The 72,089-nt window shown below is 42.4% G+C and overlaps 1 protein-coding gene, 1 long non-coding RNA gene and 1 pseudogene across 2 annotated transcripts; 1 reads left to right on the forward strand and 2 right to left on the reverse strand.

Moving 5' to 3' along the window:
• Positions 1-34,068: 34,068 nt before the first annotated feature.
• Positions 34,069-37,471, reverse strand: LOC126402140 (uncharacterized; annotated as a pseudogene).
• Positions 37,472-37,759: 288 nt separating this feature from the next.
• On the forward strand, positions 37,760-38,741 carry LOC126403315 (uncharacterized). The gene is made up of 3 exons (XR_007571308.1): positions 37,760-37,869; positions 38,191-38,361; positions 38,528-38,741. It is a non-coding gene; the product is annotated as an uncharacterized LOC126403315 (long non-coding RNA).
• Positions 38,742-44,759: 6,018 nt separating this feature from the next.
• LOC126402655 (Krueppel-like factor 15) lies at positions 44,760-59,886 on the reverse strand. Its single transcript, XM_050064803.1, has 3 exons — positions 59,680-59,886; positions 56,350-57,928; positions 44,760-48,422 (listed from the first exon to the last, which is right to left on the reverse strand). The coding sequence occupies exons 2-3, from the start codon at positions 57,852-57,854 to the stop codon at positions 48,254-48,256; spliced, it is 1,674 nt and encodes a 557-aa protein (XP_049920760.1). The 5' UTR covers positions 57,855-57,928; positions 59,680-59,886; the 3' UTR covers positions 44,760-48,253.
• Positions 59,887-72,089: the final 12,203 nt, after the last annotated feature.

Consider the following 72,089-nt stretch of genomic DNA (forward strand, 5'->3'; position numbering starts at 1 on the left):
AAGCGTCAGCCCTGGTTGCCAAATCTATTACAGTATGTGATTTACTGTTTCATTCCAGTGCAACATGTATATCACCTTTGATAAATAATACAAAAATGGAAAAGAAAATATTGATGATGGAACAGAGAATGTGCTTTTTGATAATACTATGGTTGTCTTCATGGTTCTGGGAAATGCAACATGCCCTCATACCTAAATAACAGAACAGGTCATTTGTCAAAGACTCCCAGAACAACTTACATGACCGTTGGAGAGCACCAGCAAATGGCACATGCACTATTAATGGTTGCTATTTTAAACATGTGGTAAGGTTGTGAAATGGTTGCAGTTAGGCACCAAAACTACTCGGTTAAGTTTGGAAAAAAGATCATGGTTTGGGTTAAAATACGGCCATTTAACTCTAGTACATGACGTAAGTATGTAACTTGACGCAGAACAACCACCACTCCACCCAGCTTGGTCTTGGCAAGATACTGGAAACATCAATAAGTCCAAACTGGTAGAAAAGCATTGATGTAAGTGTGTGGAAATCTTTTCTATCAGCAAGTCCATAACTTGAAATAAGGGATCTTTTACATCAGATCCAACGACACCTGAACCCAAAGTCAAGTTTGTTGACTAGTGTAAAAACTGTGTACCGTATCTAGACATGGTACACCAATGGAAACTCAAGTCCACCGGTTTTAACCTTTTATAAAACAGTCTCAATCTAATACTGATGTCGATATATCAGATGGCAGCGTAGCCTGCTGCAGATAGACATGTGTTCATGTTGTCTTCACTGAGGATGGTCCCTGGAGCAGCAGTGTCTCTCTGCGGCACCCTTTTCCACACTGTAGCACAACAAAAATGTTGCATAGATGATGTCGCAACTTGGATACTGGACAACACTGCTAAAGTGAAAGCTGAGCGGCAGGGGAGTGGGAAGGGGGGCAATCCTTCTCAGGCAACAAATCAGTCGTAACTTATATGAAAACTTTGTCAATGTTGACTTTTGGTTTCACAAACCGGACTAAGACAGTGATCTCCTGAGTCAAAGTCGTGAGTTTGTTTGACCCATCTGTCCCAGCCCGACCTGGCCTCTATGAAGATTTTGATGCTCTTTAAATACCTCACCTGACGTCCTTTTTTGCTTCCATCATAATTACTATGGCTACCAGAGGTCGCCACCTAACAATAAACATATATATGATGCTTGCACAGATGACATATACATCTTTTTTGGGGGGGGGGTTCCTGCAGGGTAGTCTGTTAAAATGACATGAAATGAGATGAAATAAGATAATATTTTAACAAAGAAGATTGAAGAAATTATTCAATGTGATGAGTTAAGACAAAAAAAATGGAGATTAGATGTAAGAAGATGACAATACGCTGTAAATGCAGTTTATTTTGATTAAAATGAGATGACATACGACTCAGTTTGGTAGAGTGATAAGGCGAGAGGAATGGTTGTTTGAGATAGTTAACATAAGTGTTAACTTATGTTAACATACTTAGTTAACATAAAGTGATATGTTGAATTTCCCTTTGGGGATGAATAAAGTTCTTTCTATCCTCTAATTTTATATATACAGTATATATAAAGATACAGTAAGATAAGACGAAATGAACTCAGATGCTGTGGGATGTGGTCTGAAAAGTGATGAAAGGATATGAACGTTCATGACATTTCCTCTTCCATATTTAAATATGATTAATATGTTCACTGTGTATATTGGCAGGCTTTTCAAATGGCAATGAGAATGAGTTTTCTTTTGTTTCATCAGTAATTGGCTGTATCTCCCCCGGCCTGGCCCGAGTCCTGCTTTGTTCCTGGCTGGATGACAGTGTCACTGACCTGGTGGAAACACTGCTGAGCCTGCCAGCCGGACCACACGCACACACACACACACACACACACACACACACACGCACATGCTTTATCAGATGACTGTCAGTATCTTGGCCCGCGCTCTGTCAGGTCACCTAGCTGACACCAACACCAACACACACACACACACACACACACACACACACACACGCATACATACACACACTGCTTGATGGTCACTGCTCGCTGCTAGGATTAGACCCTTGGGTTTGGCATGAGCCAACAGTTACGTCAAATGAGAAAGAACTTTTTTTATTTATTAACAGTGGACCATTTTACTCATTTACAGAATTATAAGAACATTACCAAATACAATTTTTTTTCTGAAAAATGTGTCAGTAAAGGATCATATTAATTAGTGTTTTTACTTCTTAAAAATGCTTCACTACAAAGTAGGTATAGTTGGTTCAAGTTTGTAAGTTTAAGGATTCTCTGGTCTCTTGGATCTGACGGATCCGTCTGGTCCTCAAGATGAGTGGCTGTAACAATGGGATCCAGATGAAATAACATGAACAGCACTGATAATTTAATTGTTTACCTACGGTCAAGAGTTTATTAAAAATGTTGTAAATCATCTTGGTTGTCCTCCAAGCAGAAAGTGAAAGGGATCCAGAGACTCTTTGTATCACAAAAAAAGCCTTGTTGACCAACTCATTCTCATCCTGACCTTGTCACATATTGACACTTGGTCATGGACTTTCCACATCGACATATGACGTGCAAGGTACCCTGGGTGCATTTGTTGGTGTCGTTCTGGCACGCCTTGCCAACTTCAGCCTGTTACTTCCATTGTGTGTTTTCAAAATACAACTATACATACAGTCTCTTTCAAAATATACACATTACGTCAGTACAACTAAATTGTTTATTTCCTTCAACAACAAAAGCACATGGTAACGTTTAGCCAACACATGCACGTGGTTGGGTTTAGTCAACAAAAGCACATTGTTAGGTTTAGACAGAAATAGCAGGGTTTGGCTCTACATTCATATGAGAAGCGAACGTCGGCCTCCTGGGTGAAAGTTGGTGGTCGTTGGACCCATAACCCAACCTTCCCACCCACTATAATCAGACTTTTCACCCCCTTAACTTACGTTGTTGTCCTGCCACATTTCCCCCTGGCGCCACCGGGCACTGTTACACAATAACCGGCCGGATATCATGTCGATGCAAAAAGGTAGCTTTTTTCATCTGTCTGTGATGCCTGGTGTCACTGCCCAAACACCGCTATTCGATGACTTTGGAATGAGACTGGGTTGTGTTGACTGTGACATGCTTTCAGTGATCTGATGGAATAGCTGAGTCAGTAATGTCTTGCACGTGTAAATGTTATGTTGAGCCCTGTCAAAGGGGAATTTCTGGTACCATTTGGTTCAGACAATAAAGTATCTATTCTATTCTATTCTATTCTATTCAGCTGCTGATACTAAATAATTTAAGCTCATCAATTTCTGCAAGATGTAGCTTGGACCGAGCCTAGCCGAGACCGAGATTAGCCCTGACCAAGCAGTAACCTCTGGGGCAGAAAAATGAAGCCAGTCCAAAAACTGCAGTTCCTCTTATGGCCACTTGTGTCTGGCTCCAAAAGTGAGTCAGTCCTCATAGACTCCCATATAACCATGTTTACGGCCTGGTACAAAAAACAGTTTTGGTCTTTGTAGCTAATTTCCTTCTACATGACAACATTTTTATATGACTCACCCATTTAAATGTTATGTTAAGTTATACATACTTAAGGATGTGGCTGCGATAAGTAATTGGCGGTATGCTTTGCTACCACAGCAACAACGTTGGTTAGGTAAGCTAACAGTGGCGTAACCCCAGATTTACAGAGTGTAGGTGTAGCTGTTGCTATTTCAGTGTGTTTTCAGTTCATGAACGTTAATTTTAACATTCTGGCCACCTAAAAAAAGTTGTAAAAGTTGTAGTAAAAGACCCTCTAGTCAGATATTTTGTTTATCTGGTAAAAACTTTTCATTTAATGTTTTAAGCCTATTTTTAATTTATTTATTTATTTTTTTTTACAAAAATTTGCATTAGCATCATCGCAGTTAACCAGCTCCACTCTCTCGTTCAAATACAGTCACCTCTGGCTCCAAAAATCCAAAATAGTGATGGCCGCATGCCAGGTTACAAAACCAGTGGGTGACTTCACTGTGGCTACGTCCATCATTTTATACAGTCTATGGCCCTGACACAAGATGCTTTGGCAATCTTTTGTTGTATTAGTTAATAGTTCCATCTTTTTTTGCCCAACTTATTTCCTACAGCAGGCCTCTGAATTGATTCATGAGGCAACATAAAAAATAAAATTGTACTAAATGTTATCTGACTAAACTGGGCCAACATTGCTCCTGCATTTTGTGGATAGTGCTAGTGTACATTTGGACAGTCCCTGGTTAGGTAGGTGACTTGGCCTTTGGGAAACACAGCCACTTGCATTTGTTGCCTTTACTGTCATTTAAAAAAAAAGAAAGAAAAAAAAAAGACACCACTCATACTTTTGAATTTGCAGAAAATCATGAAAACATGTCTTGCTTAGGTCCGTAGCTGCATGAATACAATCAGTGTCAACCATTATCCAGTTCCTTTCTTTTTAACAATGTGCTGCTGATGGTATGGCTGTAGATGAATGTGAGAAATGATCAGTGTGTGAATGCATCAAGATCTCCCAGGAAGAGCTGGAGGATGTGGTGGGTAAAAGGATGTCTGGGCTAGCTTGCTAAGCCTGAATCCTGATAAGTGCCCAAAATCAGATGAGGATTGGTGGATTCACAGAGTCCTGAACACAACTATTTTGATCTTACAGCAGTTAATATATAAAAGTCATCTGTCTCTGAGTAAAGTCACTGGTGAGGGGTAAGAAAAAACTCCTTCAGGTAACTCACTTTCTCATTACATCACTTTAAATCTCGACGCTGTGCAGTAAACATGGAAGCCTTTATTTACCTGCCACCATCACAGTGTGCTTTTGTGTCAGGGAATTTGTGTGCCCATGAATTCTTACCTACTTGGTATATTTAGATAACTACTGTATGTGTATGTGTCCAGCCAGCCCGTGGCCTCCTGATGGGTTATGAGAACTGACTGAATGTGAGATCCAAATAATGACCTTCATTATTGCAATTTTAAATAATTCTTCTCCATTTGGGCCAAATGACTACCAATAAACACCTCAATTATGGCCTGTCCACTCATGGGACACAACCAACCGCAAGAGTCTCCTTACAAATCTGTCTTTAGTTCTATGGGTGTGGTCTCGCTCTTACCCAGGCGCAGTGTTCAAGAGACTATTGAAGTTTTGACTGGTTTCACTGTCATTGGGTTGAGTAGTCAAAAAAAAGAGGCCTAAACTGTGTCATTATGCCTATGCAGCATGAAAACATGAAGAGTTTTGCGAGACTGGAGGGCATGCCTTTGCAAAAATAAGTGTTGCTGTAGTGAGCTGTGTGAGTAATCTTCTCCATAACAACAGACATGCAATGACTAATTTACAGTGGTTAGATTTTTATATTAACAGTGTATTACATGACTCATCACTCATAGTAATTTTACCACTGTCATCAGTGTTGATTTGGGTTCTAAAACCCACTGTAATCTACCTGCACAGAAGGGACGGAGTCAGATGTTGTAAACATTGGGGGCTCAGCCCAAACCTAGGGGTGTGGGGGCATGGTCATTTGGGAGGATGTTTTTTCCCCCATTTATAGCACCTCATAAGCACTATTTTTTAAGCAATTTGAAAAAAAGAAATGCAAAAAAAATCTGGACATCATTTGGGAAAAACATGTAAGGAAAAAACAATTATCCATAGAGTCTACATCCTATTTCTGTACCAAATTGTTCTCCAACAATCTTCTTCATTTTGAAGCCATAACACAATGTATGTTGAGGATGACTGACTTACTCCTGCCATCTAAAGAGAGGCAACTGACATTACTATTTTCAAGTTACATAACATAGGTATGGTAGGAGTTTGGAGTAAACACCATTACTAATATTGAAACCTATTTTTTTTCATAATATGCTGGGGCAAAATTCAGAAAATGAATATTTAGCTGACAAATCTGCTACTTTTGTATCCAAGCCATAATAAGTAGAAGCCCGAGGACGTTGGAGGGGCGTTGAGTCTTGGTAGCTTTCCAGTAACATTAGGTTCTTCAACAGATGAGTAGCGTTAGCGGCAATGCTAAAAACAAGCTAGCTAGTCCTAAATCAGGCTAATGTTAGCTGGCTAATTAGCGCAGGGCATAAGCTAGTTGTGAAAACTTGGGATCTGTTGGTCCGATTGCAACAGTGGTCACGTGGAGAGATCGTGTAAAGGGTAGAGACAGTTTACCAAGAGTATGCCAGTTAAAAGTTGATAAAAAATGTTAAAGAAGGCAATTTTCTGGGAGCCGATGCAACAGAGTTTCGCTAGACGCCGCGAATGCGTACACAACGCTTGATAAATGTAGAGGACAAGTGTTTTTATTTTTATTTGTTTATTTTTATTTGTTAATAAAAAAGGGAAAGTGGAAGACACTGACCATGTGTACATGAACAATAACAAACTATGAACCGTTTCTCTAAAGAGCTCAATGACAAGTCGTGCAACAAATATAACCAGTCCTTTGACTTTAGTTGTTTGTCATTGCCACTTCTCTTGATTTTATTCACCAATGGGCTCCACTGTCTCTGACGGCAACTCAACATGCTGAATTGGCCCCATATAAAGCTGACAAGGGCCGATTAGTGACAACGGTGCGGGACACACTGCAAAAGACTACCACCGACAGCCAGACACTGATGACCAACCATTGTCTTTGTGTATCAGGGCCCTAAAACCAAACATATTTAGGACTTTGAGAAATGGTTGAAGCCCTAGAACCAAGCCATTCAACACTGGAAGGCCTTTCCTTGGAAAAATCCTCTGGTGACAATAGTGAAATCAGAAAGTATCATTATCTATCAAAGAAAACCTGTTCTGCTACAGCAACTCAGAATTATTCAATGGATGACATAACTGCCTGGTAACTGATAAGTAATCTCTGTGATGTGTATTTAAGAACAAAGACTACAAACACAATATGTTGTGAGAAAGTCAAAACAGGGACAGTGATCCAGAGGGGACAGCGAGAAAGACTGAAAAAAGATATCAATGCGAGCAATTAAAAGCATGAAAGAAGCTCTCTTAAGGCCAAAACACACCGGCGGCATCATATGACAGCGGCGTCATATGACGGCGGCGTCATTGACGTGAGTCAAGTGCCGCCTCCGACACACACAAAAAGCGTCGCGCTGTGGGGCATCAACCAGATTTCTACTGCACACTCCAGTCCGCTAGGCTGGGAATACAAAATAGCGCTTTTTCAAGGGCGGCGACGCTGGAAAAGATGGACAATAGCGTAAAGTACCGCGGTGCGGCACGTCGACGCGCGTCGAGCCGCCGCCGGTGTGGGTTTGTAAATAGAAAATAATGGGGGCGGCTGTTTTGACGCGCGTCGTATGCTGCCGGTGTGTTTTGGCCTTAAGATCACGTCTTTGATGTTTGTTTTGATGAGATGTTAGATGTCAGAGGCAGCTTGCCCCTGCTCATCAATATGACTCACTCACCACATGCTGTTGTTGTTGTTGCCCCCGGGTTGTTTCTCATGTCTCTTTACAAAAAGTGAGCAAACTTGTAATAACTATGGATTATCTGTTGACATGTATAATATCAGACAAGTCGATGTGCTTTTCTGCTTTGGCAGCATACTCCATGTGTCTCCTCTGTCATGCTCCTTAATCAGGAACCACAAAACGCCAGCACTTGTCATGTATTCCTTTGAATCTGTAGGGAAGCATGTAATCCTCCCTTCAAAGTTAAGACATAAAAAAATCACCGAAAGAGGTTTTTACAATGTTTTCACAGAGAGAGGAAGAGAGAGTACCAATGAGGTAAGACAGTTCCCATTAAACTCTTCAATTTGCCTCATGCTGTGGCCCACAGGCATTATTTGGAGCCAGAACATTACATTTCATAGCAGCAAACCATTTAACAGAGTTCCCATTTCTTTTATCTCAGTCCTTTGCAGAATTCGGCACACTGCATCAGAGGGATTCATTGTAAGCAGCAGCTCGAGACGATCTGCTGTGTAGAGCTCTGTGCTGTGGAGTAAATCTGGAGTCATGCACTGTGGAGCAATAAATGGAGCAAAAAAAGTAATAACATTTTTTTTGCTTTTGTATCTTCTTCACACACTGGCTGTTACGCAGGCTGCGTTTACTATGGTGCCAGCATTTCTGGTGTCTAAATAAAGACACAGGGTCTGAGTTGTCCTGTGATTCCTGACATTTCTAAAATCCCGTGGAACCAAACTGTTCAGGAAACCTGTGCTAAATTTCTATGTAACTCCACTGAGTTACAGTAAATGACCGGGAGGTAATTTGAGTAGCGGAACAAAGTCGACCAGATGAGATTTATTAGGTAAAAATGCTCCCTTCCTTTAACCCCCCCACGTGTGTATGTGTATGTGTGTGTATAAATATACTGCATACTGCCTACTGAGAATTTCACCCACCACCACACATGCATGAAGACACAGCTTTCTCTCTTTGTCCCACACACACACACACACACACACACACACACACAGGAAAAGTAAACTTCCCAAGGTGTTCTATGAAAGAGGCTTGTGTTTTGACTTTATTTTCCACCACACTCGGTGAACTCAGTGAACACAAGCCAGCACTCATGGAAACAAGTATGCCAGGAAGTTGAAGGGAAAACGTACCCCAAAAAACAGATTTTGCAAAACTTCATTTATCCCTGAAGGATGATTATCTTCTCTCTGTCTCTCACTCTTGAACGGACATCAGAGGTCAGCTAAAGAAAAGCATACCTGGAGCTGCTAGGAATGTAGTGTTATACACAGACTGCGTAACCACGCCAACCTCTGATGCTGTATTTGCTTACCTTAAGCCACATTAAAGCAGAACTGTCAAAACTATATTGGCAGCATCTTTTAGTGCTGCGCCACTGCCAGTGTATGGGGAGTTTATTTGAGATTTTGCATCAAATTGGACTCAAAGGGATAGTTCTGATTTGTTTAGTGGGGTTGTATGAGGTACTTATCCATAATTCTAGAGTAGATGTCATTCGGCACAACCGTTTGGAGAAGCAGGCTGGGGTCAGCTGGAAAGCTACGCACCGTACTGCTGTGGAGGGTTCAATAACACAAGGTATTTTAGCCACCTAAAAAATCAATATTAGTTTGAAGGTACGCTACATTTAGAATATTTTCATAGCTTTACCTCTCCGTCAGACAGCGATCTGTGACATGGAACTGAAGCCGTTATATCGCTTTCTTCAAAGCCAGACTCCATTAAGAAAAACAGTGATTTTAAGATTGCACAATGCAGGAACTGCTGGTGTACCACTGCCTCAATCAGTTATTTTGTTTGTATTTTTTTGTGACTTTGGCTTTTAAAGTGGTTAGTTCAGATTCACCAAAGTCAACCCAAACTTACTGATCAAGACAGCGGTAGACCAGCACCTCCCATGATTAGCTAGCCAAAATTACTGTTTTTGTGATTGGAGTCTGGTGGTTTTGACAGGAGCAGAACCCATTAACAGCTTCCCCCATCAGAAGGGGCTGTCTGACGGGCTGAGGTAAAGATTGAAAATACTCTCAATATAATGTACACATAAAGTGATATTGATTTTTTTAGGTGGGATTCCTTTAGTGGCTAAAAATACATTTTGCTGCTGCCCCCTGTCCGCAACAGTGCATTGTTCAGCTTTTGTGTCGGCACTTCTGATGCTTCTCCAAACTGGGGCCGTGCCGACAGACATCTGCTGTGTATAACACACTGACCATGGATAAGTACCCCATACAACCCCACTTAAAGAAATCCAAACTATCCCTTTAGTGTCACTCCAGTGTAAACAAGTTAGAACCAGAGGTGTGTGAAACTCATCTGCTGTCTCTGGGTCTGTAAGATCAATGTCTCATTAACTGTCAGTGGAGAAGCTATGTGGGTAAGTTTTATGTGTCTCGTGGTAAACTGGTTGATTGGGAGTGAAATCTGGTATTGAAGTTTAGATTTAGTGTTTTATGTCTTTAATGTGGTTGAAAGGAATAAAAACAAACATATTTTTTGAAAATTCAAGTGGGAATGTAAAAGCGAAAAAAGATGTCTTTTGGTTTCAAACCAAGATTTAAAGTGTTTGTTATTCCTGATCTGCCATGTGCCCCTCCAGCCACATTTTCTTTTTCGAAACCCTTTTCTCCTTCTCACTGTGAACTTGAGATTGTCTTCAGTTAAACTCTGCTGACTGTATTGTACCTCCTCACGCCATTTACTGATGCCTGTTGCACACCAGTAAGTGGGATTTATACTTCTGCATCTAATTGACACCGTACCTGTTGCGTAGGTTCGGCATCAACGCAGAGCCTACACCATAACCTACTCTGTGGCTTGACGTGCACCTCCCCAGAAATGTAACTACACGTCACAGCGACACAGACCTCCTGTCTGTTTTTGTAAGCTGAAACCATTTCCCTCAGTGGAAACAAAGCTTTTATTCAACAGATAAGAAACAACAAATTGTGAAGATAATAAAGCCTCCACAAAATAGCATTTTAAGACTTGTGTGTGATTTATCCTGGCTTCATATCAGTCGAGGAAATCTCCCCTAGCCACTGGGCTAATTTATAGAATGTTAAATGCCATAGACTTGTGCTAATAATGTTAGCATGTTATATTTGTTTGGAACGTGTTTAATATAAGACAGTTGTTTTGCTGGTGAACCTTGTGAGCTGTAATGGAACCGAATTTTGTAACATTACCTAAATGTTGCTGTTGTCCCTGGCTTTATATGAATAAGGAAATCTCAGCTAGTTGCGAGGCTACTTTATACAATGTAAAGTGTCACAGGCTTGTGCTAATAACATTAGCATGTTGTATTTGTGGGGAAAATGTGTCCAGCAAAAGACAAGTGCTTTGTCTATGAATTCTGCGAGTTAAAGTGAAGCCGATTTGTGTACTTGTGTTTGAAATTGTCTCTGTTGAGCCATGTTTAATGTGTGTTTTGGGTGGGATTTGAATCAACTAAACTTGACAGCACTTCATAGAAACCCCATCGCTGATGAGTGTTTTGGAGGTGTAACAGCAGAGTGACACAGACACACCGCCACACAAGTATAAGTGTTTAGGCTATGGCGAAGGCTCTGCAAAGAGCTGATCTTTGTATCTTTCTGTCCAAACCTAGCCCAAGCCTGAAAGAGTAGTAACTGAGCCCAACCCGAACCCAACACACATTCTGTTTTTTATATCCAAACCCGACCCGAACCCAACACTGTAATGTAGTGTATCACTGAGTTTGTCCCTGTCGGGCTATTGTTGTAACCATGGTTACAGCTTGCCCGCATAGAGTAATTACACATATTGCACCATCAATGATCATCAAAAGGCATTGTTTAATATAGAGTATAAGTAGACTAAGTGTTGCGTTCATGTGTTATCATTATACCCAACCCAAACCCGAACATCATTTGTAAATATTTGTCTGCACCTGCCTGGTCCAAATCATAGGGTCCACTCGGGCTTGGGGATTGAGCATTCTCGGAACCCATTGGCTGTATTCGGTGTCTGAATTCCGGCAGATGGTGATACAGCCTCTGGGGGCAGACCCCCAATTTTTTGGCATTCCAGTTTGATTTGGGCGGAGGACGCGAATTTCCGTTTCCGACTTCCATTTATATATAAGTAAATATGCTGAACCATTGCGATGGATTCAGAGGTTGCAGTGATGCCAATTATGTTCTGTTAGTTCACCGCACGGAGCGTTTAACCTGACAACAACTGCAGCCGGCTCAAACATGATTGATCAATATCACGCGGACTACAAACNCACGCGGACTACAAACAGCCTACAACCGGAAACCAGGGCTCTTCCGCTCTTCTTCCGGAGGCAAGATCTCCGGGATTTGCCTACAGACTCTACATTCACTGAATGTAGAGTCTGTATATAGAGACTAGGGGATTGAGTACACTCTGTTGTGTAGGGCCATGAAGCAAATTTGGTGAAAGTTTTCCGGAGAATTAATGTGCATCAACAACATGCTGCTGTTGTGTGTGATGTTGCATAGAAAACAATAGATGTGGCTACACTACTACTGTTGGCTATAATGCCTCAAGAAGTGAATAGCGTCATGTCATATAAAAACAGAAGAACATGGCAAATCACTTTCAGTGGGTTGCCATTGTTGTTGCGACCACAAAGGTAAAGTGAGTTCACTTTGGACAAAGTTAGGTTAACTCAGTTGAACAGAAACATTCAAGTAACTGACAAAGTGACTCATCTTAGATTGGATAACAAACACTGATAAGGATCTGTGATTAGCCTCTCCACACCCCGACCCGACCCTGACTCATCACAAATCATGCAGGTGCCATGTTGTTATTGAAAATGACAAATTTTGTTCTGACAAATCCCTCATAAGACAAAACTGTACTTGCAGTGTGTGACTCTTGGTCTAACAGACGTTAGTTTGTGTTACAATATGCTAGGCAGAACCAGATGATGAAAGCTCTAATGGGTTTTCTTAAAAGGTCTCCCGTTGTGTGTACGTGTGTGTGCTTCTGCATATTTGTGCATTATTTTTTGTGGGTTTTTTTTTGTGCGTTAACTTACAAAACCATAAGTGTCTATGTTCCTGTGTAGTGTGAGTTTGGTTAAAAAACCGCCTGCTGGGTGCACGTGTGTGATTGAATGTGTGTCACACATCTCTCCATCTGCACAACAGCAGACGCAGCGCGAGCAAACAGCTTCCCCCCCCCACCCCTCGCTGTGAATTCCTTACATTCACAAGACCTGAGGGCAAGTCGGAATGAGAGCGCTCGGCACAAGTGTGTTATGTTTCCCCTGCTCTCGTTTTTACAGCGCTCTCCTGTGCCTTTCAAAAGTGTGTGTGTGCGTGTGTGTGTGTGTGTGCCTCGAATTCATGGCTTCTTTTCTTAAAGTGCTGTTAGAGTGAATGTAAATAAGTATAATGCAGCCGCAGCGCTCCTCTGTAGCCGTAAATAACGTGTGGTAAAAGGTGGTAAGGGTGGGAGGGCGGTGAATGTATTGCTTTTTATATGGCTCCCATGTGCAGGACTATGCCAAGCCACACATAAGCACACACGTACACATATACATGATTACATAAGAGTGAGTGTGTGTGTGTTGAGGTTAGGGGTCCTTGCTCTCACTGTGGCTACTTGAGACACTGCAGGTACATGCTGACAAAATTAACCCTCCCTACAACCCCCAAACAACTCAGATTTCGTACTTTTCCTAAACACAACTTCCTTTGTCTCTTTCTCTCTCTGGCTCCTGCTCTTCCCATATCATCTCCTCTCCTCATGGATATTACAGACATAGAAAATGAAGCAGTTCATGTTTATAGTTGACATTTTCAAGTCTGAACTAAGTTCCCAGTCCTAAATTAACTAGCTTATGTTAATTTCTTTCATTTTGCAGATATTTCTCAAGACTTCAAACTGTGGTTTCAAATTTGTTGCTGATGTGGCTGACATTTGGACTTGTTTTTTCAGACCCGGCGGGCACAATTTGTATAAAAATGTGACTTCTTTTTTTTTTGTTGGAATCAAGCTGTGTTGTCTGAATTTCCAGTTGCACTAGCCATGCCGGTGTTACTCACTTCTGTGGCTTTGTGTGGGTGAACATAAAAATGATGCAGCTCTCGGTGTTGCTACCTTTGCTGAAAGAAAAAGAAAGAATCATTCCAACAGATATTTTTGATAGCTGTCATCAACACTGAAAGGAACTGGACCTGCATGCGAAAAATAGCCTGCAAACACTGACCTGAAACCAGACATTAATATTAACACACACTCACTAAACATTGAACTGTAATGTTACTCTGTTTAACTGGGAGAACACTACACATTAATCAATAACAGTTTTTATGGTTTAACGCTAACTGAGTTAAATAAACTCAATTTCATCTGCAAGCTTTTGAACAAACAGCACACCAAGACACCTAATGTGTTAGCCACCGCATTATTGCAGCTATGCTGAGCACACACCACACACTTTAACATTTACTTACACATGCTAATGTTAACTTCAGCTAACGCTACAATAACATTACAAGGTTAACGTTACTTCTCTTATATGTAATATTTGCCAATGTAGACCAGAGCATGTGAGCGGAGCGGAGCGGAGAGTGGGGAGCGGGAGGATTTTGTGTTGAGCGAGGAGTGGCTATTTTTTTTTAAAAGGTGGAGAGGAGCCTTATCTCTCGCTCCAATTTCGCTCCGGTCGCTCATGCCCACCCAGAATGCATCTTTGCACCTGCGCACACCCACACTATTTTCTTACAAAACTATGGAGTTTACTGTGTACTTAAGAAAAGAAACTGAGAAGAGAAGCAGCGGTACCTTGGAGAACGGTCCCTAACTGCGGGGAGAGGCGAGAGGGCTTCCCCGGAGGTCGGCCGCTTAACCTGGTCCGTCTCCTCTACACTTTGACTTATTTCCACCCTGCCAGCGGTACCGTGTAGAACGGTCCCTAACTGCGGGGAGAGGCGAGAGGGCTTCCCCGGAGAATCTACCAAGCTAATGTTTTATTGGTGCCGTAGCATTGTTCCGACCTCTCGTTGTTCCGACCTCTCATTAGTCAGACGTCCCGTTGTTCCAATATGTGATTATACTAGGCTATACTGTATTTGTGTACCATAGAGGATCAGCAACGCAACAAAAGTTACTGGTCGAGATACAAGTGTCATAGAGAGAAGAGAGTGAAACATCATAACCTCCTGTTATTAACTCTGGCGTCTGGGTTGTGTGGGGGGCTCTCCGTGGTGCTGAACGGCGTATTTCTGCCTTGATGGTGCGCCGCAACCAGCTCTGGGTCAGCTGGGAAAGGCTTGAGGCGAAGCAGGCTCATGGCTTATGTGTTTGCCACTTTCTTTTCATTTTAACCCACACCATGATCTTTTCCTAACCCTAACCAAGTGGTTTTTGTGCCTAAACCTAACCAGACCTTAAACACAGGGCATCATGATGATTTCAGAACAACGGGACTTCGGGACAATGGGTTTAATATGGTCGGAACAATGGGATGTCGGACCAATGGGCTGTCAGAAAAATGGGCAGAACCCGTTTTTTTATTTGTGAATAGAAGATTACAGGTTAGGGTAGTACGACGCAGTTTTTTTGAGCGGAGTGGTGAGCGAGTGGAGCGGGATAAAATTTATGATGGAGCGGAGCGAAGAATGCGCAGAACCAGGCGGAGGGGACGAGCGGCGCAAAGTGACAGGTCTGCGAGCGAGGAGCGGAAATTTTCACCCGTTCCGCTCCGCTCCGCTCACATGCTCTGATGTAGACATGTATGTAATTAGCTAACATCACTAAGATTACTTTAATACTTCCCTCTAAAGTTTACCTTGATTTATGAAAGCTAACTTTGTTAGCGGCGATTTAGCACGGCAAAACCAGGTGCAATGTTCAGTCAGGCTGCCAGTGTCCTCTGGCTCCACCCCTCACTCATCCATAGTTCCACCCTTTTCTCCAAATATTTGCATGTCTGGTTCCAGAAATTCAAGATGGCTACGGCCAAAATGACGAACTAGAGGCTTCAAAACAGCAGTCCACAAAGCAATGGGTGACGTCACGGGGGCTACGTCCAATTTTTACAGACTATGGTTGAAGTCTGTTTCCCATCTGATAGTGTTTCCTTGCTGTTAATATACGTAGCACCCTCTCAGTGATGTGTAAATGGAAAGGTTTGGTTCAGATTAAGATATGGAGAAACACATATCGACAGGGAAACAGTCTTTGTCACAACACCACCATACCACCATTGTTAACTCTTTCTCGCAAATGGATTAGATCAGTTTACCATTCATTTGGCATGTTCATGCACAACCCTGCACTATTTTCTGAAATGTTTAAGTGTTTTACAGACAAATGTTTAATTGTTGTGGGGACATCCCTTGACATCACGAAAATCTTTGAGGATGCAACCCACTGTTGAACAACAGGTAAAAGAATTGATGTTTTGACTTTTCTCCTGTGGTAACATTATTAAGGTACAGAGCACTGAGGTCACAAATGGGGCAAGTCACTATAAACCCTGACAGGTACTTTTAATGGATTAGTTTGTACAAAGTATCATCCAAAGAAGTCCAAACTAACAACAAAAGTGCTTATAGCTGTTCCCAGTGGCTATGTTTGAATAGACTGTATAAATAATGCACTGGGCACCCACTGGTTTGTGGACTGCCGTTTTGAAGCCTCGAGTTCAGCATTTTGGCCCTTACATTCACCCCTGTACAGTTGTCATTAATGTTAGATTAGCTATAGAGACCAAATCTGTTTTCTGTATCAGGCATGTTTATTTCTGCTGTAAAGATTGGCATTTTAACATGAGGTCTGTGGGGATTTACTCTGCACCCCAAGTGGCCATTCAAGGAACTGCAGTGTTTGGCACTTCCACATTGGTTTTATTTTTAGCCTCAGAGGTTGCTGCTTGGTTTGAAAGCATCTAAATAAATGGACAGTCTCACATTAAAGGCATTTGTGGAATTGCACTTGGTTGTACATACAAAAAGTGGAATAACTAATTGTATGAGAAATATGAAATAAGAGCTCTAAAGAAAGATCAGATCCTGCCCACTTTGCTTCCACAGACCTGGAAAATTGCTGTGTGAAGTCTTTGTGCTTGTTTCAGAAAGTTAAATAAACGGATAGATGCTCAGTACCTTCGTCAGAAAGATTGCAGGGGTGGGCCACACTGGTGCTTTAACAGTAGTGACACTTTGAAAATATGTAAATCAATTTACTCAGAGGTCTAAGAAAACACTCCATGGTGGAAGTTTTAGTTTTGTTGACTGTGACTAAAACACACAGAAACATATTTTTCTCTTGCTCTCTGCTTCTTTCTTTTCTTGGAAATCCAAATTTAAAGGCATGACCTCTAGCAACAGGACCAGGCTTCCTCTTACATGATGCCTAAGATTCTTTTTCATGCGTCATGGGTTTAATTACACTTCCATATCAATGGCCCGCAGGCATAACTCAGTTCTTCAAAACATTCTTGTTTGTTCCTCCAAAGAGTTTATTAAAGTGATACAGCCTTCCCTTTGGTCTGTTCATGATACATTTATGACATATCAGAGAAATTATATTGTACAATTGACACAATAAGCCCTATAGGACTGAGGTGAAAGAAAAACGAGTGCAGCAGGTTGATTAAAGTGCTTCTTCTACAGCACAAGTAGACAAGCCAGAAACACTACTGGAAACTAACATACTGACGCCATATAGGTTGAAGGTCTGTTGTGTCTTCCCTACATAAAGAGGACACCACTTGCCTTGGCACTGAACATTGCATAGGACGTAATAATGAAAGATGCGGACTCATCCGATAGATGGATAGAATTCTTATAGATGCTGGGCTGGTGCAACACTATTGGTAGAAGTATTGGACAAATTCTCCAAATTCTAGATTACTTCCAATGCCAATGCATTTTAACATCCACTGGGAAAAAAGGTTAAGATAATTTATTTCTTCAAAATCTCTGGTAACTTTGGTATCATCAAGGTTAGGCAACTTAAGGTGACCTGACTGGTCTCTTGAGTGAAGGCTGGACATATAACACTGAATCACAGTAATTATTTACAATAAGGTGTGGGCACTGAGCAAATGTTGCCTCAATCAGTTTTTAGCAACCTTAGAAGCCACCAAAAAAATCAATATCAGTTTAGCTGTATGGAATATGTAGAACATTTTCATTGCTTTACCTTGCTTTCAGACAGCTTTTCTAGCAAGAAACTGAGGCTGTAAAGACAGTAATTTAATTTAGCAGAACACCGAGTTGCTGGTGTACCATGGCTTCGATTGGTTAGTGTGTAAAGTAAAGCAGAGCAAATATTCAAATATAGCATGCACTTACACTGATATTGATTTTTTAGGCAACTAAAATACATTTTGCTGCAGCCCTGTCTGCAGCAGAACATTGCGTAGCTTCTATGCCGGTAAATTTGGTTTATTAAATATGATAGCAAAGCAGCAAAGTACATTAAATTAGTGCAACAGAAGCGTTGCACCAGTGTTAAACTATTTATCTTGAAAGTTACAGCTGAGAATGACAACAGAAATCAACAAATTTGCTGACTTTACATGTCTGCAATTGAAATCAATTGAAAGTTGTCTACCTGTAAGCAGTGTTGGCCAAATTACTCAAAAAAAAATTAATACAAATTACTAGTTACCTTCATTTGAAAGTAATGTTACTTTACACTATTACTTTCTGTGTAGAGTAAGAAGGTATTTATTACACTAGTTTTGCGTTACTTTCACCAAATTGACCTCAGAAGAAATGGATGAGGGTCATGTTGTCTCACAGCAGGTAATCAAAGCACAGAAGCTCCAGTTTATTACAGTTCATTTCAAATCCAGTGCTGCACAGTTCTGACCCATTCGTGCATTCACATACAGCGGTTACTACTTTGTATTAAAATCCCCTGCCTGTATAAATAATAGTGTGATAATGTAGAACACTTAAATAGCCTTTAGCCAATTAAAATAAATGAACAACCTTAGACACAGGGAGGGTCAGACTGGGGATCAAAGTCTCATAATTATGAGATATGGATCAATATTTGTGGGCCAGTGATATGAAACATAATAAACAAATATTGAGGTAAGCACAATAAACGTAATGGCGTGCAATCAACTCACTATGACGAGCACAGAAGAACCACCTCCCGGTTCACAGTGCACGGTCTGCTACAGCAGCACCGCAGAGAGAGCTGTGTATCAGAACAGGACTGTGTGCCGGCGTTGCTCTGCAGTTGTATGGGATGTGGATAGAAACACATCCAGGATATACTAATATCATCCATGTCGATCACTGAGACAAGTTAAAACCAAACCAGAGGCCAGCTCCTTATCCCCGCCGCTTTCAGGCAGCTTTAGGGTGCAAAAGCAAACCAGAATATGGTGTATATATGGACGGAAACACAGTGCACATAATAACGCACACGATCACTGGCATCCTTCTATAAGGTAACACAAACGACATGACAACACACAACAACCCTTGGGGGATGTTTTTCCTGGTGGTACACTGGTGGAAGTGGAGTGATATGGATGAATGAAAAATTAAAGTAATCAACAGTTTATTTCAGGTGGTAACACGTTAGGTGACATTGATATTACCCAAAATCCTGTTGGTAATGCATTATATTACTTTGTTACTGCTAAAAAGTGATATATTACTTTGACACGTTACTTTTGTAGCGCTTTACCCCCAACAATGCCTGTTGTTGTTGTTGTTTGCTCAAAGTCACGGTGATTCGGTTTATATGTGTGTATGCAACACCCCAACCTTCACACCTTCACTTTTGCTTTTGTTTCAGTAAACAAGGGTCAAACGGCAACCTCTAGGGCTGAAAAATTAGCCAACACAGAAGTGCAAAAAACTGCAGTTCCTCTTATGGCCACTTGAGGCTGGCTGGCTCCAAAAGCAAGTCATTAGCTGCAGCAGAAATAAACATGTTTACAGCCTGGTACAAACAAATTGTTCTGATCTCTATGGCTAATTTTCAACTTTGTTACAAATGTTCAGAGGGTAATTTTTTTTATGACTCACCCAGGCTTAAAGTTATGTGTGACAGGATGTCTGCAGATAGCTCCACACTCTCATCCAAATCTGGTCACTTCTTGCTCCAAAAATCCAAGATGGCAACAGCTTAAATGTCAAACTTGAGGCTTTAAAACAGTCCACAACCCAATGAGTGACGTCACAGTGGCTACGTCCATCATTTTTATAGCGTCTATGATAAGAGCACACGTTGTATTGGCCTTAAATTGAAAGCTGCCGTCCAATATGACTATAATTCCTACTGGGCTGCTTGAAGGTCGACAGTATCACTTTCTTTTTCTTTCCCTCACTATTGCCATTCTTGTATCCCACACTGACTATAATATCTACATGTCAAAACATCTGAAACTGCTGAACAAGAAACTGCTTTTATGTGGGCTGCTTTGGAAGATTTAATCACTTTACAGAGGCAATAATAAGTGGAAAAGCAACAGAGAGAAACTAAATCACACACTGGATCAGAAACGCATTAAAAGGTGTCAGCGTTAAAGTGCTATTTGAAACTTAATTATGGCAAACACATACGCAATGTTTTGAAAGGGGTTCACACTGGAGGTGAGGATTTCTGCTCTGCCAGTGACAGAGACACAAGAACTGATAATATTATACAGGCCTGCTGGCAGACACACAGACATATATGCACTCACAGACACACGAAAACTTTCACTGACTGAACTCCCACCTCCAGACACACACACACTGCTCTCAGGCAGCAGAATGTGTGTCTTTGCAGTTTCTGTTGTGGATAGATTTTGGTCATCATGGCCTACCCTCAGGGGGTATGACTCATTAGATAAACACATGATGAAGCTAGTGCTCACATTGACACTTTACATCACAGCCTGTTATGTGTTCGCCAGAAGAGACTACTGGAGACACAGATAATGATATCAGTATTTGTGACTAATGGACCAAACTCCTCCAAGAGTCCCTTTAACAGCTTCTTTCCTTGCTCAGTGTGAAATTACCACACAGTAAACTGAGAGGTTAACTGTTTGAAGGTGTATGATTTTCACCTTTCCATAGAACAAAAATGAAAGCAAGAATGTCCGGTGATTTGAAGCTGTGAAAGGAATAACAATTTAGCTATTGATTCTTTCCAAACAAAAGCGAAATCTCCGAAAAGTGAGTTGACAAAAAAAAAGGTTTTTGACATTTCTACAGCACAAGGCTATTAATCATTTTTGACAGATAACCTTCACAGAGTTAGGTGCGATCACACTGAAAGCATTTAAGCAGCTGGAGGCAGATTTTTGTAATGGTTTTCAATGAAAATGAAGCTTCTTGCTCGTGGTTTTGCGTGCGACGCACATCACGGTTTTTGCGCTCTAGGTGCCTGCCGTTTTTGCTGGAGCACTCTGAAGTCCCCAAGTTGAATAAACTTTAAGTCAGAGCGGAAAAACGCCCCACGCCAACTCTACTTTTTTCCCATTGTCCAATCGGATGATTTGAGAGACAGGCCTTCTGTGGTGGTAAACAACAAATTTACAGTTGGTAAACAATGGAGGAGAAACTGGTGGTAGCAGTTGCTGGATACCCAGAGCTATACGGCCTGACGATAGACAGCAGGTTGTCAAACTGCCCCTGAGTCATCCTAAAAATATGCCTGTAAATGGCCATTATGGAGGCAAAGCTGGTTGTACTCCCTGTGATCCACCCTCTTTTTTTAGGGTTTCATATACCCACACAGATTCACATCGGAATTTTGGGGAGATTTGCAAGTACGAGTTTTATGGGGTGTAACGAAAAAGTTATGTAACGAGTGCGATAAATCACTGTTGGCAGAGAGAAATAAGTAAAATAATATTATTACTTTTGAAAAGAGTAACGAGTAATGCATTACATTTTTGGAGTTACGAGCCCAACAATGATGCTGGTATAAAAAAAGCAAGCGATCAATATTCTGAGGATTATGAACTATTTTCCTTCTTAACACATACAACATCTTAACAATGGAGCGTACTGATGTCTTCTTCACAATCTAAAGGATTTAAAAAAAACCTCTGACTGTCCTGGGCTGACACGCTGAAGTAGAGTCACTGCACAGTTACCTGTCACAAATCTCTTTGAATCATTACTCACCCTCTCTGTGTGGGACGCCATTTTCTGCTTACATTACACAGTTGGTCTCATCAACAAGTGGAATGTAGTCACTAGCAATGTAGCATCTAATCTGATGTGCAGCCTGGGCCTAACTGGAAATCCAAACTTAAAAACGACTTTGAGAGGACTTGTTGCGCTTGCCAGTTGGCAAGCTTGGACAACTGATTTGCTGATTTTATTTCGTTGTGACAAAGTAACAAAAATGCTAAAGGGAAATGTATTGGAATTCTACATTTTATCCAAGAAATGTAGTGGAGTAGAAGTGAAAGATGATAGAAATATAGAAAATCAAGTAAAGTCCAGATACTCCCAAGGTATTACTACTTTGTTACATACACCACTGTGTGCAAGACAGGTTAAAGGGGCTAGATGCTAGCGAAAAACAGAAGCTCTACACTGGCAAAAATATGACTGTGGAACATGAGATGGACAGTGCTGCGGGCATGCTTTGAAATGTTTTAATGGCAGATACTTTTTTTCGCCATGACTCTAGGTAAGCATTTGGATCCAGCGAACCAGCTGTGGATTCAAGCTAACGGCTGTTGTGTGCGCAGGGGAAGTCAACAACATTTTGAAAACTTCTGTGTCAAAAGGGTCACTCAGGGTGACTTTTCACAGAGTCAGCTGCTGAAGTTTGTTAATATTTTGGAGCGCAGGTATTTCTGTCAGGTGTGTCACCAGAAACATGACAGGAGAATGCTAATGCTACTCTGTATCTGCTGGATGTTACATAGGCAAAGTCACCATATTGGTTCAAGAGATATTGGGCTCTAGTTTCGCAGACTGGGCAAGGCGGGGGCGCAGCGCACCTGCGCTTCGCCAACTGAGTGTGGCCAGGCGGATTTTACAAGTTTGACACACCGTGCGCCTGGCGCAGCTACTTCTCTTTCCCACCTCCGTCCCTCCTACCTGCGCAAGTCGGAAAGAGGGAGGAGAGAAGGCGTGGAGTGGGTTTTACACACATCACACCAATCAAATGAGCCCCTCTCCTCGCCCTTAAATGCGCCACGCGAAGGCGTAATGAGAGTTTACTCAATTCGCCATGGCAGAAGAGAGCAGCAGCGTCAGACGGCCAAACTTCTCCCAGGAGGAAACTGATGTTTTGGTCCGGGAGGTCCAAGCTCGCAGTGTCCGAATATACGGAACTGCGAGCAGACCTCCACGGGCTGATGATGCAAAGGTAGCCTGGGAGGAGGTCACCACAATTGTAAATCAATGTTGCGTTTCTCTCGTGCGCGCGCGCTCTCTCTTTCTCTCTCGCAGTCTCACTCTGTTTCTTTTCTTTTGACTTTTCTAAGATGACAGATGCTGAATATATACTCCCTATCTGATGCTGTGGCTGTTTGTGGTTGGCTGAGAGGGATGTGAACTCATTAGTTTGCAGCTGTGTTAATCAAATCAGGTTGGGTTTCCATTACGCGTGCCAAACGTGCCAAACGGTGCCAATCCCCTTTGATCTGACATCAGATGTGACGGGACAGTCGATATAGAGATACATTTATGTGCTGATTGCAGATAGTTGCATTGAATAGTGGTTTTTTGGTATTTACTGCATCGTTAATGTGCCTGATATTCTGGAAACCTGCCTGTGAGGTTTTGGTGACGTGTGCGCACTGTCCGCCAGGCAGCCAAACTTCGGCTTACACCGGCTGCGCTCCGCCTGCGCTGACAGTAGACCTGGTTTCAGCTGGCGAGCTTTTAGCGCACCTTCGGCGAAGCCTTTTGGTATGAAACTGTCACTGCGCCAAGCTGGATCTGTCGACACCTCCCCCTGCTGCGCCGCCACACCCATCTCAGCGCACCTCGGTCTGCCAAACTACCAAACTGAGCGCGTCTCGGGTTGCGCTGCTCGAAACTAGCTCTGCGTGGGGTTCGCCACCCTGCGCCACCCTGCGCCGCGCCGGGAAACTAGAGCCCAATATGTCAATGTTGTCCCCAAGTAGCAAACAAATCTTATTGTAGGTGTAAGTTAAAGCATTTCATATGGTATTTAAATTCACGGCTGCTAATCAGGTTATTAGCTTTGGGCTAGCTTTCATTAGCTTAAAGTAAAACTGCAATTTATGCTCCCCTGTGATGCCACCGCAGTACGTCACACCAGCTCTAAATGCTTTGAAAGTCTGTATCTGGCGGTCACGCTCCAATCCCAACCTCATGAGTGCCTGGCCTCTCTGGCCCTCTGCCCAACAACTCTAGACAGCAAGAGGTGATTTTAATGAAGCAGAACAAACGGGAAGAGAGAGAGGCAGAGAAATGTGAAAAGAAGGGAAGAAGAAAAATGATTGATTTTTCCTCTCTGCCTTCGTTGTAAGTCACCAGTCAAATGTAAAACATATGTTATTGTGGACGGATAGGAAAAGGAAGGGAAGAAAAATATAAAGAAAGAAGTTGAGACGAAAAATGGTCACAGCTGTTGTAACTGAAAATTGGATATTGCATGGAGGCAGTGATGTATCCAGGAGATTAGCCTACCATTCGGTGGGTGGGTGTTTGTCTGTGTGTGTGGGTCACCCTGACTAAAAGAGCTGCTAAATTCATCAGTCTGCATGGGTTTTTAGGTTTGAGTGACATGATGTTCTAAATACTGTTTTAGAGAGATTAACTATATATGAAACAAATGGAGAGGGCAGAGGAAGTGAAGGAGGAGAGCTCGTCTGCAAGGTGAGTTGAGGGCTTGGCATGCTGCCTGAGGGTGATGAATGCTTAAACACTGACAGTCCACTCCTTTGCATACCACACTCCTTTTCAACTGCTTTGAACTGCAGGTTTCACTGACTTCATCTCTCTCACAGTAGGTTTGTGTCAATCATCTCAGTGACAGATTGTCCCCATGCTCAGCTACCTGATGTAGAGGTAATGTTGGATCAGCAAGTCAGAAACATGCTTTTGCAAAGTTTTTTGTAGCCTGCTGCTGCAGAAGAATGGTGGCATAGAAAAGGGGATAAGCAGGGATGAAAGGGGGAACAAAATGGAAAAGGAGAAGAAAAGAAGTCAAAAGCATTTCCTTTTCTCAACACAGAGAAAAGGATGCATTATTACAGAAGACATTTTGTATCAGATTTATCGTGATTTATTATGTTTACAAAATCTCCAAAAAGACACTGCAGTTCAAGGCTGGATTACAATCCTGAAAATAACAGGATCACAGCGGGGCCCTTCTTAGAACCATAGACTGTATATAAGGATGGACAACATGATAGCTCCCCAAAAGTGAAGCCAAAACATCTCAATTGCTCCCTGATGCCTGGCTGCGGTATAAGTCATAAACTCCATGTTAGTGGATGGGACATAGGCCAAACTGAAAACTCCAAGTACATGTCAAATAAACTTTTCCCAAAGATGGTTTCTGTCATTTTAGGTAGTTTTTATCACACTGTTTGTTCAAGTGTTCCTTTTTCCTTCAAGAGATAACAAGTAATTTGATGTAAAAAAGAAAGGGGGGTGGGGGTGGGCGGTGGACTTGATGCCGATAGAGATTGCTACTCCGCAGACCCTGGCTCCAAATGACGTCATCATAGCAAGATAGCAGCGGCCGTAACCGGAATATTTTGGCTTCATTTTTGTACAGTGGGGGTAAGTGAAGACATGTTGTCCATCTTTATTTCCAGTCTTTAGTTGGAACAGCACCACAGTTAGCATTAACTTCTTCTTCTAAAATAAGTAAGTCTCTCACATGTACTGGTCCAGAGATACTGAACATAAGTAACATTGTGTCAAGTAAGACATTGTCAACCCTGGTACTCACAGGATGCACACACAGTGGCGAGTGTGGCAACAAGGTGAAAATCCCTGGGCCATAGGAAAGTACAGGTAAGCTGACTTGAAAAGTCACACTGTAGCGTTGTCGGATGTTAACACCAAGTGGCCACTGGCAAACAGGAAACAAGGATGCAGAAGCACATCTCGTGGTCAGGGACAGAAGGCTGAGGCATTTATCAGGAATCACACAAAGCAGGCAGGTCAGAGGCAGACGGGGTTGGCAATGGGAATTCAGTCCAGAATAAAGTGCTGAAGCATCTTGCATGAATGGCCAAAAGAATATGGCAACTAGTAACTGAGAGGCCGGGGTATATGTACTGGCTGAGAGTAATGAGGAACAGGTGAACTGAGTTGGCTTGATGAGGTGGGCATGGTGGACAAGTAGGAGTGGGAAAAGTATCTGGTGATTGGTTGGAAAGTAGGAGTAGCAGAGAGGTGGGATAAGTGGAAAATAACTGACTAAGGTGCTGAGTGACTGTGCATGTAGAAAAGAGCAGGTAACCAGGATTGCCACACTATGACAGTGGGTGTGCTCCAAGGTAGATGGGTAGGTAACCAACAAGGAAGTGGGTATACTCTCCTATTACAATGGCTTTTTGGCTGATAGTTGGGTTTACAGTAAACAGCTAGAGATAGAGGAGGGTATTACCCTGTATATCCGCGTATACCGTCCACTACACCACTGGGCATTACACTTGCCTGAACACAGAGTTTACTTGCTCTGTACAAGCATTAATGTTAAACCTTGGCTCCTTCTGTACCTTCTGTCATTTTGCTGTTTTTTTTTCCCCGTTACACCCCATAAAATTGGCAATTGCATATCTCCTCAAAATTCAGATGTGTGCCTCTGTGTAAATGTCAGGCTAATCACCGGAATGTGTAGCTAAGGCTAGATAGTATGCAAATAATTTTTTTTTGTTGTTACTTGGGGGTCTTCTGTTGTCTGTGACCGATATTTTCCCAAGGTTTTGCCTGGAAAACGGAGAATCACTTGTAGAGCAACATTTCATTCACAATATATCCAGCCACAGGCTTCATTACTTCTTTGTAGCCTGCAGCTGCCCACAATTAAAATCCAGTTTGGTTGTTTAGCTAATTTCGGGCAACAGCTGATGTCCATGGCCAAGGCGGGCTCACCTTTGGTGGGGTGTATTTCCTGGATCTTCACATTGTTGTGCTGTCAGTCATAGTGCGTCAGACCGAAGGTTTGGGGACGTGTTTTGCAGTGGAAAATGTTTTAGTACGACTACCTGGAGCAACACTGTTCTTGTCTTCTTTCCTCACAACAAAATTAAAGTAACATATTTCCAGTAAGCGTTCTCATCTTCAAAACTAGCTTGCTGCTTCATGCTGGTGTGTCTGCACAGTGCGACAATCCCCAAAACGAGTCTACTGATCTGATGTTGTATTTCACACCAGTAGTGATGTGATAACAAAAGTAACAATGTAAGACGTTATTTGGTTTTGGGGTAACTGTAATATTATTACTGACATTTTATTCGTAATTAGTTATACTACTACACTACCCAAACTATTTACACTAACCATTTAATTAATTTCCTCTCAACCAGCTTGAGCATTAAAATACTGCCTGTTATATTACAATAAGTAATAAGATATAACGCTAACATGAGGGATTCTACTGCATAGTTTGCTGACAGTACTACTGTACTTATACTCTGGTAGCATTTTCAGTGCAGAACTTCTACTTGTAATTGAGTTGTTTTTTTTAATTGCACACATCTGATCAAACACAGTGGCCTGTTATTAATCCATAGACCTTGCTCTCAACAGTTTTTATTGAAGTATGATTGCTACTAGTCTCAATGGAAACTTTTTTCAGATAAGCAAGCCAAAACTTTTACTGAGGGCTGATGGTTATGTGGCTCCTGATAATCACTTAAACATTCCCCTAAGGCAATTTTCCATGTCTTAACTGCATGAAGTGTAATGCTGTAACACAGAGGCATGTTTTTGATTGAGATCATTTTGTACATAAACAAGCACATAATTTGTGATAAGCTGTGACTGGCTTGGTGCTAAATTGGCTCACTTGGGATCACAGGCCAAACTTGTGTGCAGTGAAGCTTTTCTCCAGGGCAAATGATGATGAGTGTCTCTTTTTACACTGAGCGCTGGCTGCTGCTAATAAACCTGTAAGAGACTGTGACACATAAGACAATACACAGGCAAAGCACAGATACTGCAGAAAAAGGGAGCTGCAGAGTTGAAGTCAGTCATGAAAATGCCACAGCAAGATTCCTGTCAGCTACAGAGGTTCCATCCTCAGGAAGGTTCTTTGTGTCCACTCATTACGTAGTGTCCTGTGGGAATTATGTAAGACATGTGGGCTCTTTCAAACACATGAATAGCCAAATTGCTGGAGAGTGGACTCCATCACCTCCTGCTGCCATAAATTTGGCTCTCAGTTGCCTGGTTAGCTTCCCATTGTGGACATACAGGAGTATTCCTCCACGTGAGTGTGTATGTGTGTGTGCCTGTGTACGGTATGTAAATACTTAGCAACCTACACATTTCCTATGCCTGCTGTACAACGTGCAACCTGGTGAGTTTTGTGTCTGTTGAGTGTGTTTCTTCATCTATGTGTGTATTAGAGAGTTTCTCCTGCTTGCGCCCCTGTGTGTAAATGAAGTACCAGTCCCATTGTTGCAGTCTAATGAAATGAACTGTGCTGGCATTTCGCTGGACCTTAGAGACCCATATCAGCGCACTATATGGCTATATATGTGTACCAGCTGCCTAGACAATCAGAGGAAAAGAACACTGTGTGCCTGAGACCCAGCCGACATATGTAAAAAACACTTTTTTCTACTGCCTTGAATTATTTTTTCATCATGAAATGCACATATCTGACATGCTTTAGGTGAAAAAATCCAATGTGTAAAAAAAATATTAAAACAGATGTTACATTTCCTTTGACTGTCAACACTACGTTTCTAGGCTCCTAACCACTTCCTGTAATTCACTTTATGTGCATTTTACACTTACTATAACACCATATAAATCTGTTACATTCTTGAAATGTAAATAAAAAATATAGGGTGGCAACCTCAGTCAATTAATGTGGGAAATTATGTATGAAGTGGAATTTAAACAGATCTATTGTGTAGAATAAAAGCCATATTTAGTTGTGCTTTAAGCTAAATGTGAACATCAATAGGCCTAGTATCAGTAGGCTTACATGCTCACAGTGACAATGCTAACATGCTGATGTTAGGCAGATATAATGTTTACCATGTTCACCAACTTAGTTAAGTGGTCATGTGGTGCAGCATGGCCAAAAAAGATATTTCCCATAGTCTTAGAGTCGAAAGATTTAATTATTTCATCCCCTTTTAAGTTAGTGGAGGGCTAAAGGCCAAATAACACCTGCTAGACAAGCGTCAGCACTCCTGGATGCGCCAGCTGGTTCCAGCCTTGGTTCCCCAAGAATTAAATGGATTTTTCCCCACTCGTTTTCTGCTTGTACATACCAGCTCCCGTAGCAACTCTTCTTCTCTGCTCCCGTGGCAGCTCTACTCCTCTCCTCACCATGGATGCATAAAGAGAGCTCTGTTGCTGTTTATGTCTCGTGTGTGGTGAAGAATGGATGATGAGCAACTCGAGGTCAAGAAATATCCCAAGCTAAATTACCCACGATCTCGTCATTATAAAGTCAATGGCCAAAATGATATTGCCTGGTGAGTCATAACTCTGGAGATCGGCTCTTCAGGTGAGAAATCAAGTTTAATCAGGGGCTCTCCACACATGGTTTTAAGCTAACACAGAGGTGGAAGAAGTACAGATCCTTCAGTAAAAGTAGTAATAACTATGCGTGGTCATCTGTTGACAAGCTGCAGTGCAACACATCCACTGTGTGCTAAGGGTGGCACTTGATGTGTGTTACATGCTCCCTTGTGGGGGATCATCCCTATGTTTCCCGGGTTCTATGTTCCCCGCTCAACCAAAAAGGGTTCTATGTTTCCCGCTTGGTTGAGCGGGAAACATAGAACCCGGGAAACACAGAACCTTTTTTGTGTAAGCGGGGGACATAGAACCTTTTTTGCAGGGTTAAGTGGGGAACATGGAACCCGGGAAACTTAGAACCCGGGAAACATAGATACGCTCCCCCTGTTCAATGGCCAACATAGTACGAAAGCAGTGCCGACCATCCAGGTAATTTTGTAGGAATTTATGGGGCCCCACTTTAAAGGATGTATCCAGTTGTTTTTATACATGCATGGTTTAGCCTGTTAGCATACTAACATACGCTAATTAGGACTGAACATAAAACAGAAAGTAAACAAAACAAAGCTAAGACTTGGTATTTGGTCATAAAACAAAGCAGACAAATTACAACCTGATGATAGGGCTAGATGAAAAGGTGTCATCAAAATTGTAACAACTGACCCTAATGGGGTAAATTAATGTTGAAAATTGATTATTGAACAGGACAGTTTCATGGCAATCCAACCAGTTGTAAAGGCCCTTCACCCAAAGCCACAAACCACAGTGCAACAAGAAAAGAATGGGATCACAAAAGTAGGATTCATCCTCTAGAACCCATGCCAGTTGTGCCAGTCCAGTAGATGTTGTAATATTTCACAAGATAAGTTCAAACTTTGACCCACACAGTGTACCGCTGAGGCAACCAAATTTCCCATCAGCTGACTCAATACATTTATCTTATCATGTCTTAGGTTTTACAGGTATTTAATCAGAAACCAGTTGGATGAATTGACAAACCCAATACTGGCGCTAAAGACAAGTCTGGGGATCACTAAAGTCAGCAGAATACATCCTACGGAGACCATGAATGCCTGTGTAAAATTGACAATTCATTCAATAGTTGTTGTGATGTTATAATCTGGACCTATGTGGTAGAGCAACCTACCAACTTAATAAATTGTATTCGTAAATCAATACTGCTGTCATGGCCAAAAATATGTATTCAAGCACATTCAATGGACCACAACCATGCAATTTTGAGCATGCGAGGTGTCCATGAAACATAACAGTGAGGGGGATAATGGGAAAATAATTATGTTTAATCTGAACTGAAAGAAACTAGGCTATCGAATAGAAGACTTGCCTGTCTCAGAACCATCCGTATAGAACATAATGACAGGATCCATTAAACAACACACAAAAAACAAAAATACAGCTTTTGGAATGATGTATATCGGAACAATATATACGTCCAACCTGCCTTTTACTTTTAAATGCTGCTCGTAGTACAGACAGCACATGTAACAAAGTTATAATTGTCTCAAAGGAAAACCTCAACTGTTGCCATGTGAGAAAGTACAGGCAGGCTGTGAGGGTAACACACACACACACACACACACACACACACACACACACACTTCTCTCTTTTGCTGACAGAATCTGACAGTGAGATTTCACCGCTGTTGCAACGCTCTTGTTACATGTGTTCCCTTTTGTTCTGTCATTCGCATGTTACTCCTTTCTCTCTCAAACACACACATGAGCATTCATTCACACACTGGGTCTGAACTTGGCTGAGAGTTGTAAGCAGTTACATAACAGTTATCATCAGATCCCACATGTCAAATCAGCACATGGTCTGTTGTAGTTTGCTGCAGGGTAACTGGCGTCTGACCTTCAGATTTGTGTACAGTGTCTGTTTCTCCTGCTCCCTCAAATACATTGACACACAGCGTGAAGAGTACACACAGCTGTTGGTCACCCAGCAACTTTGGAGGAGGCTGTTTATTTATATTTAAAAATAATGGATAAAGAAATACATTTTTATGTCGTCAAAAAATGTCTATTCAAGGCATTCTTAACACAGATTACCAAGCTAACATTTGATGTAAAAAGGGGCAATGTTAAAGCCATTCAGAGGACAAAATGACAGTTTATCATTGCTCAAAAACCATCAGATGTTAAAGCTGCATTAGTCAGTGTTTGGCCACGAGGACGCAGAATATTACAAGGTCAAGCTGACATATACAAAGCCCTGACATCCTCCCCAGCTGATACACGTCTTTAAAGCTAACATGTTAGCTCAGTTAGACTTAGAGCCACATTATCATCCCATTTGAGTCATTAAATCCTGAGGGATATCTGAATGTAAAGCTACTAGTTATGTTCACCAGCCACTTTGTCAGTTTTTTGAGCATACAGTAGGTTAATCCTCAGCATCTGATTAGCAATGTGCATCAAAAATCACATTGTGTTAATGCAACCAGAACACACAGATGTCATAAACCTACAGCTGGAATTTCAGAAATGTACTGGGGATGTTGCTGTCATTAGTTTAGCTGTGGTTAAATATTTGAGACAGGTGTAAATCTGTGTTGTCTCCTGTAAATCACATGATCACTTAAACCCAATCGCTGTGCCCTCAGAAGCTGTAGTTTAAAGGTTGAGTGTGTAGGATTTAGTGCCATTTAGCGGTGAGGCTGCAGATATCAACCAACTGAAGCTTCACCTGTGTACCAAGCGTGTAGAACTACGGTGGCCGACACAAAAATGTGAATAGCCCTATTTAGAACCCGTGTTTTGTTTGTCCATTTTGGGCTACTATAAAACAACATGGCGGACTCTGAGAAAGAGGACCTTCTCCGTATGAAGACAAACAGCTCGTTCTAAGGTAATGAAAACACAACTATTCCTAATTTCAGGTGATTATACACTAATGAAAACATAGGTGTTGATATATATATATTCCATTTCTGCCAATAGATGCCCATCAATCCAACACACTGGACCTTTAAACTGCACTTGCAGATTAGTCTGGACACAGTGTCTGTGTCCTGTGCAAAACAAGTAAACTGCTGCAGCTGAGGTTTAACTTTAACCTGCAGCAGACCTGAAGTTTAAAGTTCAGTATGAGGACAGATTCATACAGCTCAGATCATTTTTTCATTGCTCAAATTTCAAATCTTTTACCATGATTTGAATGCAACAAGGGGCCAACCTCACTTATGAAGCCAGAAACAGGGTAACTGTTTATCTGACACGCATACAGTAGTAGTAGTAGTAGTAGTAGACTTTTTCTTCAGTATCAAGTTGCTTGTACATACCCAGTTACTGAACAGACAGCAACTGCTAGTGGCTACCACAGTATTGCAATCCATGATTGGTTAGCCAAAATGTAAGCAACTTTAAACTAAAGGCAGTTCTGGGTGGGGTTACACCAGTTTGGTGTATCTCTCTACTAAATTCAGGATTTAGTAATTACTAAACCACTACTAAACCCTTAGGAATTACTAGCTAGTTTGCAACTAGTTGTTTACTAATTTCGGTTGCACCAGACCAGTTTACGCAATCCCGTATCTAGTAGATGCGTAAGTGGTTACTAGTCGCATGACGTGACGACAACAACTTGGCTACCCAATCAGCGTGCGGAGCAGAATGTACACAGGAACAGCTGGGCGCAGCCGGGCAAGATACTCCACAGTCTCTTCAGTCGGTAAGTAGCCTACCGTAAACGATATGTATCATACAAACTGTGTAGCGTTGTCGTTTTGGGATGCATAACATTCGCCCAGATAGCATTTTGATTCAACGTTGAATTAGTGTCAAATGGGTTAAAAGTTAAGTCAGTTTCTATCTGGGAGCCTAACGTTAGGTAAGTTAGGGTAACAACGGAAAACAACCGTTAACTTTTGGCTGCTCTGTTACGTTAGTGGCACAGGTTGTTAAGGCTACTATTGCAGCTAATCCAGTGTATATTAAAACGATAAACATCACGCTAACGTTGTCGTTGTGGGATGCATAACATTCGCCCAGATAGCATATTGATTCAACGTTGAATTAATGTCAAATGGGTTAAACATTAAGTCAGTTTCTATCTGGGAGCCTAACGTTAGGTAGAGTAACAACGGAAAACAACCGTTAACTTTTGGCTACTCTGTAACGTTAGTGGCAGGGCTCGACAGTGCAACTGTTTTGATAATTTCCAGTGCGAATAGAAAATTACATTCAGTCGCATCAGTGCGACTCCGACAGAAACTGTAGTACATGCACCGTTTCTTAGAGGTCGCCGTCATCACCGGTGATACCGGGGTATAGCCGTACTCTTTCCGAAGCGGAAAATGAGAGCGACGTAATTCTTTTTTTAATGAAAGCGGGACACTTCAGCCTTTGTTTACATCGATCCCATCGGTGTTTGTAGCTTAACGTTACCCGGAAGCCGAGCAGTCAAGCCGGTAGGATCGGGTGTCCAATAGGGACCCGTGTGCCGTCACATGACGGGCTAAAATCCAATGGGGAAGCTGTGAGCTGTCACATGATCGGCCAAAGATCGTTTATTTACATCAAGATGGTTGCTCTGTTGCCGTGTATGATCACTACTATCGTATCATATGTAACACACTTAAGAACATTTTAGGTTACATATTTAAACTGCATATGCTTGATGTGTCTTTTGTCTAATGTTAGCAATGTGTTTTTCTATTTAGTAGGTTAAAAAATGACAGGAGGAGAGGACAAGAGGCCACGGAAGAAGAATTTCACCCATGAGGAGATTCTCATTCTAATTAGTTTCATGAAAGATAATAACAAATTATTAGAATCAAAGCTAAACAATACTGTAACGATAAGAAATAAAAATGATAAATGGCAATTAGTAACAGACATGATTAACTAGTTCTAAAATACACTTTCGGTGCAACTTAGACACATCATCAGTGTTGTATCCTGGGTTCACTGGGTGTTTCAGGTCTCACAACAGACACCCTCGCCCAGGCGACCCAGCCGGGGTGATCAGTCCCGGCTTGTGTCTAAGTAGCTTTGGTTGTCCACGGATCTCCCCGCTTGATCCACAGCCATCTGGACGCCTTTTCTGCCGCGTCAGTAATGTTTTTGATGGCTCTTCTGTTGTGCTGTCCCTTCACTCCCAAAATCCTGAGTGCTCTGATGAGAGACTGGCCTATGAATCCTCTGCACCCGACCTCGATGGGGTTGCATCGGGTCCTCCATCCTCTGCTTCGGCATTCGCCTGCCAGCTCCTCATACTTGGCCCTCTTCCTCTCAAAGGCCTCCTCCATCCGGTCTTCCCAGGGAACAGTCAACTCCAGCAGGACGACTTGCCTAGTTGTTTCTGACACCAGGACCATGTCTGGCCTGAGTGTGGTCACTGCGATGTTCTCCGGGAATTTGAGCTGTCTCCCTAGGTCGACTTTTAGCTGCCAGTCTCGAGCTGTTGCCAGCAGCCCCCCTGCTTGACTCCGGCACTGCTCTGGCTTTTCCCCAGCCCTAACAAAGGTGATGGACTGCCTTGTTGGTTGTTGGTGTTTACTGGTGGAGATCCCTGTGCTGATGACCTCTGCGATTTTACTGGTGGAGATCCCTGTGCTGATGACCTCTGCGATGACCTGCAACACTTGGTCATGGCGCCAGCGGTAGCGCCCGTCCCCCAGCGCCCTTGGGCAGCAGCTCAGGATGTGCTCCAGCGATCCAGCACTCTGGCAGAGAGGGCACAGTGAATTCTCAGCCAGGCCCCAGTGGAACAGGTTGGACGGGCTTGGGAGGACATCGTACACCGACTGGATGAGGAACTTGATCCGGTGTGGCTCACGTACACCGACTGGATGAGGAACTTGATCCGGTGTGGCTCAGATCACCATAGCTCTGTCCACGATATCTTCCGGTCAGCTGCCTCCTCCCATCGGGTCCATGCCCCCTGCTGGTCAGCTGCCTCCTCCCATCGGGTCCATGCCCCCTGCTGCCGCATCCCTACTGTCCTAGTGCAGCGGGCTTCCTCCACCCCTGCTCAGACCTCCTCCTGGATCAGCTGACACCTTTCCTTTCCCTGGGCCTTGTTGAAGTGAGGTCTTGGGTTGCTCCCGAGACCTGACCATCCGGACGCCACTGTTCCCACCAGCTCCCTGTGTCGCAAGCGGGACTCAGCCTGGTTGACTGCCTCGTGAGCCTTCCACTTTCTGCTGGTTCTTACTTTTATGCCAGCCGAGGAGACTTTGACGTCACTGGAGTCCCTATACAGCAGCACCTCTCTTGCTCGGGTGACCATAAACTCCTCTGTCAGACTACTGAAGGGCAGTTTCAGCTTGTTGTTCCTCCCGTACAAGGCGATGCTGCTGAGGCTTCGTGGTAAGCCCAACCACTTCCGCAGGAAACAGCTGACCTTCCTCTCGAAGCACTCCACGGTGGTCAGTGGCACATCATAGACCAGCAGTGGCCAGAGAAGTCGTGGCAGAATGCCATGTTGGTAGATCCAGGCTTTAAACTTGCCTGGTAATCCTGACTTATCCACTGCCGTCAGCCAGGTTCCCAACTCCTCTGATGTTGCTTGGAGTGCTGCGGTGTCCTTCAAGGTGCAGTCGTAGATCTTGCCCAGGCTCTTAACTGGCTTCTCTCCCACAGATGGAATCTGGGTGCCTCCTAGTGAGAAGCGAAACTGGTCTGTGACCTTCCCCTTCTTCACCACCAGGGACCTGGACTTGGCTGGCTTGAAGTTCATCCGGGCCCAGCTAATGAGACGCTCAAGGCCTTGAAGGATCCATCTACAGCCCGGGACTGATGTTGTAGTCACTGTCAGATCATCCATAAATGCTCTGATGGGGGGCTGCCGCATACCTGAGTTGGTGAGTGGGCCTCTGCACTCCACCTCTGCTGACTTCACCAGCATATTCATGGCCAAGGCAAACAATATCACTGAAATGGTGCATCCAGTGATAATGCCCTTCTCAAGCCGATGAAATGCGGATGTTTCTGTTCCGGAAGTGACTCTCAAACTGAAGCAGCTGTAATAGTCCAGTATGAGGTCCTTGATCTTGCCTGGAACGTGGTGTCGGTCAAGCGAGGTTTCCACCAGCTTGTGTGGGATAGACCCGTAGGCATTGGCAAGGTCGAGCCAAAGGACTGCCAGGTCTCCTTTGCCTTCCCGTGCCTCCCGGATCAGCTGGGTGACGACTCCTGTATGCTCGATGCAACCTGGAACCTTTGGGACTCCCCCCTTCTGCACAGAGGTATCGATACAACTGTTCCTCAGGAGGAACTCCGTCATGCGCCGGGCAACGATACTAAAGAATAACTTGCCCTCGACACTGAGGAGTGAGATGATCCTGAACTGCTCGATGGTACTTGAGCTCTCCTCCTTTGGAATCCAGACACCCTCTGCGTATCTCCACTGCTGTGCCACCTTCCCCCTTCTCTAGATGACTTTGAGGATCGTCCATAGTCGCTTCAAGAGTCTGGGGCATCTCTTGTAGACAACATATGGCACTCCGCTGGGGCCTGGTGCTGGCTGGATCTAGCTGCTTTGACAACCTCCTCAACTTCTTTCAAAGTTGGCTCCATGGTGTTAAATGCCGAGGTGGGTTCTGGCGGAGTTATCAAGGTCCTGCATGGCCCAAGATCTTCCTCTCTTGCGCTGTCACTGTAGGTGGCACTGAGGTACTTGTTGACCTCCTCTTCTGTGCAGGCAAGTTGGCCACTTCTTTTTTGCCCGAGGATCTTCTTGGTGAAGCCATAGGGGTTCGAGATGAAGGCTGCCAGTTTTCTGGCTCTCTCCCTACTCCCTTCTCCTATGCCACTCAGCTCGATGGAGGGTCGTGAGTTTTTTCCTCAGGATGTTTCGGAGCTCTGCCAGCCCGGCCTTCTCCTCCTCCCTTGCCTGCTTAAACTGCCGCCCAAGCAGTCTAAGCTCCTGCCGAAGCTGGCTGATCTTCACCTCCCGTCTGTTTGGCTCCCCTAGGCCTCTGGTTGGCTGATGTTCCTTTATGCCAAACCTTTCAGCACCAACGCTGATGATAATTGCAGACATCGTCCACAATTTCTGGTCTGCATCTCCCCTGGCAGTAGCTTTAAGGACTTGGTCCAGATCTTCGTCAAACTGGAGCCACTCTCTTTCCTTGTTGGCAGCAGGCCACATGACCCGGAGATGTTCGGAATGCCTGACACAGGGCGGGGCTTGTGGAGCGTGGAGGGTCTGGGCACTGTGGGTTGACTCCCGGCCGGGCTCCTCCTGCGTCTCGCCAGGTACTGGACCTGTGCGTTGCACCACCTGCTTCCCCGTCAAACATTTCATTTTGGTCTGGTGGATCTTCAGACCACGCTGGTTCTTGCAGACTTTGCCACATGGACAGACTGCACTCATCACCGTTAGCAGGGGTCGTTGCCTGTTTGTCCGTCCTGTTGGGGTGCTCATCCTCCCCCCCTCTCGGGCACCCCTGGGGGTATGATTCAATAGGGTTCTCCGTAGCTTGCTTGTGGGTGCACCCTCACGGGAGTTGCAACTTGGGTTGCTGGCCCTCACTGCCCCGGTTACTGTCTTTCCAGTTGTCGGTTGTCTCACCAGCAGTCGCCATACTTTTCATGGTCGTCATCCGGCCTATTCCCGGAGGTCACTGGCTTGGCCAGATCAACTAGTTCTAAAACTAGACTAAACTCAAAAGGGGTGGAACACAGGGAGGTGAAGGAAGTAAAAAAAAAAGTGGAGCGACCTACGGACGCAGGCCATAGAGGACTACCCAAGGACCAAAAACTTCCCCACAGGTAATGCTACTTGATGATATGCTCAAAATCTGTATACTTCTTCATATCAGTCAATATCATAATTAATTAATACAATACAATATTATTCAAACCCTGTCTGCATCTATAAAACTGTTTGAAAAAGTATTGTAGGCCTATCGACTGTTTATTGCATTGACCCAGTACTGTCATGAGAGGGCACTGCGCTAAGTCAGTGACTAAGGCTGTAAATTATGTATAGCCTTTTAAAAGATCAGAAATATTTCAAAATAATGTCATTGTTAGTTAATGATCATTTATTGCCATAAATATTGATTGGAAAATATTGTCCCCTACCCCCAGGTGGAGGCAAAAAGGCAGACATTGGGCCATATTCCAACTTAGTCCTGGATGTAACTGGGGAGGATTCGCCTGCGGTAGTAGGTGTTGGTGGAGGTGCTGGAGGGATTGAAAGCGGACTTAGCTACCAGCAAGTGACTCAATCAATCAGCAGGCCAGAGACAGCTCTATCAGGTATGTAAGTCTTGCCTGAAGTCATGTTTTTCCAACCTGAAAATGTATTCATGTACAATCATTATAAATACTGTATAGAAATAGAATTATTCAGACATACAATACTATAATGTATCTGTATATCTATATGAAATGTATTCATATCCTGCTCTATCTCACCCGTCAGCCACCCAAAACACCCAGACAGCCAGAAGCCCAGAACCACCAGTCTACCAGCTCAACGTCGAAGAAGCAGTCGAAGCAGGACAGACCCACCCTCCCCAGGAAGGTGCCTCTACCCCTGCCCATGCCACACCAAGACCACTGCAGCGGGTGGGCAAGAGAGCTTCCAGTTTTTCAAAGGAGGATGACATTGATGCATTGAGGGCAAAAGTTTTTAAAGCTGAATTAATAAAAACTGAGGAAGAAACCAAAAAAATCATAGCTGAAAAGGAAAAAATTGATCTTGAAAAAGTAAAAATAAATCTAGAAATAATCAAACTGCAGGAGCACTTAAAGCCATTAGGCTACTCCTTTTCGGTCACAGAGATATAGAGCCCCATTGGCATTCTCCCAAAGCTGTTGCTTCAGAATGGACTGTAGAGGAAATGTGTGATTGCTTTTTTTTTAATTGTATTTTTATTATTTGTATTTTCATTACTTATATCTGTAATTTAGTCTGTTGGCCAATAATTTAAANAGCCCGAATCACCCAACAGCATCCCTGTGGCTCTGCCCTCCTCAAAGTCTGTATAGATGCTGGATTGTCGCAGTATAAAGCTGTCATGCTTACAGCCGGGCCATTTAATAACACAATTAGTCAAAATTAGATCGGGGTCACAAACAAGCTGGGCATTCAGCGAATGAAAACCTTTCCTGTTGACATAGGCGTTTTCGTGGTCGCTGGGCGCTTTTATTTTGAAATGTGTCCCATCGACACATCCCACCACATCCGGGAAGCCGGCAATGTTATGATATTTCTGCCTCACCACGTCCTGTCTCACTCCCGAGGGCAGCTGCACGTAGTCGTTGAGGTGCCCACACAACGCCAGCGCCACCTGACGCACTGCCCGGCACACAGTACTTTTGTGGACTTGGATCGTGTCCCCAACCACATTCTGCATCGACCCCGTAGCGAAGTATCGCAACGCGATTGTCACTTGTAGCGACGGAGGTAGAACCCCGTTTGACTCGGACCCGTGCTCAATTGCCGGAGCCAGCATGTCCGTGATCCGCATTATCTGGTCGCGCCTGAACCGGTACCGACAGTAAATATCGAAGTCATCGTACACATCCAAAGGGTGGATTCGGTCTCTCAAAACCCTTTTCCTAATGGCAGGTTCTCTGTTTTGTAGAGCAAGCCTCTCTAAACGAGTCCTAATGGCAGGTTCTCTGTTTTGTAGAGCAAGCCTCTCTAAACGAGCCATAGTAGCTGTTTTCTTCAGTTGGTTTTGATCCTGTGTCGGCAAACTAGGTAACTAGGTAACAGTTACACAACCCTTAGGGTAGGTGTAAATATTTAGTAAACATTTAGTAATTACTAGCTCTACGTGATTCCTATAAAAATTGGTGCAACCCATTTTAATTTAGTAATGACTAAATCTTGATTTAGTAAACACTTACACTTTTACTAAGGTTAGTAAACACTTAGTGAGAGGTGGTGCAACCGGCTCCTGATGTAGCCTGAAGCTAACTCACTGACTCCAAAGTTACACATCCTGTGTGCATGACAGGAATTGTACATATTAATCGCAAATCACATAACATAATATAAAACAGTGGGTCCCTTTAAACAGTGGTGGGTCATGGGTCCTTTCTATATGGACTGCACGTGACTCTCGAATGTATCAAGTTTGTAAAAAAAGCACACCTTATTTTGAAGTACAGTGAATTTCCGTCACAGAGCTTTTATTTCCAAGTGCCTTTTCCTGCTGTAGAGTGAGCAACTAACACACAGCTACTTGACAGAGACAACAAACTAGCTTGACAACGGGTCCATGTCATTGGTCCGACAGCCCATTGGTCCTACATCCCATTAGTCCGACTGTCTGCGGTGCTGAACGGCTCCCGGCGGACGTATTTCTGCCTTGATGGTGCGCCGCGACCGGCTCTGGGTCAGCTGGGAAAGGCTTGAGACGAAGCAGGCTCACAGCTTATGTGTTTGTCACTTTATTTTTCATTTTAACCCACACCATGATCTTTTCCTAACCCTAACCAAGTGGTTTTTGTGCCAAAACCTAACCAGACCTTAACCACAGGGCATCATGATGATTTTAGAACGGACTTCGGAACAATGGGTTTAATATGGTCAGAACAATGGGATGTCGGACCAATGGGCTGTCGGACCAATGGGCAGTTCCCCTTGACAACATGTTCAAATGCAAGTATGACGCTGAATATATTAAACTGTGTGCTACTGGAACTAACGACTAAAGAGAAATCTGGACCTTGTGGCTGGACCAGATGGGAACCACTGATGTAAACCACAGAGTGACAACATCTATGAAAATTTGCCTTTTTTTTAACCATCAATACATTTCAAATTGTTAATCAGTGCTTGTTTGCTGTAAACAAGTGTAGGGGTTAATGAAAGTGGCTGAGACTAAACCACAAGTAGCCTCCTTGTTTCTCTCTAGAAATGCAACTCTGGCTTGAACAACAAACAGCAGGAAACTGAATAACTGGTTTATTTATGTATGTCTCCAGTAACTGTCTGACTTATAATCACTATAGGTGTAACCCAAATCTCATTTATCCTGTTGTAGGATCAGTGTTTCCCAAACACATTTCTTGCCTGTGTTTTTTGTTTCGAATAGTAAGGTTTTGGTGAAAATCCATGTGCTTGGTAAGTACTGAGCATACAGCTGGATAACTGAGACTTGGATTATACTGCACGACTTGTGTGAGCATTTTTAAATGGATGTTTTGATTTAGTTTCGCTGTCGTTAAACGTGGACACTCCTTTACTTTCTCAGTTTCTGGATTCTTTGTTCACTAGAAGCATGAGAGAAAAACAAAGTTTTCCTTATGAATTCAACATCACACAGGGTGAGTAATTGATACACAATGGGTCATCTGGGAGGTTAGTATTCTTTTAAGTTGCCAGCGTGGTATGAGACTAATTTGAGTCTGCTGTTGTATATTCAAACATGCTCAGTATGGCAGTGTTTAAGTACGCCTGTTGTAGGTAATTGGTTTCTAGTAACATAAGTAACCTGAGTTTTTTTTGTCTCTCAGATAAAGACCTACAGACATCAACAGAAAAAAGAAGCATTGATGCTAAACCTGGAGACGAGCAGCCAACAGAGTGCAGTTCAGATCCAGATGTGTTGAATTAAATCCTCCTGTTGCATCCCAGAATGCCTCTGAGGCTGCACTCACTCATAAATCAACATGATCTATACCCACAACAGGCACTGCACAGACACATACACAGCTTGCTCCGGCTGTTAGCTGCTACCTCTTTCTTAGCTGCTACCTCTGTGCTTTTTACACAATGACTCAGCAAACACGCTCAGAGGCAGAAAACATTCTTTAAAGTGTTGTGAAGGAGGGGGAGTAATGGTGGGAAGAAAATGAAAGAGTCTGGATGAGGGGAGAGCAAAAAAATGGGGTTGTAATTTCCATGCAAATTTGCCATGTGGTACAAATCTTACATCGACATTTCTCACGTTTCCCAGCTTTATGTTCCTTATGCAACCTTACGGGAAAGACTGTTTCTCTCCCCCCCTGAGCTATATGTGGAAAAAAAGTAGACAGACCAAATATTTGAATGAGTCACTTAATCTTACCTTTATACATAGGATTTTATTTTGACCTTTAAAATACATACCAGAAAAGATAATGAAAAACATTTCTACTTTTATGATGTAAGTGACAGATGGCTTTATATTAAAAGCCAAGTGAAGGTAATATCTCAGTTCCATAGTAACTTAATGCTGCAATATTTGCATCATCACTGGCAGGTGTAGAGTTACACAACGTCAGTTTCTGCATCTATAAAATGCAACACTTTGCATTGTGGGATTGTAAGCAGAACGTAGTGTACATGCCACGAAAACAACTTTTTTTTTCTTTCGTGACGGCATTACATAGTGCATAAACACTCAAATAAAATGAAGGAGGGTAAATATAGTGCACTTTCACTAAATAGGGAGTGATTACAGACACATCATTATTACATTATAAAGTTGGCGTGGCTCTTATTTAAGCAAACAGTTGCCTATTTACACAGGAGATAGAAGTGGACTGTCTAGAGCCAGACATGTTACATCACTGGGATTTACTTAATGTTCAGGGCTGTGCTCTTGCCAGTGCTGTTGTATACACTGTGTGTTTCTGGGTAATGTATGCTGTCATATCAGTTGTGTATTCACAACATAATCATTAAAACATCTAATTTTAAAGGATGTGAGGGGGACTCATTTTACAGGCAGTGTTCACCACTGACAACACAGTCAGTAGATTCTCACAGTGGTGCTGTGGCTTAGTTGTGTAAGTGTCAGGCAGTAGATCACAGGTTCAAATCCTTGCGGTTTCTGTTGATCCTCTAATTACAGAGTTTACTGTATCCATTGTGAAATCTTGATATTATTATTTGTAGCACTTACTGTAGTAGTAGTCACTGTATGTAGTGCAAGAGATCTTTCTCAGTTATTTAGTTCCAATTGGAGTAAACAGAGAGGTTAAATATATTCACATTAAGCCAGTCTATGCAACTTTGGAAAGAGGACAGCACATTCATTCTTCTTTGCTCAATTCAATACACGTGGCTAAACCTGGTCTGGTGTGACCCATTTCAGTCGCCAAAAGAAAGTGTTGGCATACTATGTTTCTGGAAACCATGCATATGGTACATTTGTAGATTTCATGCGTATCATATCAATGTTTCTAAAGTGCCGTAGTTCTGATTACTTGAATATGAGCTGACTTTGTCTTCAGGAGTTGGAGGGTATGGTGGATGGACTGACACCTTGGTGAGAAGACTGTAGACTACTTTCTGAGACCAACAAAAGCCCGGTTTCCACCAAAGGCATTTGGTATAGTACCTTTGGAAACAAAAGTGACCCCTCAGACATGGTACCTAGACCCTAGGTAGAGCTTAGATTGGGCCCAAAAAATCCAGCCCGACCCCACCCAAGCCCGTGCATGTTCTGTCCGAGCCCGGTTTAAACCCGACATTTTTTTAAGGATACGAACGTGGCTGACTCTCTTCTTTCTATCCATGGCAAACCTTCATCATGTGCCTCTTAAGTGTCAAGGTCCCCGTCTTTTTGCTGTCATATACCAGCATCGTGCTGCACTTGGTACACTCAGCGAAGCTGACACACACGTTGTCACCGTCAACAACTCACATGTGCGCGGCCAGTGCCCACACCCCCCCCCCAGGTGTGATAAGTAGTTGGTTCCATAGCCTAGGTCTATTATGAGGAGCCCGACCCGTCCTAGCCCGAGGATAGTGGCGGGAAATTAAGGTTGGGTTCGGGCTCAGGCAGAGAATCTAAGCTCTAACCCTAGGTCCATTTAGTGTTTCCACCGCAACGGGTTTCTGCATTTAGTCCTTGTCAGGTAAGTGCAGGGGTTTAGTGTTGCCGTTATTTTTCAACACTTTCAGATCTACTCATTACTGAAAGTGTATGTCATCCAAAAGAGACAATAAAAACTAATGAAATGGTCAGAGTTGTCATATTGAAATTAAAGGCGTGTTGATGGATTTATGTCGTCAGTCAGCTCATGCATTTAGTAACATTATGAGTAAATGTTTCACCTTAAAAGTTGCCAGCAGTCGGCCCAGTGAGTGAAGTTATTTTTTGTGAAGAAAGGTGAAGTTTTAGCATATTAGCATATTTCTCACATACTAACGTACAAATATTACATATCCCTGGTTTGCAGAAATGTACAATGCCAACATTTAATCTAGTGACTGGGTTGTTATGACCAGTAGTTTATGGTGGCTACTGTTGACTTAAGACAGATGCTCTGCTACAAAGTCAGTTTGCTGACTTTGTGACTCATCTTTACTTGTGCTATTGTTCCGCAACATTTTAGCACTTACTGTTACCCCAGAATTGTCACGTATGGCAGCTGTGGCCACTGTTCAGCTAAAGTTAGTTTCATTTTAATAAATGTATTTTGGTGGTCTGGAGTGCTTGATGTGGTTTGTAGAGAAAAGTGACAGCAGTTGCCTTTCATGTCGTCTTTTATGTTAACATCTAATCAACATCTAATTGCTGTTAATTTTTATTGCAGATGAATCTTGCCCAGGCCTGGCTTGAATTGAACATGTTTCCTGAGCCAACTAGAATAACTGAGTTCTGCTGAAGTGAAGGAAGAATCAGGACACTGATGTAAAAAAAGAGACTAAGGGATACTACAATAATAATACAACAACAACAACAACAACAACAGAAAACAAGTCTTTGGTTTTGGGATTTTTATTGTAAATGTGTTTTACGTAAGAACAAAAGCAAAAATATAACATTTTAAGCAACTCTTTCTTTGTAAAGTGTTTACAGAGCACACTACTCAACACATGTTTCACAATACTTGCAGCTGTATTGCAATTTGCACCTGACGAAGTGGCTGTGCAAGTCGAGAAAATGTCTGTGAAGGTATTATGAAACATTTCATGAGCCTTTTAATGTGTTGTGTAAAAACCTGACAAAAAAGTAAGTTGCCACATTTTTCACTATATATTTGAATTATCACGTTATGTACTCTTTCTTTACATATTCTTTAAAAAATCTTTCACAATCACAGAAATCACTAGAAGAATATTTCAGTACTCCTTTCAAATGCATATACAGTATTTACATACATTCATGGGCTCACGAATGACGCCCATTCAGAAAAGCAATTCTTCTGATTGTATGGAAGGAATGCCTGACATCGATAATACACTTCCCCCATATGGCATCTCGTTCCGCTGCTGCGTACTGAACACTTGTTTCAGCAAATCAAACACTTCCAAAAAACATCTTGATTCCAGTTCAAACTTTGACATTTCTTTCTTTAAACAGTTTCAATACTGAATGTTGTCAATTGATCCTCAACTTTATGGCACAGGAGATCACGTCTGAACTCTGTGCAGCAGGCATTTTGCATCCCTCCCATCACACATTTGGTTTAATTCAACTGAGATGCAGATTGACACACACTAAAGCTATCTATACAGGTAAATGTGATATGACAAAAAAAGCAAAACAGTCACTGTTCCCCTACAGTACAAGACAAAGGCATCTCATTTCATGGCAAGAGATTTGATATGTTCAAGACCACGGAGAGATTTAATGTGTCTTTTAAATGCTCTTCAATTTTCTATTTACCTTTGACGAATATGCTGTAACACGTAATAAGACCAGAGAAACTGAAAAGGATTCATAAAGATTTCCTCTAAATTTGTTATTTGATGCTGTAACGGCACATAATTCCAGTCTCAACAAATGGGCAACAAGAAATCCAGTTACATTTAATATGCAGATCGATTCATTTTTCATTTTATGAAATTCATTTGTAGAAGGGAAAGGAAAAAGAAAACTTGATTTGGCAAGAAAACAGGCTTCAGTGTGAGAAAACAGAGAGCCATTGACTTGATGCCCCTTTAAGAAAGCTCCAATATAGTCCTTATATTAAAGCAAGTCTACGTAACTTTTGAAAGAAGACATAGCATATTCATTCTTTTCTAAACTGAAAGCTTAATTTAAAAGCAGTACAACAGTCCCTTTTTAAATTCAACACACTTGGGCATTTGGCTGCTACAGCCTTACTTGGTCTGCTATGACTGCTAGCTTATGGTGGCTGATGTTTAACACAGCCTCACAGACAAAGATGAAATGTACCTCTTAACAATGCATTACATGGTGGTGGGCACGAAACATGTTAAAATGATGTGCTGGCAACACGAAAACAACGCTAATTCAAAGTCCATTATGATCAGTCGCAGTTTGGTTTAGGTCAGGGGTCGCTATTTTTGGCCACCATTAAATTCTATTTTTCCCCTGAGACTTTTCCCTTTTGGATTTGGAATCCACAACTAGCCTTGCTAGGAAGACCCAAGACTACTACCAAGAGAAAAAAACCCCCAACTAGTTACCTTTAGGATAAGATTAGGGTTATGGTTAAAATAATTACGTATGGGACGTAAGTTACATAAACTTATGTGCTTTGCATAGTTATGTAAAGTACCTATGTAAAGTAGTTTGCACAGTTACATTAGTCCATAAAGTCATGTAACTATGTTGACTTCTGGTTGCACACGGGACACAAACGGTAGTCTCCTGGTTGAAAGTCCATGTTTGCTCTTTATTCTTAATTTGTGTGTCCACCATTACAAAATATCCTCAATGATTTTGCAATAGAATTGTTTTTGTGTTGCCAGCATATTATTTCATATCACCAAATATGTCATGCGCTGTTAAGACTTTGTGTCCATTTGTCATATTTCTATGAGACCGGGCTGCAATGTTAGCTATGACTCTGTGCCTCTCCAGTATTTATGTTATATTCTTTGTTTTATTCCATTCTCAACAAATGGAAAGAAAAGAAATCCTGCTTAAATTTGATATGTAAATAATTTCATTTCATTTGAGATGTAAAATTAGTTTGTATTGAAATTGATCTATGGAGAAAAGAGTGGAAAAGAGACTTGATTTGGCAGGAGAGGAGAAAAGAAATACGATGCGTTCAAGAGCAGCATGCAGCATCCTTTCCTTGTGCCTCTCAGCAATGCGAAGTTATCGTCTTCTATTATTTTTTCGTATTTTTTGACAGCAGTGGCATGAAGTCAATAAAGTGACATGAAGTAATGATATGGTATCACAACACCAGAAAACACATGTTATGATATAGGTATGATTCTGTAAATAATTTTCAACCTTGGCTTAAAAAATTTGAAGGATAATCAGTGGATGTAGCTGCAAACCAATTTGTTTGATCCAAACAGGCCATTAAACATTCTGCTAAATGGTCTTTCAACCTGATGAGACCAAAAAAGTTTTAAAGAGCAGTGAGTCAAGCCAAACCACGACACAACTACATAAAGTACTTGTGTCGTGTGGGCAGAAAACTAGAAATTTCATGTGTGCCAGTGCAAATTACACAGTGATATGATTTTTGTTCGTGAGCCGTAATTTAACAAGAACATGAGCATTGTTCTTGTATTTGTGGTAACTACAGTGTTTTTCCTCTTCCTGTAATGGGGACTCAAAGGCAACAAAGACACGTAATCAAAGCTACAGGAATGTTGATGCATCATTTACTCTGCCGTCTATCGAGGAAGAATTAAACCAAGGCCCCAGTAGTTCCCAGTGTCCAGTAAGCTCTTGCTGTTGGGCAACAAATTAAATTCAAGCCATTAAGCGATGCATTTTTGCTATTACTTGGCTCCAGGAAGGTAAAAAAAATGGGGGTTTTAAATAGTAGCAGACCCCTTAGTAATGCATTTTCATTTATATAAGGCTTTTGATTCCAGCAATAACAATAACACACACCTCAAAGTGTAAAAATACTCTGAGTAGCAAATCTGTCTTCAAATTAGATTAGCTAAAAGATTTGAGTGAGACAAAAAAAAAGTTGTAATATACAAGAAGCTTATTCCACCTGTGAGGGTGTGTCAAGTAACAGTTTTCTGTTTTAGTTTAGTTTTTACAGTCTTTTCCTCGCCACCCAATAAATTATAACAGTACCATGAATGTACGTCACGCGTACATATTTGAACATAAACACACACGAGCTCAAGGGTCCTGCACAGACTCCTTTAAAAGGTGTTTGGACTTTCACCCCCCTCTCCCTCCTCTGTCTTTCGTCACACACAAGTACACACACACATACAGGAACGCAGCCCCCCTGCTGCCCCCCCCCCACCCCCACCCCTCTCTCCGCTGAGCGTCAGTCTGTCAGAGTGGGGTCAGCAGAGTCAGTTTGCAGAGCGTCCTGTCCTGCTGCTTCGTGGAAAGCGGTGGACTTTGAGGTGTTTCGACAGGTGATCGCTGCGGGCAAACTTCTTCTCGCAGACGATGCACTGGTATGGTTTCACTCCCGAGTGGGAGCGGCGGTGTCGGGACAGCTCGTCAGACCGGGAGAACCTGTCAGAAGGAAAACCAGGATGTGATTTATGGAATTAAACTTTTTTTTTTTCTTAACGTTAAGCATCTCTTAAGTTTTGTGTTTCATTCCCTAATTACAGTTGTCAGTCACTCAACACTATGAAAAATTAACAATTTTACTCTCATTTCGACCTCTTTGCGTAAATTAACCTGACTGTATAGAGCACTTCCTGTATAAAAATAACGGACGCAGTCACGCTTCAAACGGCAAAATAACATAAAAGCCAAGTCAAGCTGTTTTATATGAGGGTAATCTGAGAGGTGTGACGCTATACAGTACATGTGCATTGCCCTGCGTCTTCTCCGTGAAGGTAAAGAGCTGTCCCATATTTAGCTCAACACATGAGCGCTGCAAATCTCAGCCAAATCTATTCCTGGCCTGCTCTGCTCTCGTCTCTATGGGCTCCAACAAGGTTGGATATCATGGCAGTGAAGGGTTAAGTGGATGTATATGAGTGTGCGTATATCTGTGTGTCTATCTGTATATATTATTAAAGCTGGTAAGATCAGATTAATCTGTACCATGGATTTACTTCCAGTAGCAGCAGCAGCAGCAGCAGCAGGCTGAAGGCATGAAGGTGATAATTCACAGAGATATAAAGACGTCACTCACAGTTATTTCAAACCATTTCCACTCTACACATGGATTACACAACTGGCATATTCATCATTTTAATGGCCCAATAAAAGGAAGATAACTGACAGAGAGTATAAAGCTAAACTGTGGAATCTTAAAGGCTTAGAAACTCAAAACAAACACTCAGACTTGATGACTCATTTGGTTAATTGTTTGGTATTGAATTCTTTTTTATCTGGGTGTTGGCTTGGGCTATAGTCAGATAACTAGAGAATATCTGCCTTTATTCCAATGACTGTCACAATTAGACTTGAATACGTATATTAGTTTATAGTTGGCAGCCCTGCATCTATTTGCCTTTCATACTTTCAGGTTGTGTTTTTATCACAGTGGCTCATAATACTTGAAGTACAGATAATTAGTCACCAGAGTGCTGCAGGCATGACCTTTTTTTGTGGTCCGACAGGAAAATTAGTTTCGCCTTGGTTCCCTTGTCAAAAACTTCTATGGAATTATCCCATTGGATTTTGGATTGTTGCAGAAATTAAGCTCTGGGGCATTCAAAAGTTTACGATACTGACACATTGTTCAGCAAGATAACCTTCATAAATGAACACCACTTTTATGACTTTTGAGGTGTAAATCACCAGAAGGAAAAAGCTAACGTTATGCTATGAACAAGCTACACTATAGTTACATGACCTGGTGTCGCCACCACAACAAGGCTGTAAAGACATGTTTGTGGTGATTTTCTATAGTTTCATTTAGCCATTTGTTAGCATCTGCCTCTCCTCCTTCAAAGCTTCAAAGTTCACAACTGGGGTGTTTACTGATGCATATTATGTTGTAGAACAGAACGTGAAAGTCTCTTAAGTTTGTGTCAAACACAGACCCTATTTCACCCATTCAAAAAACCTACTGTCTTCGAACCAGGAACCAGGAGAGCAAAAATGCTAACTCATTTCTGGGTTTTAGGACCCATTTCTGCAGTACTATGTGAAAACAAGACTTTGAGTCTACAGCCATGCCAAGCGGCCTAAGAGACTGCACTTAAACACAGTGGTGCTTTGAGTTAAATACTAATGCCAGCATGCTAACCTGCTGATGCTAAGCAGGTCTAATATTTCCTGTGTTCATGTTAGTTTTCTATCTGAGAATGCTAACAAACAAAATACAAAATACACACCAATTTTTTGTTACAAATTACAACCTGCTGATGATGCCAGATGAAAAGTTAAGTGATCACCAAAGTTACCTTGTTGTGAGCAGTTTCACTGAGGAACTATTTTCTTCCTACTGAACAACATCCAGCAGCCATATCACAGCGAAATGTGAACATCAATGGCGTCCCCCTTGGCTGAGCTGTAACAGTAGCTTGCTCAGTGGTGCTAGGTGAGGTAGTAGTAGGTGCATGCTTCCTTCAGCACAGTGACATGGTTGGAGGGTGTAGTTTGGTGGAAAGAAAATAGTTCCTACATGGAACTGCTCACAACAAGGTCTGTGTATTATCTTGAGTAACTGGATTATGATTTTTGGAAAGAGACATTTCTGTTGAGTTCTTCAAATGTATTTTGTTGGCACCACAAGCTGAGTGCCATCTAGTTCCATTATGTTAGAGAGAAGGCAGACATCTCTATGACCGATATCTCCAACTCTTGGCAACTCACACCAAAACAATCTAGGCTGATAAATAGCACTACAGGTAAGAGGAAAAAATATGTACTTAGATTTTGTAGTGAACTGTCCCTTTAATGCTCCATACAGCTGAGGGGAACTGCAGTTAAATGATAATTCTCTTTGGGTTCGCCACTTCAAGTGACCCGTTTTACATTCATAGTCACTTGATCAATTCTAATAATAAATCTAAATCTAAATTGATTAGTTCAGCTGTGACAAAAACAAATGCTTTCCACAAGTGATAAAGCCTCCAGACAAAATGACTTTGTGTTGACTTGCCTGTCATGAGAGTTTTTACAGATGTTAAAGGGATTAGACGGGTTTCCTAATCTACACCAAGAGGCATGTGGTTATTAAGATACAGATCTGAAACCACATCAGCCTTTTTATGCTCTGTACTTTATGTGACTACACATTTGTTCTTTATGGTAATCTGTGTGTGACGCGCATGCACACATTACACCCTAAAGCGGTTTATTATATCAGCTTCAAGCTGGGGCATGACAGAAACCATGTACAGCTATTCTACTGACTCAAACTGGGCTGGGGCCCAACTATAACATACTGCACCAACGGGGGGATCTTTCAACACGACATGCGTTTAGGACTTATGCAAATAGACAGACTGATTGTTCTTCAAATCCACATCTTTTTTTTTTTTTTTTTTTTTTGAAAGACCTGATGGTATGCCAGTTCTCTCTCATACCCTCACCACCTGTCTCTCTCATGCTTCTATTGCTATAACTCTTCCTCTATTTCTTTATTCCTCCCCCTCCTAATGTAACTTCCTAAAGTTTCCCAGCTCCTTATACTCTAGAGATGGTGGACAAGGTCTCCAGGTTCATAACTCCCTGGGGCGAGGGCACCTCTGTTGATCGCTTGAGTGTGTTTTTTACTAGCAACTTAAGTCCTTGGGGCAGCTTGGCGTGGCTGTAGCACGACACATAGTATACATATTAGTGTGGGCGCTGTGGGAAACACATACGCAGGCTTTGTTCTGGCTTGTTCCTAAACTCTGCTCTGCAGCCGATGGAGCATAGTGAAAACAGTGAAGGTGGGGCTGTCAGGCTGGTTACACACCTGGAAAATTACAGTAACAGAGATATTGGCAAGCACATGTACTGTACGGAGTTTTATCTGTCATCTTTGTTTCTTCTTGTTTTGTTTATCCTGTCAGCTCAAAGCTCTTTATGTCTCTTGTCACTGTGTTTATGAGTGGCTCACTTTCAACTCTGTTTAAGCTGGAAGGGAAATCACATTAATGCATGACAGCACTAATCAGTGACATAAGTTTGCAAAGCTATATACAAGCGACCATAAAACCTCTTTTGACTGGTTCTCCAGATGGATTTTCTTAAAGCAGAGAAGTTGGATTCAGTTCCTCAATTTGTTCTTTAGCTTTCTAGCTCGGTTTCTGGATGACCCCAGTCTCGCTGTTCCCCAGTCAATAACATCTCATAATTGACTGACTGTAAATAAGTACTTTATCTTTACATATGAGGCGAGCTCACAGTGTCCAAATCTGATGCTGAATCAATCTGTCACAGCTCCGTCACTACCCAACAACACTGTTTTGTTGTAACGATGAATGCATCAGCTGACAAGGACAACAAGCCAGTGCCCTGATGACAGCTGCCGAGTACACACACGTCACAGTGTTATTACAGCAAACTGTTTGGGTTTGAGCCCAGCCGTCCAAACCTCACACGAGAGTCTGCATGCAGGTCCGAGCTGAAAATACAGCGTGCCCCTGTGTGTGTTGCCTGCATGTGTTCCTATAAGCGTTTACATGTGACTCTGTCGGTGCATCCAGAACTTCATGAGCGTAACCATAAACTACAGCCAAAGAAAGAGAGGGAAGAACATCCAGAAAGCTTTAAAAAGTTTGGCAAAGGAAGAAATATAACTTCCACTGTGTTATATAAAGGAGTCCAGCCAATGAAATACCTCTTCTCTCCACTTCAGAGGGGGCAAACACATGGATCTGTTCTAAGGTTACAGAGGGTAAGAGTTGCCTGACTTCTTGGCCCAGAGGGAGCAGAGCGAGGAAAGGGCAACTGTAGAACACAGTATATTTCTGCTGTCATGTAAACACGGCAGAAGTGTATTTGGAGAGGACAGGGGGCATAATGTTTTAGTTCATGTAAAGAAATGTATGGCTCTCAACAGGGCTGTCACAGTGGGGGGGAAAGTGAGACTGATTACCCAGGGCCCCAGTGGGAGGGGGGCCCGTGAAAAGCCTGGAAAAATTTTTTTCCAGTGTTTTTTATTTCTAAGTAATAAGTACCATAACTAAATTAAAATAAGCCAAATAAATCAGATAAAAGACTGAACTTTGTGGAAAACAATTGTGTAAACTCTCTGAGGCCCCTTTCACCCCTTAAAGGTGCAAAATGGTTTAGTCCACCCCTGTACTACGTATATGTGTGTATGTATGTCTGTATGCATGTATGTTAACATCATGACCTTTTGCAGATGTTGGGTGTTGGTCCCTATTTCTCCCCACTTAATATTGTTATTCTATGTCAAGATGACGTTGGCATAAAACCTTTGAAAGAAATTGGAATTTGGTTACTTGACAACACAACTTAAAACCAATAAAATATCAGTGTCTAACAATGCTGGTGGCCAGCTGGGTCTAAATGGAGATAGAGCCAAGTGAGTGACTGCTAATGCTGCTGGAGCACCAACATACACCATCATGAAAAATTCTCATAAGGTGCATGAGAGAGACATAGATCAAGACAGGAAGGGTGGGGGGCCCACAGGGACCGCTTATGCATAGGGCCTCGCATTTGGTGCTACACCCTCAAGTTCATAAAAAGGCATCATGTATATCCATGTGTCACCTGCAACAAAAAAGTGTTGCTGCATTACAAATAACCCCCCCCACTCTGACTGACTGGGGTACTGAAGACTCTGCATGTTTGTTGAATGTAGCTTTGGTGTTGGCTACGTAATGGGCTTAAAGTAAGGAGAATTTCTATGCCTGAAATGTGTTTGGTGGTAAAAGAAAGAATGGAGTGAAGGGCGCTTCACAAAAAGAAGAAATTACCATGTACACACACAAGCAACACACAAATGGAAGATGTTTTGCTCGCCTACTTTGTGGTGATATAAGATGCAGGGCTTTTCAAAAGGCCATGGATTTGCCTGCCAGTTGGAGAAAGTAGCCAGCGAGGGGGGTCGGGGAACATGCTCAACCCAGAGATAAATTTTGGCTGTAAAAGCCCACAATTGGCAGCCTCTGGCATATTGGAATATCTTTATTCCATCATATACACTGATCTTAGTTATTGCATATTATAATGGGTTTGCATACCCAAAGGAAACATGTAGTAAATCATTGTAATGGAGAATTGGGCATCTTGTGCAAGAAGCTTTTACGGACTGATCAGAACTTCTGTAATTAGGAATCACTACATCTTTTTTTATTAATCATCATTATTTTTTTTATTTCTGTATTATGTATGTATGCCAAGTTGCTGCCAGATGCTAAAAACATAGCCTTGCTAGCTGCTGGCTAGTGGCTCATAGATCATGAGGGACAAGTAGTATACCTTACCAAGCATGTGCCTTTAAACTCTGCTGTTGCATTCCATTGAAAGCTTGTTCAATGGCCGGTTGTTCTGATGTCACTCACCCGCACCTGTCACTTCCAGGCCAGTGAATAAGTTGGAAGTTGGGATTTCATGGAATGCACAAAAAGAGTTCAAATGCAAGTGCTAGTTGTCAGTTTGTGAGACTTTTATGTGGGAGTGTTTTAAATTGTAGGAGATAATAGCAAAAATGCACATGTTTGGGGAGCACTGAGCATATGACTGGATAAATGAGACTGGGACTATGATGCACAGGTTATTCGACTGTTTGTAAACAGATGTGTTTACTGTTATTTAACACGGCCCCCATTTACTTCCATTCATCAGTTGTTGTTTTTTGCAGTTATTGGATTTTCCATTCATCATGGAGGCATGCAAGAAAAAACAATGTTTTCCTCACAAACTCAACAAAACATGGGATGAGTGACTGATATATAGATAATCATCTTGGTAATAAAGTATTCCTTTAAACAATGTATAGGTGTCTAATGACATTGAGCTTTTTTTTCCAGAATAACTTGATTTTATGTAACATGCTTACAAATACTTGGATGTAAGCCCAGAAATAATGCACTTGGTGAAAAAAGTGACAGATCTTGAGGGTTTTAAGTGGCTGCAGGTGGAGCACAGCGCCCTCACGGAGTGCGGCGTTGCAGGGAGACTGATAAAGCGTGAACTATCTGCTGATTCACTCTTTCTCATACACAATAACACATTTGCATTACTTTCCTCACCTAAATGTATTACAAATTCTAACATCACCCTTGAACTCACATCCTTACCATAATGGAACCTTAACCATAATGCTTGCCCTAACTTAACCCAGCCTCCATCCATGTGTGGAAAGACATGGACACAAGCAGACACACACACACCAGCAAGACTATGTGCCCCTTAGGCAGTAACTCTTATGTGTAGAGGCATTTGTACTTTGGACAGAAGAGTTTAAATCAGGATTTTCTTACGTAGATGAGAGCAATGATTAAAGGACAGAAGAGAAAATTACACCAGTCTGAAGAAGCCAAGAAGTCTTTAAAAATGTAGCATTGATTAAAAACTAATTCTGGGTGCCAAGACAAAATGACTGAAGTGAAACTTAATTTATCTCTATATCTCTGATGCATGAATGCGTGTGTGCATGTGTGTGTGTCGAGTGGTTGCAGACAGTAAGCAAACAAGTGGAATAACTAGCAGGGGGCAAAGTCTGCCTGCAGAAAACTTCAAAAAGCGTTCTATCTAATCTACAACTTGAGCCATGGTACAAAAACACACAGATAGTGGGGGCACAGCCAGCATGTACAAAGTGTAACATTCTTGAATAGACTTGAATGTAGTTTTCCTCAAGATGACCCCTTTCCCCCTCCATCCATAAACTATCTATCTAAACTGAGCCTTCTGAACCCTCTCATTGGATGTTTTACACATATTTTTGTGCCCATAAAACATTTTTCTCTCCTGTAAAACAATTCACTGGTTCTCTTAAACTAAGTGGTGACATCAAAGACACTCTTTGCAATAATGTGAAGGACTTATGACTATTTTCTGTTTCTATGAAAAGGATGAAAACCAACATGTTTCAGCCCTCAGAAAGGCAGACAGTGTCACAGTTTCTTCTTATATCTGTAACAGCCACAAAAATAAGCACCTCCAATGTCGTTTTTTATACGACGAACTTATCTCATTAAAGTCTACACACAAAGGAAAAGTCAGTTATCTACAGCTATCTTCAGGTGTCTGTATATGAGTTCGGAAGTTGATAACCCTGGTTACTGTAATCTCTGTAGTGTAGATAAACATACTTCACACTGCGAGTGCATCATATATACATTAACACTTTATATACACTGTACGTCTTATCCACCCATCAATCTATCTAGTCATATCCGTTTCCTCATCCAACCTTTGATCACTTCCAGATTACAATGTGTTCAAGTCTGAGGCAAGAAGTGTTCTAATAAAGCTCTGATTTATCTCTCCAGTCAATGACTGCTCTCGTCAGCACATTCATTACTTGAATTAGATTTTTCAAAAAAACACACACGGTTCTGCTCACCTCCATCCACAGCCGGGCCACGTGCAAGCGAAGGGCTTCTCCCCCGTGTGCCTCCTCAGATGGGCTTTAAGGTGGCTGCTCTTGGTGTACATCTTATTACAGCCAGGAAAAGAGCACTTGTGCATTTTAATGAGGTCTGCTACCGCATTCTTCTGGTACCTCTGACCTCCAGCAAGGACCCCTGCAGTTGAACCTGCGCCTAACCCGCCTTCCCCAAGCCCGATGGGTTTAGCGGCAATGGGCACTGGTGCGATCCGGACAAATTTGGGGGAAACGGTGGTTCCATTTTTGCTCGAGCCAGTAATGTTTGTCGGGGAAAGCAGCTGCGGTACCAAGGCAAAAGTCTGCCCCTGGATGTTGACCAGGAGTTGGGCGATTTTGATATCCGACGGGGCCTGGGTTGGCTGGGATTGGGTTTTTGGGGGTTGGGTTTGCTGGGTGACAGCATCTGATATGGCACTAGGGTTGGGCTCTTGTTTGATCTGTATGGGCTGGATTTGTAGGATGACTGGCACAGTGGAGGCACTGGTACCTTCTGATGAAGCTGGCGGCGAACCACAATCCTCCTGTTTGATCCCATCAACACTACTAGTAGAACTAGAGCTAGCTGCACAACTAACATCCGCTGCTGATGGTGAGCTGTCCATGTCAGATGCACATGGTGTATATTTGGTCTCTGTGCAGGAGGAGAGCGGAGAATGGGCCACTGGCACAGTCTGATCTGAGTTCTGTGACACTGATACGGGTTCCCCTGCTAATGTCCTTGAACATTTTGCCTCAGCATCCTCTGACATTGGTGACATTGCCTCATCACTCCCCTCCTCTTCTTTCTCCATTGCCACTGTCATGTTCTCCTCCAGGAACTCCTCAATCTCTTCCAGTGTTGGCTGAAAGAGGAGCGCCGCAGGATCCTGCAGGTCATCCAGGAAGACCGGGAACTCGTAACAGTCCTCTTTGGCGTGCTGCTGAAGACTCAGCCGCTGCTCTCTCTTGGACTCCCAGGCCAGGCCCATGGGTAAAAGAGGGGCAGATGAGGATGAAGAAGAGGCTGGGGAGGAGAGCAATAGAGAGGATGATAGAGGAGAAGAATGAGAGCCGCTGCTGGCGTTAGAGCTTAATGAGGTGGTGAGGGAGGCCTGCGAGAGGAGGAGGTCCAGCAAGCTGTCTTGACTCTCTCCTCCTGAGGAACTACTGCTCCTGCTGCTCCTGCTTTCGTAGCTGGAGCCGAGAACGTGCCGTAACGTCGGCGACGAGGACTCAGGGCTGGAGCAGAGGGAGGAACGAGGGCTGGAGGAGTCGCTGAGGTCATCCTCAGAGAGGCGAGGGGAAGAGGAGAGCGTCATCCCTTGGTAGGGGTGGTGGTGATCATAGATGCATGCTTCAGTTACCATGATGCCTGACAACGTGCCACCGTTTGTGTGGTGACAGAGGCAGTTGTAGTCAGACCCCGGGGAGCCGCTGTAATACAGGAAGGTCTCCTCACCAAGCGGCAAGTGATCCACCATTCCTGTGCGGATGAATGGCAGCTGGGCTCTGAAGATCAATCTATTCCGCTGGATGAAAAACTTCTGTCTTCTTCCTGCAAAAGACAAATGAATCAGTTCATCAGTCATGACAATGACAGAAATTTATGTTAAGATTGGACGGCTAACCAGCAAAACTACATTGTCGTTGTATATAAAAAGGCACTGACCACCTGCTCTGACTGTGTTGGTTTTAATTCAATCTAACTTTACACTTAGCAGGTTTGTGGGATGAAGTCATTTCTAAAACACCAGCATGACAGCACAGTACCACTTATTCAGGCCAGTCTAACCTGGGGTTAATGTTTCACCTGCCATACCTCGAGTTTAAACTGAGTCAGAATAAGTAAACCAGCAGAAAGGCCTAAATTTATGATTATGATTTGGTCTCTATGCACTACCTGCTGTTGGTTTAAGAGGTCTGCAGCTGATGGCACTTCAAAAGGAAAATCAACCACGTGTGAAGGAAGTGGAATTTGAAGACTGTGTGTGTGTGTGTGTGTGTGTGTGTGTGTGTGTGTGTGTGTGTGTGGACGCTGCAGCTGCTGGCTCAGACTTCAAGCTGACCATGTGGAATCAGGGGTTCCCATTTCTCACCACTTCTAACATTAAAGCCACATGGTTCTGCTGTCACTTAATGGTGTGTTTCCATTTAGTTCTCCCTAGAGGTCCTTGTTACAGCCTAACCTGATGGAAAATAAAAATAATTGCAATGCTGCATACCTTTTAGAGACATACACAGCCATACACAATTCAAACAGAAAGGTAAATGCAGTGGTTAAAAGGGTAATATTTTATCACAGTCATCCAGGCAAAGATCAGCAGATTTCAATGGGATGATGAGTAAAGGATTTAGTGTCTATTTTTATCCAGCAAACAGCCCAGAAACAATGCACCGCATCTACATTTACATGGATTAAAAATCAAATGGCCTTAGACGCACAGAGTGGCTTATGATGATTAAATATGACGATAATATCCCTTTGAAAACCTTAAAAGGCTGCATGTGCACTGCATGAACAACAATAAAAAGGGAGACTGCAAACAAAATGATTGTGCGCCCTCTTCTGTAAAGATAAAAAGCTGCCTGTTTCCAAAGTGAAGCTCGGACACCTCCAGAGGTCCTCACAGCTGGTCCAGAGAAATATTCATTACTACACTCACTGATTATTATTGGTCTTATAACTTCATTTACTTGGATGTACACAGTCACAGGACGACATACACAACTGTTCTTGTGAGGACTCGCTGTTGTTGTTCCCCACCTTCAGTGAGTTATGTAATGTGATTTAACGCCAAAATTCGACAGATACGGTTGCCTCTGTGATATCTCATATGACATCGGAGGGGCCGGTGTCGGCTGTTGTTGCGCTTGGCTGACACCTCATGGGAAAAAGTTTGGAAAGAGAGTTTGGCAACACCTTGGCTTCCAGTCCAAGTCTTAAGTCACTTGCCCTATGGTAACCCTGCCGCCGTGAAACATCAAAGAGGCTTTGACAGCATGATGCGCTCCTGGTCTCCACCACGCTGCACGAATAATCAGTCATGGACGTTAACTCGATATGCTTAACACTGTGACAGCTGATAAGATCACAGAAAAATTAAGTCCTGATATTAGTTTAACATGATACAGATAAGGTGGGTAACACAGTGTCGCTACAAGTGCGCAGAAGGAGTAAAGATACCAAATTCCTCTCCATTCACTCCGCAGCATGCTTTCCACTGCACTCCACAACGAGACAGAAAGCAAACACGCACAGTGACACAAACACTTTTAAATCACAGCAGTCACACTTCTTTGACTCACTTGTATATGTGAGGAATCCAAAACTCCGCTCCTCGGCGACGTGCGCTCTTCGCTTGAAAGTAGCTGTCAGTGCGTAATGGTGCGTAATGGCAATGTAAGTCCACGACACGGTCTTTGCATAGCTGTACGCCTCCACGCTCTCTCTCTCTCTCTCTCTCTCTCTCTCTCTCACTCTCTCTCACACACACACACACACACACACACACACACACACACACACACTCTCTCTCTCTCTCTCTCTCTCTCTCTCTCTCTCTCTCCAGAGGGCTGGTAGTTCGCTTAAGCGTCACATGATCGGAGCTGGGTATGTTATATCAGTCAAATTAGGGGGGTCGGCTCATGAAGGCTCGCCTGCTCGGCGCGCCGCAATTGGCTCTCGGTAGAGAGAGGCCGGATCAGGGTCTGGCGTCAATGGAGGGAGGGTGTGTGTGTGTGTGTGTGTGTGTGTGTGTGTGTGTGTGTGTGTGTGTGTGTGTGTGTGTGTGTGGTGTGAGTGAGACCAGATCATAAAATCGCTTTCATCATACCCCTTTAATAACTATAGAGGACTTGGATAGGTCATGCAGCTCTTTTCATTGTTTTGTCTGTATTTACATTTTGCTACTGGTATAATGTGCCTCCAGTGAGTGTGTTATATGACTCGCTGTCTTGTGGTTTAATGTTTCTGTAATTTTACAGTTATTTTCAGATGTTACATCATTCAGTCATGTCATATAGGAATAAATACTTTGCACCTTAAAATGTGTTTGTTAATTTATATGGACTAATATAGCTTATGATACTTAAATTGCCAAAATACATAAGAAAAAAATAACGATACACATCTCAGCCTTTTAGTTCAGTTAGTCTTCTGCTGCCTGGAAAGCACACTGAGCTTTTTGCCCGTTTCAGATGGCCGTGGCTGAATAGGTGGCTGGGTGACTGAGTGAATGAGGGAGCCATTGAGTAGGTAAGTGAGTGTGTTTACATGCTGCCTAATAACATCAGTAATAGAAGTTTTGCTTTCACTCCAGCTGAGCAGACCTCATATAAACACCTCCGCTGGGCTGAAGTAACTTTGCTGGCTCCAACTTAATTAGATTTGCCTGCGTAGGTTAGATTACCTTTCAGTGTGTTTGGATAAATGATCCACTCTTAGCCTGCTTGTAAACATTAGGAGTGTTTCAGTGTGTACTTGTATACAGTAGAGGGTCAGTGGCTATTATGCTGTGTAAAAGGATACACAGTGTCACACACTGAGGAGGTTTGTTTTGCATAGAACTCTGCTACTACTATTGTTACTGCTATTGATACTACTGCTGCTGCTGTTACTGCTGGTGGTGCTGGTGCTTCAGTTGATTGTGTTGCTTTCCATTTTCCTTGGAAGTCTGAGCTGGGAGTGACGTTGCGCCTGAGTTGACCTCATTCCAGTACAACAAGTCCGAAAACCAAGCTGTTGTTTGCAAAACCAGTTGATAACAACGCTACATGGCATTTTGCACTAACAAACATTGTAGCAACATGTTCACAGTACTGTGTGTACGGGACAGAAGTGCTAATAAGCAGTGTTTTACAACAGCTTTCACCACTGTTGATGTGCAGAGCAGCCATCTTGGATTTCAATGTTGGGGTTGGTAAGGTTTCTCCAACTTTTAGAGACAGAAATTTGACATCAGGGGGCATTCCAGTTGAATTTCTGACTGGGAACTGGAATGCACCATTGTCCTGCTACTACTTGGCCTACTGTAGTCCTACTACTACCGTTAGTGTTGCTAAGACCACAAAGACTACTGCTGCAACAACAACTACCCTGACAGTTAGTCTAGTACAAATAACTACTAATACTGGTACTGCAACTACTACTACTACATTTGCAGTTCTGCTAATGCTACCACTAACAGTAGTTACTGCTACTTCTACAACAATTGTATGATACAATAGCTACAAAGACTGTATCCACAAGTACTTCTCTGAGTAGGCCTGGGGTCCTAGTATCGTACATACTGACTCAGGGTCGTCTTAAAATCAAAACTGTAATTTACACAATGTGTTGTGCCATGGATTTATAAAAAGAGCCAAATACAGTAGGGCTTCGTTCATTTCTATGAAAGTGGTTCAGTGGTGCATGAAGCCAAAAAAGGGCCCATAGAGCAAGTGCACTAGAGACTTCTGCCAGCTGGGCAGATACCTTCTGGGTTAGCCCACTGTTAATGTAAATGGAGATAAGATAAATTAATCATGTGGCTCATCTTGACTTTCAAATGTACCGGCCAAATTAATTGAATACTTATAATAAATCAAGTCACGACAGGAGTTCTAATGCTATGCTAAAAAACATGTATCCACTGATTTACAGGCATCTCTTTCACAATGTTAAGCCTATGGAAAAAAGTCTTCTAGGCCCCATGGCATCACATGATAAACGCGGAAGTTGTTACCCACACTTAGGCCACTATTTCAAATTGGCTGCAAAGCCTGGCACTGTTCCTGGGGACTTTTGGGGGGAGTTTGTAAAAGCAGCAGTTCCATCCATCTATCCATTTTCGAACTGCTTATCCTCTTGAGGGTCACGGGGGGCTGGAGCCTATCCCAGCTGACATTAGGCGAGAGGCATGGTACACCCTGGGCAGGTCGCCAGACTATCACCGGGCTGACATGTAGAGAGTGAGACAGACAACCATTCACACTCACATTCACTCCTACGGACAATTTAGAGTCACCAATTAACCTATCCCCAACCTTTATGTCTTTGGACATGCATTGTGGTATAAATACACTGGGCGTGGCCAAGGTGCGATACATCTGCTGTAGCATGCCTGCAGCAGAGCATGTACACAGCCCTCCAACTGTTAAAAACTACACAAAATTGTATAAAAAAAACAAGTCCAATCTGTTTTAAAATTAATTAAAATGAACAACTCATCCTACCAGAGGTAATGCATCACAGCTTTGATTGATTGATTGATTTATTACTGGAAGACGGTAAGACAGTAATCCAAAGGATGACATGCTAAAGTAAAATACTTATTTCCAGCATGGTCCTTGGTGTTTACACACAAGAAACAAATAAACAAGAAGCAGGCAAAATCAGACTAAAAATACATACAGTACTTGAGGGTGGGTGGGCATCACATAAAACAAAATAAATAAGAAAACAAAACTGCAATAAAAACTATCCAGTTCATCAATAAATAGCTGAGCTGAGGAACCACGTCATCTCTGTGCCCCATGTATTTAGGCCTTCATGAGCGACAAAGTTTGCTTAAGCTGGGAGGGAGGGGAGGTTGATGGATCAAACAAAAACAGGACTTTCATCAAGGAGACTGATGTTCATGTTCTATGTGAAACCAAAAGTCAACGTTAAGTTATTTTAATAACATAACATAGTAGTATGTCGTAGTATATGTCACTGTGACCATTTTAACTGTCGTATACAAACTTTTCGGTAGGGGTGCTAATTTAAGAAACACTACTGTGGGTCATATTAGAATGTAGGAAAATACAGTCTATCTGGTCATACAGGTTGGGGGACTTGTTGGAATAGTTGTGTAACAAATGAAAAAGGAGAGCTTGAGAGAGAAGTCCAAACCCAGCTTACTTCTTACCTGATTGTTGGATGTCGGAAATATGCGTGAGCATGGGGTTTCCAATGTCGTTCGACTGTCCAACAAGCAATTCTCATTACACTGTCGCACTGTTTTAGCTTACTGGGACGTTTATTGGAGCAGGGCCATCATTTATGTAATTAGTAACACCTGTGTGTTTCCTGCTTTGACAAGTCAAAATGTCTGCTGGGAAAAAGGGCCTTTACTTGTGTGATTCCTACCACTGCTGCTACATACAGTGAACACCTCATGTGATTTTGTCTATGATAACAGTTTGAGTTTAAATGTTCTCCTTCTCAATACATTTGCTTTACTCACAGATGAAATGGACCACAGCTCATTTAGAAAAATGTCCAGCCTCTCTCAGTTGATACTGACCTGGAATCAGACAGAGGTCTTTCCTTTTAGGCTGCTGGATACAACATGTTTAAAGAGAAGCAGGGCGGCTGCTATTCACTGCATCCAGTCAACACTTCTCTGTTTTCCCACACAGATTACATCTTCGCTCACATCAGTAGTGAGCTTGTTAAATATATGAGGAAGTCCTGGTATCACAGAAGCTATTCCTATGACTGATTTTAGGTCCCAAGATATATATTTTAAGTCTAATTTGATGTTATATTTAAGGAAATGCAGGGTTCAGTGGGATTACTGACCAACAGAGTCTAATGAAGTCCACAGAGGTTCTTTTCTCTGCCCCACAAACTAATTGGTTTCGGCTGCTCTATTCAAACTCACAAAACACCTACTCGTGTGCATATTACGCAAGCACCAGATGGACCTAATGAGTCAAATTGATTTATTTCCTCTGGTAATGCTTGCAGTGTGCCAAAAGTGAAATGGGGAAAACGTGTGCATCTTGGGTGCATTTTTCAAGCTTGTAACGATTACAGATGATATCCTTAAAAAAGCTGGCACTCTGACCAAGAAGCACTTGAAAGGGGTTATGGGTGAAGTATGAGTTTCTTATCCATTTTGGACAAGGTGGTTATCAAGAACATGGAACACCAAATGCAGTTATGGTTGTAGTATTGAAAATCTATAGCAAAGTAAAAGTGATAATGACCATTTGAGTAACAGTAAACAAGTACATGGTTAATAAATTACTCAAAGTGCAAGTGACATCTTAATTCAATAGTTCAGTGTCTGCAGGTCAGTGCAAAAATAATGAACAAAACAGCACTTGTTGATACAACTCTTTAATGAAGTAGATCAGTCATTAATGTCATTATCATAACATCCAAAGCTAACATTACATTAACACTGCTAATGTAAGCTAGCTAACTACATTTTCATCTGCAGTGTAGATAAAGATAGATGACATGACAGCTCCCCAAAAGTGCAACTGAAACACCTTGATTGCCCCCTGGTAGCTGGCTGCAGTATAAGTTGCAAAGCCCGTCCTCTCAATGTTACCAGATGGGACATGGGCCAAACTAAAAACTCAAAGTACACATCAAATTAACTTTTTCCAAAGATGGTTTCCGTCATTTAAGGCGGTTTTTATCAGGCTGCTGTATGTTCAAGTGTTATTTTTTCTTCTAAGATTGGTTTTAATTAGTTATTTATTGCAATAAAGCTGCGTTTTTACAGCATGATTGACAACTGTGTGAGCCAGTCGGTGGGCTCGCATTCAGTGGTGCTGCCCCACATTGGTCGGGGGGAAACTTGATACAACATAGATTGCTACTGTTGCAGATTCTGGCAGATGGCAGCAGCTGTATCCAGAATAGTTTAGCTTCTCTTTTGTAAAGTGGGGGTAAATGGAGACATGTTATCCTTCTTTATATACAGTCTATGGTGCAACGCAGCATACCCCCTTACAATGGTTCATATGATATCCTACAAATTAGCGCCCCACAAATGATGTTACTTACTTTACGTTAGGTTATGTACTGTAGGTCAGGTTCAGGCTGGTAAAGGTACTGTGGTTAGGTCTAAGAAAAGAAACACAGTAAGGACATACCTTAAAGTGAGGTTTACTCAAAGTTCACACAGCTCCAAAGATCGGTCCCCTGAGAAGAGGCCTGGTGGAAGTCCTGTGCTTGTGACCCGTCAACCTCCCCAACCTGCCTCCTTATGGGGTCCGCTTCCTCCCTTATTCAAATCAGTGCATTGGCCACGTGATTGCAGCCCTCCCAAGTACATGGATTATACACAAATTACTGGCTCATGATTATGTAGAATATGTATGAATTTTGGTTCATTACTTTTTGTTGGAAAATGTACAAACAGAGCATGGGAACAGTCTGGTCCAACTTATTTCAATGTGCTTGAAGTAGTTAGAAAGGGAGTTTCTGAATGTGAATATCTCAGTGTTTTTTGGGAGGCACACCAAGCACTTCATCATGTGACTGTTGTCTGGTTTAAATTTTGGTATGAACACTGTGACCAGATGTGGTCAGGGATTGTTGCTGGAAGCTACTTCTTGTTCTGGGTTTTGCTCTTTCATCATCACATCATGGTCAAAAGACAGGTGGTGCTTCTTTGTCTTTCAGGCAGCTGGAACTTGGCCTCAGCAGAAGAGGTACTCTGAATGTTGCATCCTCCCCAAAACCTAATACCGTATTAAGAGCAGACTAGTTGTAGCAAAGGTGTAGATGGCAAATGTGGTGAATTAAAAAGTAGATTACTGGCTCAAAAGTACACTAGAGTAAAAAGTAGAAGTACAGTACAAAAATGTTACTCACCTGTGTTTCATGTAATGCTTTACCACCATGGATGGTGATGGATTACTGAATTGGCCTACCAGGCACAGGCTCCCAACTTTTCAAATACTGACTAAAGTATCAGGGGCCCCGTACCCTTCAGCTGCACAAAATTACCTCAGCAAGACTAAAAATGACCACAGTGATTACAAAATGATTACAAAGAGACACAAAACTGCAACAAAAAATGCATAATGACTATACAGAGATGTAGAAATACCACAAAGTCTTGCTCATATGTAAGAAAGGTGGTGGCGACCTTTGCAAATCTGTGCCCAGGGGCCCATTGTCTCATGATCCACCCATGGTTATCACCCACCCCTGGTCAAGTACAGTTGGTGATATTGGCACCTGAGACTTTGTTGTGATCCTTGAGCGGAGATTTAAGATTACACACAGTTTTGTTTACCCCTTTTAATCTGTAACCAGCAGCCAGCTGACCCAGACCCCTGCAGCTTTAAACCCTGCCATGTAAACAGTAAGCTGAAGCAGTTCACTGGGTGATTGGAGCAGGTCTGTGGATGAATTTACACTACCGTGTAAGAGCTAATTATTTCCCTTCAGCTGACACTGTACAAATCTGAATCAGGCTTTATTTTATGTGTTAATGGCTGCGAGATGATCAGGTCTGTGGCACAGTAGTGGAGAGAACACTGATCCATCTGTGACCTCCTCGGAGATGTTAAAAATACATTTCCAGGAAAAGTGTTTTTGTGAGAGATTACATTTATTACAGGACACTTCACCCTTTGCCTAAAGTTGCTGTTTTTCTCAGCTACCCAACACACACATGTACACACATCTATTTTCAGACACTCTCCTGAGACACTCACAGTACCAACAGCAACGTGAAATGTTTGTAAAAACCCAGCTTGTTGTTGGGAACAAAGATTCCCTCCGAGAATTACGCAACAAGTTTTTTTTTAATAAAGCTGCGAAGAACCTCAACCCTTCCACCCCCAGCCATCACCACCGCTGCCACCAACACAAACAACCCTCTTGTGTCTAATGCACTTCTTAGACAGCTTAGTTGGCTTTTAGTTACACTGGCAAGTCTCATCCTATTTAATGGATTAAGTGTCCTTGCCTTTTGCCTACATACTGATTCGCATTTAAGGGTATAGTGTAATTCATACAGAGCCACAGTGCAGCAAATAACCTTTGTTGATACTGACTCTTGTTTGTGTGTTTCAACTTTGCAAAGCATAAAGCTGCTCACTTTAGATTACAGCCTGACAGCCTGGCTTATTACAGATACATCATTATCTGTATACAGTGCATGTTGACTGATAAGTCTCAAGATATTTCAGTGCTATTTTTATGCAACTGTAATTGCTGCAACTGCTGAGCCAGGTCTGAGATTCAGTGGCAGCAGGCCTAACAAAAGTAGCCCAGACATCCTTCTCCACACATCCAGCTCCCCCTGGGGGATCTCGAGGTGTTCCAAGGCCAAATGGGATATCCAGCCAGAGCGTTATGCCCTGTGGTCTCCTCTAAATAAGATGTGTCTATACCTGCGCAGGGAGGCATCCAAGAGTCATCCCAATTAGATGCCAGAGACATAGAAACTGACCCTGTCATGCTCTCCATTCCAGCATAACACATAAGCAGCGTACATTAATAACGATGGCAGATTTACCACTCAGAGTTCTTGGTATTTTTGGAACAATAGTTCGTTGATTTCAGAGAAAGGCACACAAGAACAGACTTCTCATTTACCAACACATTCTCACTCCCAACTCATCAAATACTGATGCTTGGTCAGTGGCGCATAAGACCCCACTGAACAAAATAACCACTAACACCCGCAAAACATCTGGTTACAATCGGCATTCAAATTCAGATCAAATGACCTTAACGAAGTCACAAGTGTTTATCGGCTCTGGCTCCAATCAGCATACATGGAAACATCCAGGTAAACGTGCTAAGTTTAGCCCATTTACATGCAAGATGCAATGATGAGCTACCACAAAATATCGTTCGTCTCCGCCCATGCAGCGCTCAAACATCCATCTTAATCAGTCTGCACCAAGTTTGAAAGAGAAAGAAGAAACCACTGAAAAGTTTTTACAGGCCTCCATGCTGCTTTCTACTGTTTACTATCTGTTTTTTGGCCTGTCCGGGACGTGGAACATGACACAACAAAACACAAACACACACACACACACACACACACACACACACACACACACACACACACACACACTCGTCTGCTGCAGAGCTGTGTACACAGCTCTGGTCTAGGAAAGGAGTCTATTGCCTATTTTTCGCAGGTTTACCGCTGGTTAAAAAACCTGCATACACATGCTAATTTTGGTGGAAAGGGGGTATTAGAGACGTAGCATTGTTAGCTAACATGGAGGGCCACTGACCAAGCGTCGGTATTTGCAAAGTTGGGAGTAAAACCGCAGATTAAGATGACAGATTTGATCAATTTTATTTGGCTAGCTAATTTACAATAATTAATGAGTTGGTTGGATAATCTTCCAGCTGACTCTCCTAAATAGGAACCTTGTAATTACATGATTGATGGCTCAATACATGATATGTTGCTAAAACACTAGCAGCTATAGTAGAGCACTGTAAGGATGCCGCATGCTGTTGGTATCTGACTCCAAAATCAAGTATCCATTGAACTCTACTTTTTATCAGGATTATTTTCTAATATCTTTTCATGATACCAGACTATGTCAACTGTTTTACTTGTGAGTTTAACACACAAATAAAATGCCAATTGAATACACTAAAAGTGGAAGATATGTGCATTATTATGGTTGAGTGTTACGGTAACGTTTGGCTCTTGGTGCAGATGGCAGTGGATGTTGAGTGAAGCAACACATGACACTTTGGTCAGAAGTCCAGGTATGTTTCAAGGTTAAAGAGCGAGAGAGAAAGCGAGAGAGACAGGTTAATGAACCGAGACTTCAGACATAATGACGCACATGATATGTGACAGGGTTCACAGTTCCACACAACATTTATTCTGTGTTTTTAACTGTTTTTTTGTCAGCATAGCTGCTTTTGCTCTGTCACTGGACGTCCATACATCCTGCACTTATTTACTCTTCTTCCCTTTTCATTTGTTTAACCTATAAAAACACGGCCAGGCCAGAGTGCACCGCCTGCCTTTCAAGGTCGTGAGCCAATTCTGTCGTCAACAAACCCGAGGGGTCGAGCTTTTACTGGTGGAGATCTGCCTACTTACTCGTACACACACACTTGTTTGCTGACAGCAGTTTTCTGAAATATTTCTGATACTGGGATTTTTTTCATGTTGTTGATTGTTTCATCTCCCAAAGAAGATTTCCCTCCTGTTGTGGATTTTTTTTTTTTGAGTGAATATTTAACAACATAAGGCCTGTGTAAATAGGTTAGTCACTATTCAACCTGATATCTGAAACCAGATATTCCCTTTATAGGATCTAACAGAGAAGTCTCAACCCTCTCTCTGTGAGTGGGTGTCTGATATAAACCTGATGCAAATATGGAAGAAAGGCAGTTTACTCAGACCCAAACCCACGGATGGCACCAAAATATGCAAAATCCCCATAATGCCTGCTGTGAGATTAATGTCCCTGCTTTGTTGTCTCTGCTAATGCTTTCTACTGGCTGGTGGCCAAGAGGATCAGGTGCATAAAAGATGGTCTTGTTTGGCTTTCATTTGACTGCATTTCTCAGTCAAGGGTTTATTAATGAGGTGGAGCAATGTACTATAGGTACGGGTAGCAAATAGGTGGCAGGAACTTGTTGTTTTCAGTTAAATTAGTAAAATATTGCATTTAATAAAACCTAACCCAATCGCCAGAACAAATGTTGGCATTGTACCTTTCTGCAAACCACGAGTTATATTTGTTCATAATTATGTAGCATTGAAATTTTACATTTATTTACATTTCAACAACATTGTGGTTAAGTTGTGCTTAGGTTTAGAGAGAAAAACCAATTGTTTATGGTCAGGAAAAAATTGTATTTTGGCTTGAAATACCTGCTTTTCAAGGCACTATCCTGGCAGGAAATGCAGTGATGTCCCAGTAAAATACACAACCGCTTTTTGTGGCACTATTCCTGGTGGGAAATCAGTAATGGGTCGCTTAAAAACAACCATTTTTGTTGCTTATTGGTTTTGAACAGAGGTCTTAAATGATCTGCAGCTTGGCAGGCGACCCACCTAGGTGCCAATCCGTCCACCATCTCCTATGCCTCCTAGTGACAAAGTCAGTTCATTTACTACGTCACATAACAAATACCGATGTGATTCGTGTGAAACATATAAGTGTAATGTAGTTGTGGTGTGCAGAAATGTACAATGCCAACAGTTTCTTCACCACAGATCTTAAAAGCAGAAGTTCATCTTGTTGGGGAATTTGCTTATTTGCTTTCTTGTCAAGAATTAAGTAAAGGACAATGCCCAACAGGTTGTCCGCTATCAGTTTTTTATTTCACTTATACCATGGTCATTTACCAAAGAAATACGAAGCAAAGGTAGTCATTTAAATTTGTATGTTTTTTGCAATCAAATGTAAAGTTTTTCATAAACCCTGGTAACACCTGAGGGCTTACCTAATACCTGGAACAGTCATTACCTCCCTGTGAGATTCTTATGCAATGGAAACATTATTCATTACTCCAGTTTATAGGACGAACCTTAGACATGACTTAGCAAAGGGAGATATCTCTGCTGAGCTCATAGAACCCTTTGGCCCAGCTATTAGCAAGAAAGCTAACATTGTGCGAACAAGATTCAAAGTCAATAACATTGCATACGGCTAACAACAGTAAATACAATTTGACAGTCGACTGCTCTCCCTGAGAAGCCATGAGCTGAGAGGATTCACTGTGTCACTTGGTCTTTAACGTTAAGTATTATACCTTTAAAAGCATGACCTTTTGCTGCTGGGATCTACTACGCTGTAAAAAGTAATAAATAACTTCAGTCATCACCACCATTGTTTTCCAAAACTACCCAGGTCCCAGATACTGCTGTTTCAGGACAGAGGCTGCAGTGTTTAGCATTGCTGTCATGGCTACTGCCATGCTCCGCAGAGAATATTATGCCTCCAAGTCCTGGATCTGTAGTCCTAATCCAAACCGTTTACAGACACAGAGAACAAAGCTTTGCCTTTATTCATACTCCAAAACAGGGGTATTATATATCCCCTTCCTCCTCTGTTCTGTTCTGAGCTAAAAACGGTTTACCTCAGTATGTACACGACGGTGGCCAACTCATGATTTAATGGCTTTAAGTTATGTCTCTGCCTATTCACAGATTTCAATGACGGGAAGAGACCAAGAGATTATGTGATGAGGAAGAAATGTATTGTCAAACATTAGGCTGCCTGCTCACATTGAGATAATCAGTTGTGAGGAGGTTTAAGGGAATTAACTGAAAAGAGAAAAGTACAATATGTAAGATGCAATGGTATCCAAATATGCTGTTAGCATAATTGCAGCTGGTGGCAGCATACCAGCCAGTTAGTGGATGATCTTATCCAAACTACCAGCTCACATTACAGTAAGTGAATACCTTTATAGCAACAAGGTGCAGTGGGAGCTTAATTTGTCATTCTGTGTCATAGGCCTACCACAAACTGTTAATCAATGCATCGTCTTTAATGGTATACAATTTATAATATTAAAATGTAGATGATGAAAAGAAAAGTTCCACTTTTTTTTATGTGCATTTATTGCTTTCTTGCTGAGAGTTAGATAAATGGTAAATGGACTGCACATGTATTGCGCTTTTTTAGTCTTCCAACCGCTCAAAGTGCTTTTACTCTATGGGTCACATTCAGCCATTCACACACACATAGCTGAGGCTACCATACATGGTGCCACCTGTTACTCAGTAACCAATCACTTGCACTCACACGCCGATAGAACAGCCATCATAGGCAGTTAGGGATTCAGTATCTTGCCCAAGGAAACTCCGACATGAGGACTGGAGGAGCCGGGGATTGAACTAATGATCTCTGGTTTGTGGACGACCTGCTCTACCTCCTGAAACATAGCTGCCCCAGACAAGAAAAGACTGGAATGAGGTAGAAACAGGGACTGCCCATTGTTACCAGGGCTTATAATACCAGAGCCCCAGTAGTCTGAAAAATGTGCGAGTGGACTG

This window comes from Epinephelus moara, chromosome 16 (genome assembly GCF_006386435.1).
Source record: "Epinephelus moara isolate mb chromosome 16, YSFRI_EMoa_1.0, whole genome shotgun sequence".
Taxonomy (NCBI): domain Eukaryota; kingdom Metazoa; phylum Chordata; class Actinopteri; order Perciformes; family Serranidae; genus Epinephelus; species Epinephelus moara.

Bases quoted from the DNA above. Each gene is read 5' to 3' on its own strand.
- LOC126402655 (XM_050064803.1), bottom strand. From the start codon at position 57,854: ATGGTGGATCACTTGCCGCTTGGTGAGGAGACCTTCCTGTATTACAGC. The intron at 48,423-56,349 runs GTGAGCAGAACC...TCCTTCTGACAG, and splicing joins TGGCCCGGCTGTGGATGGAG to GTTCTCCCGGTCTGACGAGC.